This window comes from Limanda limanda, chromosome 23 (assembly GCF_963576545.1).
Source record: "Limanda limanda chromosome 23, fLimLim1.1, whole genome shotgun sequence".
Taxonomy (NCBI): Eukaryota; Metazoa; Chordata; class Actinopteri; order Pleuronectiformes; family Pleuronectidae; genus Limanda; species Limanda limanda.
In genome coordinates, this window is record NC_083658.1 from 1,262,086 (window position 1) to 1,334,174 (window position 72,089).

Below are 72,089 nucleotides of genomic sequence, written 5' to 3' on the forward strand. Positions count from 1 at the left end.
GCCCGGAGGACGAGGATGTTAACGTGCTCCGCCTCTTTTCACAGCTGCAATTTAAACGCTAATGTCGAACGATTTCCTGCTGAATAAATAGAAGCAGTTTGTTTACTGTTTGTACGCTGACGCCGGATCCCCCCCCCTGCCCCCCCCCCCCCCCCCGTGACCAATTCACCGCATCTGTGCAGGCGTCATGTTTCCATCATCATCCAGTCGGGGGGGGTGAGCTTTAATGAAATGAGTTTGTGCAGCAGGAGAAATGGGCCGGACCCGATGTACGGCACAAAAACACAAATAAAATTACTCTCATTTTTGCCGATCCCGGCCGCTTTGGTGACTCTTGATCTACATCAACCACGGCCTTCTACTTCCTGTCGCCGTTCTGCCACAAATCTAATGACCACGACGTGTTTCCAGCTCCGACTCGGACTCTTCATGGTCCGGCGCCACTTCACCGCCCGCCCTGAGGTCGGCGTGTGTGGTGTCACGGCGCCGGGCTGTGCGAATTTACAGGATCTGAATCCACGGCCTCGGCACCGGGGAGACCTACATGTTTTTTTCTGCTGTATTGATATCTGAGGTTTGAAATATCACGAAAAAAAGGATCAAATACACAGAAGGATGCTCTATGTAAGTTAAAGAACTAAAGAACTTCAATTCATAAACATCAAATTACAATGAGCAGCCTCATGTAAAAGATGTATCAAGACGAAAGTGCAGAATCAGCAGAACTGTACTTTCCAACATTTAGTAAAGAGGTTGAATCAGAACTTTTACTTTCTTCCTCCATCGCCTAAATTTTGGATTTTCCTGTTATTCTGCAGCTAGAATTTGGACACACGCGTCTGTATGATCCCAACATCACCTCTTCCTCTTCGCTCCCCCCCCCCTCTCGTCTCGTGTGTTGGCGTCTCTTTGAACCTCGGCTCGGCGGCGGCGGCGGCTGTCACCTGCTAATGTCACCGCTAACGAGGTGAGGCGGCTTCCCCTTGAAACGCGTCACGGAGCCGGGACTCCATCATTCCATTTAGGCAAAACAAAGTGCGACAGCGACAACCAGCCAGAGAGAGAGAGAGAGAGAGAGGGGGGGGGAAGCAGCGGCGGCGGCGGCGGCGAAGCTTTCGTCTGCAGATCACTTCCCTCACTCTTTGAAGTGGTGACATGCGTCTGGAGCACGGAGCGAGGAGCAGGATGAAAGCGGGAGTGAGCTCCTTGTGACCTTTTGACCCCGGTGAGGCAGAGATCAGCCGGCTCCTCCTCCTCACGCCGCTGCTCCTCCTCACGCCGCTGCTCCTCCTCACGCCTCCTCCTCCTCACGCCGCTGCTCCTCCAGACTCCTCCTCCTCTGATAAACCATAGCAAGACTTTCTCTCGCTTTACTGAATCGAGCTGAACCGCGGCAGAAAGGGGAAAAATAAAGTTTAAACGAATTCAAACTAACCGAGCTGAAGTTAAACAGAAGGGAATCACACCGGGACAGGAAGGTCACAGAGGTCGAAGGTCGCGACAGAGCAGCAAAGCTTGTGTCTTGCTCAAGGACACTACAGCAGAGTGGATTAAGAGGAGTCGGACCCGGATCTTGAGGCAGAAGAAGCGAGAGCTTGACCTCAGGTTATCTCTGCCTCACTAATCCAACTGAAATGAAGATTTCTAAATTTATTTCCAATAAAACAGGAGAAAGAAACACTTGACCTTCTGACCTGAGCTGACACGACCCTGGTTGACCCCTGACAGCTGCCAGGAGAGGACTTCATGTAGTGCAGGGGTCAAGACGTGATGGAGCAATAAGCTGGAGCTCTATGGAGAACGCCATCGACAGAACCCCAGCGGCGTCCACACGAACACGTCTGGAAACTCCAGCACTCGTTTTAATCTGGACGGAAACAGAGAGTTTGAAAACGATGACAACGGCTCGCTGATCTCTTCCTTCTCTGATTGGTCAGGCTCCTGTCACATGACCCCCGACATGACGAAAACAAGCAGCACCTTTATAACCATCTTTTGTTTAATGCAAATGTAGTTGGTTTATTTAAATTTTCTCCTTGAAAAAACTGTAAATTCAAGGAAATATGGGAAACCTTCATGCAATTTTTGGAAAGCGACCAAGTGGAAATGAATGAGTGAAACAGAATAAAATAGCAGCACCTAATAGGATGAATATTAATTGTAACTAACTAATATTATGAATAAGAGAACGTTATTTTAACTAGGCTTTTGATTTGATTGATTGGAATTTAATTTATTTGTATTTGTATAATTATGTCTTATTTACTTCCATTTATTCTTATTTTTTTTTATTATTTTATTTAATCTTATTTAAGTTATTTAATGTCTGCCTCTTTGTCTTTACCCTGAGTGTTTGATTGTGGGTTGGGGTTGTTCATAAACGTTTGTATGTTTATAAATGTTTGAATGTATGTTTCTTATATGTAAAACTCAATAAATATATTGTTAAAAAAAACAAAAATGTTCTGCTTGATTTTCTGTTGAAGGTGCTTTTATCCACTATTATTTTCGTGCCTGTATTTTATTGGTTTATTGGTGAACTCGTTAAATTCAGTTTTTCCTTTTAGTCTTGTACCGATTCACGTGACATGGAAACACCACAGAGTGCATTAGCATGAGAAGCAGGAAGACATGGAGTCAAATGATCCCTCTCGACCGTCTAAAGGCAACATTTAGCATTTGCACAGAGGCTTGTTTCCCTCCTCATTGAATCCAGCTCCAGCCGCTGGATCCTCTGATGACTGATGCACTGGGCGTGCTGTCAATATTGGCCCATTCACCGAGAGTGAGCAAATCTCCCCTTGACACGGCCAGCCATGCGAGTAATAGCTAGGATTAAGATAGGAAGGTACACACATGAATATACAAAACACTAGTGTGGCGCGGCCGGGGGGGAAATCACCGCCGCCTCAGATGTGCGTCGGCGTGGAAACGAGATCGACTCGGAGCTCGGACATGAAAAGACTCCATCGCTGTCAGTGACCTGATGACAAACCACGCCGCTGCACCGTGAATCCAGAGAGATCATTTGGGAATTTGCTGTATAATTAAACGTGTGAGTGGAAAGTGTGTGTGTGTCTGTGTGTCTGTGTGTGTGTGTGTGTGTGTGTGTGTCTGTGTGTGTGTGTGTCTGCACCTGTGGCTGCTGAATTCAGGTAAAATGTAAATTTCTCCTTCTGCTGCGAACAAGGTCAAACACTCTCCACGGCCGCGGTTGCCATGGTTCCCTATAGACGAGCCGTGTTAGTCCTGACCTCACCATTTCTGTTTTATGCCAGGTCACCTCCTGAGAACACACACACACACACACACACACACATACTGCTCCCTCCGTTATGCTGACACGTTGTAAACTGTAGGATTCTGGAGTTTTGTGCAGAATTTGTGATTTTGTCCATATATTTGCACTGTGGCTCAGGAGGGAGAACGGGTCGTCCACAGACCAGAATGCCGGTGGTTTGATCCCCAGCTGAAGTGCCCTTGGGCAAGAAACTGAGCTGCTGTGTTGACAGTGTATGAATGATGTGTGATAGAAAAAGCAATGTACGGGAATGGATGAATTGGACTCGTGCTGTAAAGCTCCGGGTCGATACGACTGGACGAGCTCGGTAAATAAAGTCCATTCAGATTATATAACTTCTGTGACTTTGACTTTATTTTCTCACTCTGGCCCGAGGTTAATAAAATATTTCCCAGGATTCTTACAGCGAGGGTTTGGAAACAGTTCAGAGTCGAGGGAGGAACACGAGGAACTGGAGGAGATGGATTCTCTGTTTGTTTGACCTCTTGTCCGGAGGAGTGGACGTCCCTGATCGTCTGCTCCTGTTTGGTTCTGTTTGGTTTGTTTGGTTCTGACCCGTTTAGACACAGGAATCATTTTAATAGGAACAGCTTGACACCCGGCCGACCACGACCCTGAATCTGATACGTCCCTTTTAACAACTCTTCCAAAGCTCCTCTTTCCTCTTATCGTTTCCTGTGTCCTGGTCTAAATGTACGAGTCACTAATTGGACGTCTGACAGGAGCTGTTCTCCTCTGGCACGCTGTGGCGAGCCCGACAGACTCCTCCCCTTCTCAGTGGCGTTCATACCAGGCCCGACCCACACACACCTGAACGGAACCACGAATCATTTCCCAGGTTTTAAGCCGACACTGATGTGACATCACCGATCGCGGGTGAAGAGGAGGAGAAGCGACTGTGGGAGAACTGACTCCGAGGGATTAGGACCTATTTGTTCCACCCCCCCGCTGCTCCTCCCCCCCCCCAGGGAGGGCGTGTGCAAACCGGCGTTTCCGTCTCCCGCTCGTCGGCGTCTAATTGGCACTTACCAGCCGGCCCTCATGGCCTCCTCCTCCTCCTCCTCCTCCTCCTCGCCGCCCGTGCTTCCTCTCTCCCATCCCCGGCGCAGGAAGCATCACCACAGCTGAGAGAGCACTTTCTCTCCTCCACCCTTTACTCCTTCACCACCCCCCCCCCCACAGTCTCCCTTCCCTTCCCTTGCAGCTCTCTCTCTCTCACACGAGGAAGGAGTTTGCACCGCAGACAGCCCCGAGCGCTCGTTATCGCTTCCCTCCGTCAGCCTGTCGCTCTGAAATCCACCCACCTCCTCCCCCTCCTCCACCCACCTCCTCCCACCTCCACCTTCCTCCCCCCCCCACTCCCCTGCTTCTTCCCCCTATGAAAAAGAAGACGTGGGGATATTGAGGATGTTCTGCATCCGGGCTCCGAGCCAACAGAAGCAGAACATATGGCCACGTTTTCAAAATCTTATCTTTATTTAACCAGCTCCATCAATCACCAGCAGATTCTCTCTCTCTCCTGCGATGATGGCTCGGCCGAAGCCAGATGCCGGGAGCAAATTTGTGCGTTTTTTATTTCCTCTAAATATAAAGGTTTATCATAATATAGCAGAGAGGTAATTCATGTGCTTAAACACATCAGAGCTTGTGGTTGTCACATTATACGAAATGAGGCAAAATGAAGCAGAAGCAGAACGCTGACGCTCAAGGTCCTTGGGCTGCAGGAGACTGATGGAGGGGAGGAGCTGGGATGAGACTTTCCCACTGGTCACAGAACCCCCCCCCACCACATCTGGCTTTATGAGTTATGAAACCATGACATCAAGATGATTCTGAGGTGAGAGAGCGCCTCGGTTTCTCACCCGTTTAGGAGTCAATCACCTTATTTAAAGGTGTTTTACTCTCGTTTAAAAACCTGTGAATCTGCTATCAACTTTCTAAAATCTAGAAATAAGTACATAAAGCATTAAGTACTCAAAAGGCACTTCTGGCAAGAATGAGTGTTTTAATATGGGAAATATAGTTCAATCAATCAATCAAATTTTATTTGCATAGCCCACATTCACAAATAACAATTCGCAGCGCCATCGTTAAAGATGGCGCTGCGTGAGTGGCAGCCTGTTACAGCAGCTCTCACTTTTCGTACCTCTTTTAGTGTGTAAATAGTGTTTTTAGTGTATTTTTGTTGTTGTTTTTTTTTACTACATTGACACTTTAAGCAAGTGCGCAGCTATGGATGTTCACATTTTAACATTCGTAGTTTGCTCCTTGCTGTTTTCGGCACTTTTTGGTGTGGCTGTGGGAAACTCACTCGACCACGGCTCCCCATTCAACCACGGCTCCATTGTTTACACCCGGGATCAGCTGTTGGGCCTGCGCCACACACCCCTTCTCTGCGTGGAGCGGCCGGAGATCCCCGAGGAGTTACGGAGGAGGAGAAGAGGATGCAGAGCGGGAGTGAAGCGCAGGGAGCGGAAAAGACGGTTTAAACCATGTTTACCGTCTGTCATCATGGGGAATGTAAGATCTCTCCCAAACAAGATGGAAGAGTTGACGGCGCTGACCCGACTGCAGAGGGAATACAGGGAATGCAGCCTCATGTGCTTCACAGAGACGTGGCTGACTGAACTTTCTCCGGACTCACACGTAAATCTGGACGGCTTCCAACTCGTACGAGCGGACCGAAATGCAACGGAGTGCGGTAAGAAGAAAGGAGGTGGGATCGCTGTGTTGGTTAACGATAGATGGTGCCACCCGGCACACACCAGCGTGAAGGAGATGCTCTGCACCAGAGATTTGGAGCTGTTAGCGGTCAGCATGCGGCCATACTATCTCCCGAGGGAGTTTTCACATGTTATTGTTGTGACTGTGTACATCCCCCCCTCGGCGGTCGCTGCTGTAGCTTCAGATCGGATCCACACAGTTATCTCGCATCTTCAAAGCCAGCACCCCCAAGCCCTCCTCCTCATCTCCGGTGACTTCAACCATGCCCCTCTGTCCTCTGCTCTTCCCACCTTCACCCAGTACGTGAACTGCCACACTAGAGACAATAAAACTTTGGACCTAATGTATGCAAACATCAAGGATGCATACACCTCATCCCCCCTCCCCCCGCTTGGTCGCTCGGATCACAACCTCGTTCACCTCGTCACGGACTACACCCCTGTGGTGAATAAACAACGACCTGTGAAGAGGACTGTTAAGGAGTGGTCCGAGGAGACCAGTGCCAGGCTCAGAGACTGCTTCGAGACTACAGACTGGGAGGCACTCTGCAGCCCCCATGGCACTGACATTGACAGCATGACCCACTGCATTACGGATTATATTAACTTCTGCGAGGAGAACACTGTGCCCTCCAAGCTGGTACGGTGTTTTCCCAACAACAAACCCTGGGTGACCCCCGAGATAAAGGCCCTGCTGAACGAGAAGAAGAGGGTCTTCAGATCGGGGGACAAAGAGGAGCTGCGCAGAGTCCAGAAGGAACTCCGGCTGATGATCAGGAAGGGGAAGGACAGCTACAGGAAGAAACTGGAGAAGCGGCTGGAGCAGAACAACGCCAGGGACGTTTGGAGAGGGCTGCAGACCATCGCAGGCCACGGAAAAGGTGTGGGAAGACAACAACCCAGCGGGGACAAGGACTGGGCAGATGAACTGAATCTGTTCTTCAATAGATTTGATTCCCCCCCCCCTGCCCCCTCTTCACACCTCTCCTGGCCAGCCCCCCCTCCCCCCCCTCCCCTCCTCAGCCTGCCACCTTCGACACCTGACCCCCACCAGCCAACCCCCACCCCATATCCAGATCATCATCCCCCCTTGAGACTCTCACCACTCCTCACCCCCACACCCCCACCACAGTCATCCTCCACCCCCCTCTCTATAACAGATGATCAGGTGAGAAGCCAACTCAAGAAGATCAAGGCAAGGAAGGCCCCGGGCCCGGATGGTATCAGCCCAAGACTGCTCAAGGACTGTGCTGACCAGCTCTGTGGTGTGATCAGGCATTTGTTCAACCTAAGCTTGAGCCTGGATAAAGTCCCAGCCCTGTGGAAGACCTCCTGTGTGGTCCCGGTGCCGAAGACGCCGCGCCCCAAGGAGCCTAACCACTTCAGGCCAGTTGCCCTGACTTCTCACCTGATGAAGACGATGGAGAGGATTATCCTGAGACACCTACGACTGCTGGTGGGCACACAGCTGGACCCCCTGCAGTTTGCTTACCAGCCTGGGATTGGGGTGGATGACTCAGTTACCTACCTGCTGCACAGATCCCTGCTACACCTGGAGGACAGCAGGAACACTGTGAGGGTCATGTTTTTTGACTTCTCAAGTGCATTCAACACCATCCAGCCTTCACTGCTCAAAGTGAAGATGGAGAACGTGGGAGTGGACCAACACCTGGCTGCATGGACAACGGATTACCTCACCAAGAGACCACAGTATGTGAGGCTCCATCACTGTGTGTCTGACGTGGTGCTCTGCAGCACAGGTGCCCCTCAGGGTACGGTGCTCTCCCCTTTCCTCTTCACCCTCTACACCTCCGACTTCACCCACAACACCACCCACTGCCACATCCAGAAGTTCTCAGATGACACAGCCATCGTTGGATGTGTTCCTGAGGGGAATGACCTGGAGTACAGGGCGGTCATCACAGACTTCGTCAGCTGGAGTGAGCTCAACCAGCTTCAGCTGAACACCAGCAAGACGAAGGAGATGATCGTGAACTTCCGGAAAAAAGCATCCAACTTAACACCAGTGAACATCCAGGGATTGGACATAGAGGTGGTGGAGAACTACAAATTCCTGGGTGTTCACCTCAACAACAAACTGGACTGGTCTGATAACTCACATGCCCTCTATAAGAAGGGCCAGAGCCGCCTCCACCTGCTGAGGAGGCTGAGGTCCTTCGGAGTGTGCAGGGCTCTCCTCAGGACTTTTTATGACTCTGTGGTGGCTTCAGCAATCTTCTACGCTGTGGTCTGCTGGAGGGGGGGTAGCACGGACAGAGACAGGAGCAGGCTCAACAGACTGATAAGAAGAGCGAGCTCTGTCCTGGACTGTCCTCTGGACTCCATTGAGGAAGTGGGGGACAGAAGGATGTTAGCCAAGCTGGCGTCCATCATGGGCAACACTCTCACCCCCTACATGACAATGTGGGGTCCCTGAGCAGCTCCTTCAGCAGCAGACTGTTACACCCACGGTGTAAGAAGGAGAGGTTCCGCAGGTCCTTCATCCCGGCTGCAGTCAGGCTCTACAACACCAGCACCACCTGATAATGTTGTAGTCCCTGTCTATTATTTATCTCCACTCAACCTCTCACCATAGCTGTATTTGTATTTTTCTTATTTATTTTTTATTTTTTTACTCAGATCACTACTATGCACAATAATATTCAACACTTTACATCTATATTTATATCATGGTCACTTATAATGGTTACATTGCAATATTTATATTTTCCTTTATACTATCTTGTAGTATTATTTATATTATGGTCACTTACTTTTTAATTATTTTTTCTGTATCATGGTCACTACTGTTGCAATATTACTTATAATACTTTTGTTTTCATTACAATAACACTTACATCACTCCACTTTCTCCCCAGTACCTGCTTTTGCACAGTGTCTGTTTTGCAGGTTGTTTTTTGTTTTTGTTTTCTGTATATTTTTACTCTCATTATGTGTAGTTTAGTAGTGTATATATTTTGATCTTTCTTTTTTATTGTTGCTTCGGCACTGTTATTTAAATTCTGTTTTTCTCTTTTTTGCTGTAACAAGTGAATTTCCCCGTTGTGTGGATAAATAAAGAAATCTAATCTAATCTAAGTCTCATAGGGCTTTAACATGGTGAGACATCCTCTGTTCTTAACCCTCAACAAGAGTCAGGACAAACTACTAAAAACCCTTTTAACAGGTAAAAATATGTAGAAACCTCAGAGAGACACATGTGAGGATCCGTCTCCCAGGACGGACAGAAGTGCAATAGAATATTTAAGTGTGTATTTACAGACGTCAGTATTCATGATTGAAAATCAACAATTACTATATATTATATCACCTCAATATTAACAGCTATGTACCACTTCAGATTGTCCAAAACATTTCCTTGTTCTTTCATTCTCAAACTGGTTTGGAAACAATCTCTGAATGTTCCAGTAACTAAAGGAATGAATATCACCCACCACCCGCAGCACACGTTCCCCAGGAAACAGGTTTTGAAAAGCTCGGCAGCGAAGTGAATATTACAATAAAATAAACCCGTTATGAAGTCTTAACCCCGGCAATGTCAGCTAACCACATTAGCATCGGCACACGGGGGACGGCTGTGAGTTGGAATAGAAAGTGTCGGGTTCAGTGAGCAGCGGAGGTCCCATTCGTCTTGTCCTGTTTAAACACACGGGTGAACTCCTGCCAGCAGGGGAGCCGTCCAGCAGGAGGCCAAGGGCGTCTGTCATGTGTTCGGCACATTGATATCGTCCCGTCTCCCTCTCTCTCTCCTTTATCGCTTTTTAAAGAAATCCTCTCTTTGTTTATCTCCGCCTCTGCCCCGTCACTCTCCTGCGTTTCCTCTCCTCCGCTCTCTCTCTCTCTCTCTCTCTCCGCCGCCTCTCCTCCTCTTCTGATGAAAGGAGTGAATATGCAGCGAGCTGACATGATTAGCAGCCTCATATCCCCATGATGGATGGCGCCTGCTCCATTATTAATACAGTAAGAGCACCAACTGCCAGGTAAGAGCAATGTCAGCATCCACAATATAACGCTGTGTGCCCACGGATAATACTTTAAAAAAAAAAAAAAATCTATGATATGCATGGGCTTGAGGCCGAGGAGGAAGAGGAGGAGGAGGAGGAGGAAGAGGAGGAAGAGGAGGAGGAGGAGGAGGATGGGCAGGGGGGCTGCAGACGTCTGAGAAGGGCTTCACCAGACTCAGAAAGTTACGGTGGGATGATAAAATAAAACGGAAGATTAGTTTTAAGAGAAATGAAAAAGAAACAACACAGAAGAACATGATATTACAACACAGCCCCTTGTGAAGTCTCCTAACCTCTTGGCTTGTATAATTACTTTTACTGTTATATGATTTTAAATAAATGGATTTCTTACAGTGACGAGACCTCGGTGTTTCTGACCCTGATGTTAATCTCCTGCTGTGGTGATTTACTCACAGATTTCAGAGTAAAACACAGTCAGGATGTAGATCTTGTGTGTGTGTCAGCAGAGAAGCCGACATGTTTGCACACAGCGTGAATGAATGTGGCAGAGTGGAAAACAAACTGGTTTCTAACAGTGGAATGTGAACTACGCCGCTTTCATCAAGCAACTGGGAGTAAATACCATCGTAAATAAAGTCAACAGGACAACAAAGCTAGAGATGTTCACAGGGATTTAAACTTCAACTTCAGTGGGATGATTCCATCGTGAACGTGTTCGTTTGAAAGAGAAACATCAGCTTTGTTATGAATTTGTTTAGCGGTGAATAAAACCATTTGTTCACTTCCTGCTGCCTCTCCTCTCTAATCCAAGGACTTCATAAACAATGCATAAAAATAACAGGATTTATCTCTTAAATATTTTACACCTCAGTCAGCCGTGTGATGACGGACGGATCAGGACAGGTTGTTGTTTGCTTTTCTGTTGTTTAGCACACGGCAACACTGGATGTGTGCACGTCTCTGTCATGTGTTTCTGCATGAATGTGGGATTGTGGAGAAGAGGAGAGAGGGATGAAATCAGAGACGTGAAGGAAGGAGGGATGGACGAGAGGCAGAGAGGACACTGGGTAAAAAGAGGAGAGAGAGAGGGAGGAGTGACTCGTGTCCAGTGGATAAATGTCAGCGGGAGCTTCATCGTCTGTCTGAGCTCAGCTCTTCCTCCCAAACTGCCCCCCCCTCCTCTGAGCCCCCTGCCCTGTAATGAGATTACAGACCTCCACAACAGAGTGTGTGTGTGTGTCTGTGTGTGTGTGTGTGTGAGACAGTGAGAGAGCACCACTGTACCATTTCAATGGCTTTACACGGGGCGAGCGAATCAGCTGCATTACTCAAGAGCGAGAACGAGACGTATCAAAGGAGATTTGTTTGCTTATTTATCACACACACACACACACACACACAGACACACACACACACACACACACACAAAGTGCTGAGCCTGATCTCCATCGTTGTGTGTCAGTATAACAAGTTACACTTTGACTTTCCACCTCACAGAACAACTTGTGTGTAAATCCTGGATTAAATCACCTCATTAAATCTGGATTACACACAATATATTCACAGGGTTTGAAATATCAATTTGTCATAAAGCCGAGCTGAGACACTTATCACTTATCATCAACGTGCTTCCTGCTGCCTAATGCCTGATCAGCTCGTTATGATTAAATATTAATACAGCGGAAAACAATATCTCATCCTATGAATACAGTTCCCAGCTCCTGGTGTTTACTCCTCGGCTGCTCCTCTCACACTAGCCTCTCAGACCCTTTTCCAAATCTAATATACCCATCCATAAATAGCTCACCTATCGAGCCCATATTTGGCACGAGTGACGTGTCACCGTCGCCAATCCGGAGCAGAGGATGCGCCAGGCCCCGCCCCCTTCCACGCTCCAGCTCCGCACTAATCACTCCTCCCACGCCCATTTGCCTTAAATGGACGAGTTGATTGACAAAGCAGATAACGCCCCTTCGTTTACCAAGCTCCTCCCCCTCCCCTGGCTCCGCATGGAGCCTCCATCTCCTCCAGTCGCTCTTTACGCACCGGGCTCGGTAATGCGCGCAGGTACCGGGACGCACGCAGCTCCTCCATCGGACTAATATGAGAGAAGTGGATGAGGAGGTGGATGTAGAGGTGTGATATCTCAGCAGAGAGGAGGACGCGCTTCTTTTTTTATTATCTGTGGACCGTTACTTTATTATCCCAGCACCAGCATGGACGTCCTGGCGAACCACAGCATCTTCCAGGAACTTCAGCTGGTGCACGACACCGGCTACTTCTCCGCCATGCCGTCGCTGGAGGAGAACTGGCAGCAGGTAGGTCTCAACTTCCACCTCCTTCCTCCTCCTCATCCATCCTCATCCATCCTCCTCCTCCTCTTCCTCCTCCTGCACAGCGGAGCTTTCCCCTGCGATACAGGAATCAACTTTCTCCATCCTCCAAAGCGAGGTTGCATGTGAGGAGTTGAGGGAGAAACCGGGAGAAACTGGGGGAGATGCTTCTTCTCTCTCATAGATCTGACATTTCTCCGTTAGAGAAGGCAAAGTGGATGATATGCGGACCCACGCCGGCGCGTAATAAAGCTGTCAGACGCGATCTGGAAAAGATGAAGATGCGAATCCCCGTAATAGAGAGAGGATTGGTCGTGAATTATAGATCCGCATCCCGCAGATTACTGAGGAGAGGTCCCTTCCCTTATTCATTATAGATCTCACTAACATGTCTGGCTTTGTACCATATTTAAATGCAAGGGGTGAAAGAACGTGCGAGGGAGAGCCGTGTAGGAAAGAGAGAGAGAGAGACACACACACACACACACACAGACACACACACACTCTCCCTTCACACAACTTCAGTGGGTGAATATTAAGAGGAACATGCTGATGGAGGCTCCTGCTCCTGTTTGACTCCAGTGAACTGTGACACCTGCTGGGTTTGTTGTGTGCATCCTCCAGATATTTCATCTAATGTCACTGATACTTGTAGGAAAAACGTTTTTTCTTGGGTGTAAAATAGCTTTAAATGCTCCTGATGCACTTTATCTTTGTATTTGCACCATTAACGTGTGAAAGCACCATCTACCTGTATAACCAGACTCCTGTACTTTCATATTAAAGCTCAGATAAGGGCCATGCAGCCGCTGGTCACCTGCATCACTGCTGCTGCTGGTAGTGATGCTGCTGCTGGTAGTGATGGTAGTGATGATGGTAGTGATGCTGCTGCTGGTAGTGATGCTGGTGCTGGTGATGCTGCTGCTGGTAGTGATGCTGCTGATGATTTCCATTCTGCACTTCACAGACCATGCAGGCAGCCAGGCAGGAAAAAAATCATTGCAAGGAAACCTGATGCCGGTATTGTTCCTCCTGCAATAGGAGCTGCAGCTTTCCCCATGTCTCTGCTCCATGCGTAACATGCATGATGGTAGGGGGGGGTAGAGAGAAGCCGGTGCGTGACCGTGCACGTCCATCCCTCCTCGTGGTCGGAGCAGCCCTAATTGGCGTCCTACTGTTCGCCCACCGACGCATCTCTTCATAACAAGTCTCCAACTCCCTCCCAGCCTTCGACTGTCAGTGGATTTTAAATTGCAAAAGGCCTACGTGCACTCGGAGCTGCTTCTCACCCACAGCCTGCATATGAAAAATCAATACCTGATGCAAATGTGAGGGAGAGAGAGAGAGAGGGAGGGAGGGAGGGAGGGAGGGAGAGAGGGAGGGAGGGAGGGAGGGAGCTGCATACAGGCACAAGGCTGAGGGAGCTCTTATCTGTGGAGACTGGAAATGTCAGTTTTCTTTGACTGTCTGCAGCTTTCTCTCCACGAGACAACGTCCATTTTGGAATTACACAAACCCACAGTCTGTTAAACACATTTGGATTTAGTTTAATTTCTCACAACCAAGCTGATACGCACATTGTTTATTATTTTGCATGAGGAAATGCTATATTTTCTCTTGATCCCTGGCTTCAGAAAAGACTAAAGAAAGAAACGTCTCAGCTTGTCTGATCCTGATGATCTCGAACCTTCAGCTTCTGTCAGTTTCATTTCATCATCATTCTAATTCAAAACAGGAGCAAACTCTAACAAATCTGTCAAAATGGAGAAAATACCTCATTCATAGAGTTTAAAACCCGATTTGCTTTCGCACATTCAGCTTCTGTCAGTTTCATTTCTTCATCATTCTAATTCAAAACAGGAGCAGAATCTAATAAATCATAAATCAGTAGAGTTTAAAAACAGATTTGCTTTGCTCTTGTGTCTCATCACAAGTCTTTGCTCATGAAAACCAGATTAGTTGAGTCCTTCCGGGCCCAGTGACCACGCCGTGCCCCCCCGCTCCTCACGCAGACGTGTTCCTGGTGAACGGCGTGCGCTCGCTCGCTCGACATGAAGACGCCAGCGAGACCCGGAGAACAGAGGAGTTATGATCCTCCGCTCGCCCTTAAAAGCAGTTTGAGAAATCCCCTCTGTGTTCCCCGGCACAATTTAGAGTTGGATGCTTTTATGGCGTGTGATGGTGAGATAGGACGCCGTTGTCGCCGGCCCTTAAACGTCTCCCTGAGAGGCGATGGCGAGAATGAAGCCTGTGTCCCCTGTGTGTGTCTGTGAGGCAGGATTCAGCCGGTTATGGAAGGACCGGGAGCAGAAAAGAAGGGAAAGTGTTTGGGGCGTCTGCAGATGGCACATGTGAGGCTGCTATTTGTTCCATTATTGAACCGAACGCTGCCAAACTGAACCGAGCTGCTGTCTGGCTTCCAGGTCCCAGTACAGTGGTTTGTTCAGAGGAGGAACAAGCAGCCGGCCGGAGCTGGATCTGGATCTGGAACAAGCAGAGATGATCAGAACTCACTCGTTATTTTGTGGAACCCACAGAGTCCCTCAAAGCAGAGAGGACACGTGTTGTGTTGCGTCTTCACAGAATTGGCTCGTTAGCTCGGCTGCAGTTTCCAGCTTCTTTGTAAACTGGAATCCTCTCGCTTGAATTCACACTTAAACGTTTAGCTTCATCCTCCTCAGGTTGAGATGTTGGAGACAAACATCTGGACGGAGCTGCAGGTTGATGATCTGACTCCAGCCTCAGCACTTGACCCTGATGGGGGGGGGGGGGTGGTAACAGGACACCACACAAATGGCTGTGTGTCTCTGACCTGAGGACACACACCAGACCCTCCAACACATATACTGTCCCTCAGGGGCTCGACACACACACACACACACACACACACACACACACACACACACACACATGTGGGCTGAGTGCCTGATGTCTACCCAAGCGAGATGTCTGTATGTTGCCGCCCAGTTGCATTATGGGTAACTATATGTGGATGTGGACAGATTGCACGTGTCTTGGATGTTTCTAAATATGGAAGCAGCAGCAGCAGGGCGCTCGGGCGCGACCTCCATATGTAAACCCCCCCCACCCCACCCGTGCTCAGATGCATCCACTTATAAACGCCGCTCGGACGCCACTCCGTAACACGCACACGTCCCGGGCGAGAGCAGCGGCGGCGGTGGCAGAGGAAGTTGCCGAGCACGCACATTCTCCCGACTGCAGGGTTTCACATTTCACAGTCCGGCGGGCTCGAGACCCCCCCCCACACACAGACAGACAGTCGCAGATGAAGAGGTTAGATGGGAGAGGAAGAGGAGGAGTCAGAGGAGGAGTCAGAGATGCATCAGCATGGTGACCCGCCCCCTGTCGGCCTCCAGAGGGAACACGATGAGGAGAGAGAGACAAGAAAGATCCAGCAGAAAATCTGTGATTATCCATATGAATCCATAAGTGTGTGTCTGTGTGTGTGTGTCCGTGCACGCTTGTGCGTTTGTGTCTCAGTTGATTATGTAACCCTCAGTCGGCCACAGCTGCTTTCTCACACACGGCGGGCGTGATCGCAGCCAAGCGCCCCCCCCTCCTCCTTCCTGTCTGCGTCTTCCTCCATCCCTGGTTCTCTCCGTTCTCTCCTTTTCTTTCCTCTTATAGAATTAGCACACTATGGATTTTCCATCTCTGCAGAGCTGTTGTGTAAAGCTCGGGACTCGTGTGTTCTCCCCGAGTCGCTCCTCTTTGGGTTTTTTGCGGAAGCCGGTTTTTAAAACACATCCCGTATATTCCCCGTGACCTTTTTACCAGCCCCCTATTTCATGTAAGTTTATGCAAATTCAAATTAAATCAATCCCGTAACAGGCACGGCTCAGTCTTCTTCCAGCTGGAGGAGGAAGGACAAACTGGAGCTTAATCTTATTTGTCTCCGAAGAGCTCCTGGTAGTGTCTCCGCTCGGCGCCCGAGGCTTTATTAAAATGTCACATCAACTGTAAGTACAAGGAGAGGAATTCCTCCAATCAGGTTTGGACACTCGCCAGAGAAGAATTTGGTTAAATCCCCTTTTAGTTTAACTGACGCCTGCTTGCATTGGCTTGATGCCTGTGACAAAGTGAAGGAAGCAGGAAGCAGGAAGCAGGAAGCAGGAAGCAGGAAGCAGGAAGCAGGAAGCAGGAGAGCAGATTCCTAATCGCTCACATTATTCAGCAGCACTGGTTTCCAGCTGCAGTTCATCCAGAGACGTCCTCCCAGGCTCCCACGCGACCCCTCATGACGCTCCGATGTCAAATATGAAATTGCTTTCTGGCCGCGTTGCTTTGCTCACGTCTCACCCGATAGCGGTCAGAAGATGTTGAAGATGGATGCCACGTAGAATCTATCTGACATGACTCGGGCCGTGACGCACACACAGGCATGAAAGAGAAGCTCTGTGCACAAGGAGGCAAGGCTCCTCAGTGTTTAGACACAAGGTTATTACTCAATGCTGTGATTCTAAGAAAACAGTCATGTCTGTGTAGGGCTGGTGGAGCCGGAGCGATGAGTTCATCTAATTGGGACGAATGCATAAATTAACTGGAAGTGCAGAAGCTCAATTTGGCTCCGGAGCAGCAGTTATGTTAACAAGCTGATTTCCAGGAAAGAGTTGAAGCATTTCAGTTTGTTATTTCATTTCTAGAGATTCATTAATCTCTGCTGCATTCACACACTCTCCCTTCTTTGTATTTCCACCACACCGCCTCATGCATGTGCACAGGTTTGTGTGTGCGTTGTGTAATGAGATGTGCGAGCGACCCCCTGACCCAGTAACATCCATTCTGCCATAAGAGCGCTTAGTGAACTCTGCCACCTCGGCCTCATCACTCAGCTGAGAGGCGCTGGCCGGGGAGAGCCGCCTGCCACGGCTTTATGGGCGCTGATGAAAAGGTGGGAAGCGCTGATGAGAGAGAGAGAGAGAGAGGAGCACGGAGGAAGCGTTCATTTGTCTGACGCTTCGGTGACTGGGCCGTCGGAGAGAGAGGGAGACGGGTGAGGAGGAGAGGAGGGAGAGCGGAGGGGGGAGGCAGTGCGGTGAACAAGCATATCTTTATGTATGGCTTCCGTCTGTGAAACGCTCTGCCACCCCAGGTTTGATTAACAGAGAGGAGAGGAGCCAGTCGTTTCTTTCTCCTCACACCAGCACGCTTGGCTTGGCAATGACTTTCACATCATTTGAGGCGAAATCGGGAAGCGGTTACAGCACCTCACAGTGATCCGACACGCTCGGCTTCTGCCATCCGGCGTGGAAACCACAGGGAGGGAAGAGGAGGAAGAGGAGGAAGAGGAGGGAGGGAAGTCTCAGGGACTCGTTTCCTGCTTTGGAATCATTCTCTCTCTCTCTCTCTCTCTCTCTTCATCTCATGATGTCTCCTGCTCGCTCTCCCTTTGACCAAATTCTGAGAAGACAGTTTTGAGGGAATCACAGCTGCCTGGTTGGATTGTCTCCACTCTCAGCCCCGGTTTTAAAGTCAGTCCCTCCGCGAGAAAGTCGAACTCGGGAGAGTTATGCAATCAAAGTTTTGCACATTGCCGAACAAAAGGTTCTTTTATTCGGAGAAACGACGACATGAATAAAAGAAGCAGAGGAAAAACTTGCAGAAGAAATTGATGCATAACAAGAATTTACATCCGTTTCCACAGATATTTCATTAAGTTTTCAACCATGAAAAGACAAGATGTGTCTGTTAGAAGTGGATCATCTGCTCAGTGGGTTCTTATCCCTCGGTTGAGATGGATCCAATCATAAAATCTACTGAGAAGGTGGCAGAGAAATGGCTTCTCTACATTTTATCACAAAGACAATGTTCTTACTTAGATGCAACAGCGATATCAATAGCGTGTCGTGTTTGTTTATTAAGTTTTCATCACCGTTTTATCCAAAAAGTACATTCCTTCATTTATTGGCTGTACTACAGAGATAATAGAAACGTGTATAGTAGAATCTGTCATGGGACAAGTTACAGTAAAGAGCTGATTTCCTGTTTTCTCCTCCTCTTCCTCCTGCATCCACACTTTGTTTAATCCTGCAGCCTGAACACACACACATTTGGAAATGCACTGGCTTTGGTATCAGTCACATATTCACAAAGTGTCCAGGCATTTTATTTTACAGCCACCATTGGCTGTGACATACCAAGCATTACATCCCATCTCCCTGCCTACCTGTTGCTAGGCAGCCTTGGCAAGCACCAAGACCAGTTTTTGGCCTATTTGTTTGTTTAGCTGTCAGTCTGAGAGGCTAATCCCCCCCCCCCCCCGAGGGACGGGAGCCATCCAGGAACCAGAGATCCAGCCATGTGGACCATCTCCCTCCAGAGATGGAGCGAGACAACAGGGGGAGGAGGAGGTGGACGGGGGGGGGGATGAGAGACAAGGGCAATTTGCCCCGAGTAAACAACGCTGCTTGTTGTTGTCATCGGACGCCAGTCATCAATCACGGGGCGGAGCTCTGAGTGGCGACAGCAGCAAGGACGCAGCTCTGGAACGGGTCGGACGCTTCAGACGCTCGCTGGTGGAGCCGTGGTGACTTCAGGAGAACGTGTGCTTCTATGGGAGGAGCTTATCTCCAGGTTGAGACCAGGAGAGACTTGTAGCTGTATTATGCAAGCAGTAGAACGTGTGTGTGTCCTTGTGGGAGTCCATGCACTCAGTGTGTGTGTGTGTTTGTGTGAGTTTGTGGTTTGCATGCCAGCCTCATGCAAAGCCACCGGTGTTTTTCCACCTGCTACGACTCGCTGCTCCAAAGCTGCTCGGCCGCCCGGCCAGTGAGTCGGGTCCTTCATCGTTTCCTTCCCTCGGTCCCTCTGTCCTTTCTCTGACGAGTCCTTATCCCTTCTTCTACCTTTATCTCCTCCTCTTCCTCGTCTCCTCTTTCTCCGACTTGTAGATTATTTACAGGAGCCACAATGAACTAAACTACATTATCAATTAAAACCTTATATTCTTCAGGTGGTCACAAATCCTGGATATACTCTTCCAATCTTCCTCTTCTTCACTTCTTCTGTTCTTCCAATCTTCCTCTTCTTCACTTCTTCTGTTCTTCAAAGCTTCTCCACATCATTTCCTTAAGCTCCACAGCTGATCACACCTGCTTCTGCAGCTTGAAGCCAGAGGTCAGGTGTTCAGAAGCTGATAAAAGATGTTCTCAGTTGTCAGCAGCTGATGCTAAATTCACCGTAAATATAAAAACTGGGTCCCAGTTCACCCTGAAGACTCTGGTTTCCCCGGCCAACCGGCTCCGTCATGTGGTTTCAGCCGGTTCCATTCCCTTCAGGCTCCAGTTGTCTGAACACGATACGACTTGTGTCCTCAGAACCAGGCAGATTCAGCTTGATTTGGGATTTGCTGATATGTCAAAGCCTGGAAGCATCATCTTTCACAAAGAAATATATTGTTTTGACAGGAACAGAATTCCAGCAAGTGTCACCGTGGACAGGCGGAGGCTGCACCCGGCTCGGCTCTTCCAGCGGCCTGGGAAGTGCCCCTGTGTGATTTAATGAGACCTGAGGGAAGAGCCATTCATCAGCGTGACAGCGTACCTCTGCTCCCATTGTTCTGCTCTGGTATGTGAGCGGAGCACTGTGTGTTTTGGCCTTAATGACGGGCTGGCAACCCTGAGATTAGATGAATCTCTCGGTGCTAATTAAGATCCGAGCTGCCAGAAGACATCTGTGTTTCTCCCGTCCCGCCAGCGGCCGGTCGGACCTGTTTTACAGCGTCGGCCATCTTGATATCTTTGGGGATTTGTGCGTCTTGTGGGAGCTTTAAACTTTTTAAACAACTCCGGGTGTAAAATACTTGCCTTAAACAGGGTTCATACACATTTTGACCAATGGATTTCCATGACTTTTCAATAACTTTAAACCAAATTTCCATGACCGAACATTTTGTGAAATCTCGGTGTATACGAAAAAAGTGACAAAATGTAGTATTCAAACCAACAATGAGAATTCCAAGGCGTACAGTATACCTTAAATGACACAAACCCAAGTATGCCTGCCTATATTTTGAGCGTATTTCTTTAAAAGCATATGAATTATTTAAAACTCAGCGTAAATGAACTAGGGATGGGCATTCGATTAAATTGTCTAAATCGACCGTCTAGTAATTATGCCCATCCCTAAAATGAACCACATGAAACTATGAATGTAACAAATTTCCATGACTTTTCCAAAACTTTTGGAAGATTATTTTTTTCCATGACTTTTCCAGGCCTGGAAAAACACATTTTAAAATTCCATGACTTTTCCAGGTTTTCCATGACCGTACGAACCCTGCTTAAAGATAAAATCCACGATGTCAAATCATATCTTGTTTATAATTGAATCCTAAAAACATGAATTGAGCTCTTTGCTGTAAGTTGTTCCTGTGACTCATTTCTCTCCCTGGGGTTCATGTGATAAATCCTCCTGTTCAGAGCCGAATCAATAAAAGCAAACTCTGTACGTGCGGATCTGGGATATAAATAAATACCAGTTTGTGACTTCACAACATTTATGAATCCCGGCTGTGCGTGTTCTTCTTCTTCTCTCACTAAACTGACGCTGTCACATGAATGTTTCACCATCAGATCCGATTCCCCCGGCGCGTATTTCCAGGGAAGAGAATTTGATAACTTATGCTAACAAGAGCGAAGAAGGCATCCCCGTCCTCTTCCTCAACCCCGCCCCCCCACCTCCTCAGTCTATTGCCCCAGATATTATTTCATTGTAAAATGATGCCAATTAGTGAAGCCAGTCGCCGGTGGCCGTGGTCTGGCTGCTCCTCCGCTCCGGCACTGGGGAAAGTTATTTGGGTCGGAGGCTATTTCCAGCCTGTGATGTTGCCAGGAATCCTTCAGGGAGCAGCCAGTGTTTTATAAGAGAGCACATCAATAATTTTCATTGGTTTATGTTTGTGTGTGTGAGTGCGTGTTTGAGCAGGAAAGTGCGAGTTGGAGAGAGAGCGGCTCGGCGACCGGGTTTATTGGGTTTATGTGTTTCTACCTGTGTGTGCCTGGTGAGAGGAAAGTGTGTGTGTGTGTGTGTGTGTGTCTGTGTGTGTGTGTGTAAACTCTACATGTGTGTGCTCCACATGCATGTTCCTATGCTGCACCTGTCGTGACCCCATCTTAATTTAAAACACATTATCTCACCGGCCTTTAACCTTTGACCCCAGATCTTAATGCAGCTCTGACTGTGGATCTCACACTTTGCCCGGGCATCACCCGCTGACACAAACACAAACACACACACACAGACACACACAGCATCACACACGCAGCGAAAGGCCAAAGTCAATGAGTTCCTCGCACCTCCCTCAGTGCTCATACCCGCCCTCCCCCCCCCCGCACGCCGCCGGGCTGCCGTGGCGTGTCAGGATGAGATTGAGGTGAGAAGTCCTCGCCCTCCGAAGGCGCCTCCTGCTGAACGCTCAGCCGCTCTGCACTCGGGGGTGAACGGGTTCAGCAACGCCACGCCGCCTCCTCCTCCGCCTCCTCCGCCCAGCCGCATCATGAACTCAACTCACATGCACTCTCTCTCTCCCTCTCTCTCTCTCTCTCTCTCTCTCTCTCTCTTCCCGCCCTATCTCGTGGAGGCGAGCCCACAGCAAGGAGACGTCTTTCAATATTTTAAGCAGCTTGGGCTCGTCTGTGTCGCTCAGGTTTTGTTGTGTAAGCGGTTGTGTTTGCACGCACTCAGACACACACACAAAGTGTCTCCGATACACAACAAAGTCACAGGGATGTACACACTCTCTTGTGTAACTTCACGGATTCACCGACTCCAGCGTCTGAGCGAATCCACCTCGGCCTCGCAAGGACTGTTCCACTGACCTGCTTCTCTCGCCACTCGCTCGCCACTCGCCCCCCTCCCCGTAGCTTCTGAGCTAACCCTGCAGCTCGGGGGGTCGTGATGCTGAGGCTGAGGCGCCAACACACGATGCTAAATGTTACCAAAACACCTGTGAGGCAAAACTCAGGGTAAACACCGACGAGTCGACTGGACGTAAATAAACGGAGGAGGTTTCTTATCCAGCCGGCGAGCGGCGTGTGAGGAGGAAGTGTTCTGGTTCTTATCGGCGAAGGACTCGGCGCCACAGTGTCACTTCACGGCTCGTGGACGTGAGCCGGGTACCGAGCACCCCCCCGCCGCCCCCCCGCCCCACAGTGTGAGGAGGAAGCACAGTTTTTCCGCTTCACTGTTTCCTTTCTCTCGCCCCTCTCTCCGCTCCCCTGTGTTATCCTCGCCCCTCTCTCTCTCTCTCTCTTTCTCTTTTCGCCGCTCGCCACTCTTTTGTTTTCTCCGAGCCTTTTCCAGCCAAGGCCCCATTCTCTCGCCTCGGTCATTGTGTGCGGTAATGAAGATTAGCTCGCTCGCCCGCCGCCACACAATGGGGTCCCAGCATCCGGAGAGCAGACCCCCCCCCAAACCCTGCTGCAAGCTGCTCACTAACCACTGGTGTAAAACCTCTGTTGTCGCCGACCCCCCCCTCCTCTATCATCGCCTCCCACACACACGCGTGGCGTCCTGGCGTCGGCGAGCACAGACGGGTCCACGCCGCTCGCCGCACTCGGCCGCGCTGAAAGCAAACGGCTGATTGGATTCGGAGGGTTTGGACGCGCTCGGCGACTCACAGGGCGATCAACAGCAGCTCGCCCAAATCCAGTTAAAGAGAGACAGAGTTCCCCTCCCCAGGATTATAACACCCCCCCCATCCATCCCTCACCCGTCCTCCATCCCCGGCTACTCTCCTCTCTCTCCAATCTCATCCTCCTCTCCATCCTGTAACCTCTCAAAGTGCCTCTTCTCCTCTCCTCTCCTCTCCTCTCCTCTCTCACCCTCACCACCTCGACTTAACACCAGAACAAAGACGTTTTCCACACTTTGTCACGAGCCGTTTAGCCGGAGACGTCTTTATGTCTTTATGTGCAGCTGCACTTGTTGTGTCTCCGATGCTGAGGCCTCTTCATAAAGCTCTGAGTCGCTCTGCTCGAGGTCAGCAGATCTGCACCAGTTCAATCTGTTTACCAGTCGAGCTTCTTCCAGCGTTCAGAGGGAACACGTGTAGCTTCGGACGGATTATCCACATGTGACGGAAGCTGATGTGTGTCCTGAGAACACAGAGCGCCGTGTGTGTGCTCAGGATATCAAAATATAATTACTTTCCAACAGTTGAGATGTGATGAGAGGATTGATGTCGGAGATCTGTCTTTAATGAATCCAGCTTTTCAGAAATGCATGTTTCTTTTAATTATTCTTTATTTAATTGCTTAAAAAGAAGAAATCTCCAGATAAAGTTCCAAACGCTCAATAACACATTTTCATTTTCTGGAGCTTTTGATCATTGAACATGATCTCCAGAGGATTTCCAGACAGATGACTGATGTCGCCGAGCGATAGAGCAGCAGGAGGTCACGGCGAGAAAGTATGAACGCCATTTAAAAACAATTTTTCACCGAAGTGCAAAGAATCTTTTCTCATTTCTCTGGAAGGACGTAAATCCATCCAGGAGTTTATTCACAATCCTGCAAATTAACAAATGCAGATGAAGATATTACTGAACCAGTCACGTTTCCTTAAATGGTTCTTTTGATTTGTGTTGGTGTCCATGTTGTGTTATCGCTGGGCGAGCAGAGGGGGGGGGTCCCCGGTGTGTTTTCTGTTGTGTCTGCTCGTAGGAAGCGTTGGGAAATGTCTTCCTGCTCCATTAAGCAGAGGTCAGCAGGTTCTGCTGCTCTGAGTGCTCCATCACTGTGGATGAAAGCAGCTTTGAAGATCCCCCCCCATCACACAAACGCACACGTGTGTCACGCCGGCCTCCAGGAACACACACGTCTCTCCTGAGGAAACCGAACAACTGAACCTCACACGGAAAAGAAACAAGGCAATGATTGTGTCCAGAGAGCAAAGTGTTTAAATCTGTCCAACAAAACCAAAATTGAATATGCAGCCTCCAGTGCTCGTTGTGTGTGTTTGTGTAACAATCCAAACACAACCTGACTGAGTGTGAAGCAGGCGTCAGGTTTACAACACAACCAGCATCATTCCCTCAAACTCCGTCAGCAAATTGTGATTTAACAACTGGCAGCGTGTTATCAGCTGGAAGCGAACACAGTGTGTGGAGAAGAGCCCGGAGCTGACGGAGCAGCTGACGGAGGAGCTGATTATCACTGGAGGCTAATGGCGTCTGATAAGGAGGCGTGTGTAATTAAGCCGTTTCCGTGGCGTGTGTTATCTGGAGCTAGGTGAGGCTGGTGAGCCGGGAGAGAGGGAGCTGGGAGGAAGAGGAGGAGGAGGAGGAGGAGGAGGAGGAGGAGGAGGAGGAGGAGGAGGAGGAGGAGGAGGAGGAGGAGGAGGAGGAGGAGGAGGAGGAGGAAGAGGAGGAAGAGGAGGAGGAGGAGGAGGAGGAGGAGGAGTAGGAGGAGGAGGAGGAGGAGGAAGAGGAGGAGGAGGAGGAGGAGGAAGAGGAGGAGGAGGAGGAGGAGGAGGAGGAAGAGGACTTCATTCTTCTGTTTCTTCATCTCTGACCCGTCGGCCTCTTTCTTCTCTGGGACGGCAGATGAATGATCTCTGTCTCTGGCCTCTAGCTTCTTCTTCTCTTTGTGTCTCTGCTCCTTCCATCTCTGCACCTCCTCCTCCTCCTCCTCCTCCTCTCCCCTGAAGGCAGGTCCCACCTCCCCACCCCCCCCTGCTGATGACGCCACACTACTCTCTGAGGAGTCTGAAATCTGGGGGCCGAGGCTCTTAGCGAGTGCACGGGAAAGAGCAAAGACCCTGGAGGGGAGCTTAGGGAGAGTGTGCGTGTTTGTGTGTGTGTTTGTGTGTGTGTGTGTGTGTTTGTGTGTGTGCGTGTGTGTGTGGGATTGGGGTGGGGGGGTGGGCAAGTATTGCTCAGCGAAGTTATAGATTACCGTCTCTGTCAGCTGCGATGGCCACCGCTGATGAGCTCCTGCACGGTATCATTTCCTATCGATTAGACGCTGCGACGCAAACACACACACACACACTCAATACCCACGTGCACACACACACAACACACACACACACACACACACACACACACAAGCTGTTGGCGAGATGGCCACTGCCTCGGGCTGCTGGTCATTTAGCTGCCACCTCAAAGTGATGGCCTGGCCGGGCTCAGCAGATCAATGAGGGACAGAGACGCTATAACACACCGCGGCTGGAGGAGACACACACATGTGCACACAAACACACACACACACACAGACACACACTATGCTCTCTGAATTAAGTGCCTGCCCAAAGTTTTCTTTAGATAAAAATGCCAAGTGTGTTTGCAGAATTACAAACAGACACGACAACGAGTAAACAACCTCAGTGCGTCATGAAGCTGGAAGCAGCAGAAGAAGAAGCGTCCTGGTTGTGTGTCCTTGTTGTGCGTCCTGGTTGTGCGTCCTTGTTGTGCGTCACATTTCCTGGTTGGACTGAGAAGTGACGAGTTGTTCAGCTTCACCTGCAGCCAAAACTGTGACTAATTGCTCTCAGGGATTTGAATCAAAGCTGTTCTATCCGAGCCGAGGACGCCTCTTCTTTCCTGTGACACTCTGCGATTTAAATAAAAGCAATAAACACACTTGTCAGTTGTTTGAATGTGAAACTGCAGAAGAAGAGAAAACAGTTTTAATTCATCCGAGACGTGAATGTTACTCACTTTTTAAAACGGGTAATCAAACCTCGGCTGTGATATATGAAAATGGCCGAAGCGAGAGATTAAAATGTCACGTCGGTGCCGAGAAGGTTGTTTTGTTTTTTCCAATTTGTGGACGACAGACAATCAGAAGCAAATCAAAGATTGTTTTTCTGTTGTGACGCCACAGATGTCTCACTCTCACGGCAAATACGGGTTTCTATTCGCTACCGGAACCGAGAACAACCTCCGAGCTGAAACCTTAACGCTGAAAAGAACGAATCCGTCTGGTTCTGTAAACCAAACATTAACAATCCTCTGAAACCATCACAGCAAAACACAATAAGAGGAAACTAGAGAACAAACAAAATCCCTGATGCACCATAACTGTTAAATATATATTTATCATCACGTCTGTATGGTTTCTGTGAAGCTTCTCGTGTGAATCCATCAGACTCTGAACTCGGTCCAGGATTCAAAACTGTAAATAAAACTCTTCAAATTGCCAAATTGACATTTTTACACTTTGACCTTTAGGAAGTTTTCCACCCGTTTTGAGCCGTTTCTCCCGGTGAAGCTAAACGCCGCTCGGCTCCGGCTCCAGACACGAGAGCGGTATCACCTCACCCCCCCCGACTCCCCCCCCCGGTCCTGCCCTTGTCAACCCTGCTAGCATCAGCGCCGAAATATTATTCATAGCACCTTGTCTCTATCACGTGAATCTGTAAAAACTAAACACGATCATCCTAAAATTAATGAGCCGGATCCGCCCCCATTACAGTTATCTGTTTAGTGGTGTTTTGGGCCTCTTCTCCTCCTTCAGGGCGTTATGCTCCTCTGTTCATATTTATAACCCGGGCTTTTTATTAGCAGGCGGGGGGGTGGGGGGGGTAACAGTCGGGAGGCAGCCGGCGCTTTGATGGTGATGGCAGGCGGCTCGGCACAGAGAGAGGAGGAGAGGAGGAGGAGGAGAGAGAAGAGGAGAGGAGGAGAGAGGATCAGCTGCCAGGCCAAGAGGAGAGGAGGAGAGGAGGAGAGGAGGAGAGGAGGAGAGGAGGAGAGGAGGAGAGGAGGAGAGGAGGAGAGGAGGAGAGGAGGAGAGGAGAGGAGGAGAGAGAAGAGGAGAGGAGGAGAGAGGATCAGCTGCCAGGCCAAGAGGAGAGGAGAGGAGGAGAGGAGGAGGAAGAGGAGAGGGGGGGCAGAGGAGTGAGAAGAGGAGGAGATGAGGAGATGAGGAGAGGAGGAGGAGAGGAGGAGAGGAGGAGAGAGGATCAGCTGCCAGGTCAAGAGAGGAGGAGAGGAGGAGAGGAGGAGGAGGAGAGGAGGAGAGGAGGAGAGGAGGAGAGGAGGAGAGGAGGAGAGGAGGAGAGGAGGAGGAGAGGAAGAGGAGGAGGAGGAGAGGAGGAGAGTTGGAGAGGAGGAGAGGAGGAGAGGGGGGGCAGAGGAGTGAGAAGAGGAGAGGAGGAGAGGAGGAGAGGAGGAGAGAGGATCAGCTGCCAGGCCAAGAGAGGAGGAGGAGAGGAAAAGAGGAGGAGAGGAGGAGGAGGAGAGGAGGAGAGGGGGAGATGAGGAGAGGAGGAGGAGAGGAGGACTGAGAGGAGGAGAGAGGATCAGCTGCCAGGCCAAGAGAGGAGGAGGAGAGGAAAAGAGGAGGAGAGGAGGAGGAGGAGAGGAGGAGAGGGGGAGAGGGGGAGATGAGGAGAGGAGGAGGAGATGAGGAGTGAGAGGAGGAGAGAGGATCAGCTGCCAGGCCAAGAGGACAGGAGGAGAGGAAGAGGGGGGGGGGAGGAGGAGGAGAGGGGGGTGCAGAGGAGTGAGAAGAGGAGGAGAGGAGAGGGGGAGAGGACGAGAGGAGGAGATGAGGAGAGGAAGAGGAGGAGAGGGGAAGAGGAGGAGAGTAGGAGAGGGGGAGAGGAAGAGAGGAGGAGAGGAGGAGGAGAGGAGGAGATGAGGAGAGGAAGAGGAGGAGAGGGGAAGAGGAGGAGAGGAGGAGAGGGGGAGAGGGGGAGAGGAAGAGAGGAGGAGGAGAGGATCAGCTTCCAGGCCAAAAGGAGAGGAGGAGAGGAAGAGGAGGAGAGGAGGAGATGAGGAGAGGAGGAGATGAGGAGAGGAGGAGAGGAGGAGAAGAGGAGTAGAATAGGAGAGGAGGAGAGGAGGAGAGGAAGAGGAAGAGAGGAGGAGAGGGGGAGAGGGGGAGAGGAAGAGGAGGAGAGGAGGAGAGAGGATCAGCTGCCAGGCCAAGAGAGGAGGAGGAGAGGAGGAGAGGAGGAGAAGGAGGGGAGGCGAGGAGGAGAAGAGGAGAGGAGGAGGAGAGAGGATCAGCTGCCAGGCCAAGAGAGGAGGAGGAGAGGAGGAGAAGAGGAGAGGAGGAGAGGGAGAGGAAGAGGATGAGAGGAGGAGAGGGGGAGAGGGGGAGAGGAAGAGGAGGAGCAGACACAGAAAGTAGAAGTGAGTGAATCTCAGACGGTTTGACTCGTGTGTTTTGCGATCAGAGGATATTTGTCTCCTCGCTGCACCTGCTGGATTCTCAGCCTCACTAACCTGAGGTGAGGTGATCTATGGGTCAGGTTCCCTCTTCCTCTTCCTCTGAATCACAGAGGTTTGTTTAAATATTGATGTTTTTTCTTGTGGGTAAAGACAAGATTGAAGTGATTTGACCTCGACTGACAAACTGTGATTTTAAACTCAAACCTTCAATTCTGCTTTTAAACATATTTGAGCTTCTGCCATATTTCTATGTCCAGATGTGTCTCCATCCGTTCTTCTTCCCCCGATAAAATAAGAATAAGCCCGGTGCACACTCGGTACTAAACACTACAAGTGTGCACTTATTGAAAATGTTAAAATGATGAACGGACATAAAGCAGAGCCGCCCACACATTTCCACTGAGGCCAAATTTTTAAAAACATTTTTGAACAATTTATAGGCGATGAGATTAATCACGAGTAATTTGGCACGTTAATTGACCGTTAAATTTTAACGACAATTAATAAAAATTATACAGCACAGCCGGCAGGGTCGCACAAATCCTCCTCTGCTGGAGAGAAGAGGAATCCTGTGGTCGCCAGCCGGGCGACATTTTGGATTTGACGCCTCATCACTGCCGTCAAACATCAGTCTGACCTTTGACCTTCTTTAGTTTAGTTTCACCGATCAACTTGTTGCATGAGACGTTATGAGAAAAGGACAAAAAGGTCAAACTCGTCTTCATGCACGAGACAACACTCGGTTGATCACAGCGAGGAAACGCACGGGTGTGAATATTAAAATTAATGGTGGCTGAATTCCATTTAGCTGCCTCGCTGTCACTCATGTGTCCCGCCCCCAGGGACATCGGGACACCGGGACACCGGGACACCGGGACGGATCATTAGAGGACGACCGCGGCGCAAGAGTGAATCCTCCAGGAGAACGCTCTGGAGAACCAGGGCGGTTTCACACCTGAAAGTCCCAAACCAAGGTTCATGGTTAATGACATAGATTTATATATAAAGACTAGATGTCTCGTCTGCGTTGCCGGCCAACGGAGACGAACGTCCGCACATGGCGGCCATCTTGCTACAGGCGGCTCGCTCACCCATCACATTGTGTTGGTAGTGGTAAATAACCATAACTTGCTAAATTTTCAACCAATTTTGAAACGGTCTGGTTTGTTATAAACGTCAGAGATGTAGATGTGACACTGCATACTTATGAAAAATTATGTTTTTTTATTAAAAAATAATAATTTATTCAGTGTCATAACTACATCTCTGACGTTTATAACAAACCAGATCGTTTAAAAATGGGTTGAAAATTGAGCAAGTTATGGTTATTTACCACTACCAACACAATGTTATGGATGAGAGAGATGCCCCCTAGCAAGATGGCCGCCATGTGCGGACGGTCGTCTCCGTTGGCCGGCAACGCAGACGAGACATCTAGTCTTTGTATATAAATCTATGGTTAATGAGCCGTGTCAGATAAAAACTTAACACGACATATCTCCCTCCTGTCGTCATCACCTCCCTATACCTGGTTTATAGACCTCCACTCCTACATCCTCTCATTCAGGATCTATGAAGTATTTATCCTCCCCACTCGTTGTGTCTCGCTCAGGAGAAACGCTCGAGTCCCACGCCATTCGCCAAAACCCGTTTCCTGATGCACGAAGGTGGATCTGCTGGAACCGGCTCTGGATTGTCTGGGATTATCCTCGGTCATGAAGGAATCATCCCTGAAGCGTTTCAGGAGCTGGACGCCGCTCCGTGTTGAGCCAAGTCCTGTTGGCTCAACCGGCGCCGAAACGATTCATTAGCGTTTCTTTATCTTCAGCCGTTGTGCTGCAGAGCTTCTGGCTCTGGATTTGTTTCTACACAAACTCAGGAAAGTTGCAGCATCACTTAAACCCACGAGACGGCAAATAGACGAGTTTATGCATGTGCGTGGGTGTTCACACTAACACACACACACACACACACACACACACACACACACACACACACACAAGAGCTGCATAATAATGCACACACACAAAGTAGCATAATTACATGCAGCTACATAAAGTACACACACCCACATTAGGCTACACACACACAAACCGCTGATCAACTGCATGACCTTCTCTCTAACACTGTTAATGTCACCACCTGGGGGAGGGAGGGAGAGGGGGAGGGGCCGTGATGGAGTGATGGGGGGGGGTGGAGAGAGAGAGAGAGCAGGATAAGCTGGTGGTACCTGCCGCCCCCCCCACCCCCTCACCTGCAGCCTGTTTCATCATCCGTCAAACCCGTGCTCTGTATGCACACGCATGCACACACACTCTTTAGTGCGGTATTACATGTATGTGCATACACACACACACACACGGGATCACACACACACACACACGGGGGCGTGACCTAACAGGAGCGTGCACGAGCCTCCTCTGTGCACGTGAGGCTGTTCTGCCAAATGTCACACTTCCAAAACGGATTCACCCCCCCCCGTGGAGAGAATGAAGTCGAGACCTTCCTCTTTTCTCTCTCTCTTCTCTCTCTCTCTCTCTCCAGGCTCCTTCACCTTGTCCCTCCATCACTCTCCTCCACCTCCACCTCCACCTTCTTCTTCCACTCCGCCTCCCCTCCCCTCCCTCACTTATCTCTTTCTATCCTCTTTTCCGCTCCCTTGAACTATCTCTCCCTCACACACACACACCCTCACCTTGCTTTGCAGTCTCAGCGTTTTGCTGAATCAAGTCTCTTTTACCCGGCTGGTTGTTAGTGGATAATTAGTCCTCACCTTGGGAGAGGAGGAGACCACGATGAGAGGGAGAAGAGGAGAAGAGAGGGTGATTTGGGGGAATAGAAAGCAGGAGGAGAACAGTAACGGTGGAAATGAGAGAGAGAGAGAGAGGGGTTGAGAGAGTGTGTAAAGAGCAGCTTTGTGTTATTTCTTCCCTTCATCACGACTCAACACCTTCAATATTTAATTGTGCTCTGAAAGGAAGAATGAGTTTCTTTGAATTCACGATGCGCTGGTCATCAAGGAAACAGAGAGAGAGAGACAGAGAGAGAGAGAGAGAGAGAGAGAGAGAGAGAGAGAGAGACTTCACAGATAGAGAATGAAAGAAGTTATATTTTTCTATAGAGAAAAAAGAGAACATGAAGGCGTCGAGTTTAATTTGATGCCAGTATGCAAATAGTGTAAAAAGTAGAAAAACTCCAAATCCCCTTTTGTTCCTTTGCAACCAGACGACTTAGAGGAGATATCACGCTCCCTTAGCAACACACCCCCCCCATAAGAAAAAGAAATGTGTGGTTTTATTTTTAGAAGGTGCAAACAAGGGGTGGGGGGGGCTGTGAGATTGTAAATGTCTCTGATGTGCTCAGTGTGTTCGACCTTATTCCTGATAATGGAACCAGCTCCTCTGTCTGTCAGAGCCTATTCACACACAAATGAAGTGGCGAGCGGCCGGCGCCCGGTGGAGCCGCTCGCCTCCATCTCAGCTGTCACTACGGGTTAGTGGCGACACGGGAAACACAACCATCCCCGGGATCAACCCGCCGCCCCCGCCGCCGTCCGTTCAGACGTAATCGCTTCCTCCTCGGACACGGAGCGCCTCCTCTTAGCGCCTCCTCCTTCCCTCGCCGGCTCGTTGCAGAGTAATAGACTTCTCAGGAGTTCACAGGAGTCGGTGTTTGGTGTAATAAGGATGAAGCCGACCGTTACTACGGCTGAATAGATCCTCCTCTCTTGGCCGGGCGCAGGAAGCCGGTGCACACGTGGCGTGTCAGAGCTCATCACCTGGAGCTGCTGATGCTCAGGACTCCTCCTCTCACCTGCTGCAGCGGCTGCAATCACTCAGGGGGTAATCAGCCATCTTGGAGGCGATCTGCGTGTGTGTGTGTGTGTCTGTGTGTGTGTGTGTGTGTGTGTGTGTGTGTGTGACAGCTGGCAGGATGCTCGCTGCTGGGCTGGGGGGGGGGCGGATGGCTCCATGCAGATCTCCTCTCCTCAGCGTGTGAAGGAGGATCTGAGGATCTGAAGCCTGTTGAAATGGTCAAGTGGAGTTTAAGGGTCTTTCCAGAGCAGTGAACTCACCTGAGCTGAATCTAAATTGTTTTCTCTCTCTCTCTCTCTGTCTCTCTCTCTCTCCCTCTCTCTCTCCCTCTCTCTCTCTCTCTCTCTCTCTCTCTCTCTCTCTCTCTCTCTCAGACCTGCTTGGAGCTGGAGCGCTACCTGCAGACGGAGCCCAAGCGTCTGTCCGAGCTCTTCGACCAGGACCTGGACGGTCTCCTGACCCCGGCCTACTTGAAGGAGGATGGCGAGGAGGAGGAGCTGACGGACGCTCTGCTCCCGGGCCCCCCCGGCCTCCCGGACCCCCCGAGCCCCCCGGTGATCCTCTGCCCGACACGGAGGAACCTCCTCTCCTCCACCGGGGCGATGAAACGAGACCTGAAACCCAAGAGCCAGGGGCTGGAGAACGTAGAAGGGATGGAGGGCGTCCACCAGGCCCAGCTGAGCGCCGTGACCTCCCTGACCCCGCCGTCGTCACCGGAGCTGGGACGCCACCTGGTCAAACCCAACCAGACGCTCACGGCCTCCGCCGACGGCACGCTCACCCTGAAGCTGGTGGCCAGGAAGGTGGGGCTGAGCGCCGCCCGGCTGGTGGCAGAGCACGCCCTCCCGGTCCGAGTGAAGGAGGAAGAGGAGGGCGCCGCCTGCGTGGTCGGCGTCGGCGAGCTCCCGGAGAACAAGAAGAGGATTCACCGCTGTCAGTTCAACGGCTGCAGGAAGGTGTACACCAAGAGCTCCCACCTGAAGGCTCACCAGAGGACACACACAGGTGAGACCTCCACACACACACACACACACAGGTGAGACCTCCACACACACACACACACAGGTGAGACCTCCACACACACACACACACAGGTGAGACCTCCACACACACACACACACACAGGTGAGACCTCCACACACACGCACACACAGGTGAGACCTCCACACGCACACACACACACACACACACACACAGGTGAGACCTCCACACGCACACACACACACACACACACACACAGGTGAGACCTCCACACACACACACACACAGGTGAGACCTCCACACACACACACACACACACACACACACACACACACACACACACACACACACAGGTGAGACCTCCACACACACACACACACACACACACACAGGTGAGACCTCCACACACACACACACACACACACACACAGGTGAGACCTCCACACACACACACACACAGGTGAGACCTCCACACACACACACACACACACACAGGTGAGACCTCCACACACACACACACACACAGGTGAGACCTCCATACACACACACACACACAGGTGAGACCTCCACACACACACACACAGGTGAGACCTCCACACACACACACACACACACAGGTGAGACCTCCACACACACACACACAGGTGAGACCTCCACACACACACACACACAGGTGAGACCTCCACACACACACACACACACACACACACACACACACACACACACACACACACAGGTGAGACCTCCACACACACACACACAGGTGAGACCTCCACACACACACACACACACACACAGGTGAGACCTCCACACACACGCACACACAGGTGAGACCTCCACACACACACACACACACACACAGGTGAGACCTCCACACACACGCACACACAGGTGAGACCTCCACACACACACACACACACAGGTGAGACCTCCACACACACGCACACACAGGTGAGACCTCCACACACACACACACACACACACAGGTGAGACCTCCACACACACACACACACAGGTGAGAGCTCCACACACACACACACACACAGATGAGACCTCCACACACACACACACACACACACACACACACACACACACACACACACACACACACACACACACACACACACACAGGTGAGACCTCCACACACACACACACAGGTGAGACCTCCACACACACACACACACAGGTGAGACCTCCACACACACACACACACACACACACACTGGTTTTTAAAAGCAGCTCCAGCTTTAAAACAAACAAAAAAGAGTTGTTCAGCTCTTTCGTCCTTTATCTCTAATGCCTCAGTTTGCAGGATCAGCACAAGGGAATGAAAAGCACCGGCTCCTCATCAGTATGTGCATTAATTTAGCTCCGGGACCGGGGTTGGAATCGCAGCTCACATTAATGTGCAGTTATTTGTGTAAATGTGTGGACTTGTTTATGGACGTGAGAGACACGAGGTCAGGTTATGGATGAATATGAGCATATTAATCGGTGCACGTGTCTGTGAGTGGTCCTGAGAGCGGCTCTCCGAACCAGAGGCAGAGACTGGGTGTAGAAACTGAAGTAGTTATGGTTGGAATGTGATATTCTCTTCAATAAATATGGTTAATTATGGTTTAAAAACCAAGATGGTGCAGGACAAAATGCCAAACACGGCGATGGTTGATACTTGTTATGACTTGACACTGATCGCTGGTGACAGTTTAAAGTGTAACCACGCTCAGAAGCTGAAGGAACAGACGTGAAACCCTCGTGATGGATTTGGACTTGATGCACTTTGGCTTTTATCCTTTTATGTTTTTCCTTTACACCGGTTTTCTTTTGCCGGTGGTTTTCTTCTCCGTGCCGATCCCGGACGGCTCCTCCTTGTCAAGGTTCTTCTCCAGAAGGAAGAGAGGGGGAGGGTTCAGGAGCGATAACTCCCGTGCTCTTCCATCTCAATCCCAAACCACTCAGACCCCTGTCGCCGAGCTGTCCTCCGTCTGAGTAACTGCTCGGTGATGGATGGATTGACCTGGATAGGCCAGCCGCCATTTCCACGCTTTATTTCAGGCGCTCTCGTCCTCTACTCTTCTCTATTAGTCCAGGTCAGTGCTTCTCCATCGGAGGCTGGAGACGGATCCTGCAGAGGCCGTAATAAGATCGTTCTAAGACAAGAGGAATATGTTTCAGAGCACTGAGTTATAATCCAAGATGGCGGTTAGAATTTGCCTACAGGTCGAGTGCACGCCAAACACGTGTGATGAGACAAGTGCAACGGCCCCAGCTCACCACCAGGGGTCCCAAGCGGAGAGAGGGTCCCCCATTGTATGCACAGTGTGTCATTTGGATTTGGTTTTTCCACTGAGGTGAATGGAGGTGATGCAGCCACGAGCGTCCATCATCCTCAATGAAGTTACAGGGACTGAAATTAGATTTGTCTAAACCCCGGCACTCTTTGGTTGACCGATCACCGAAGCTGTCCGACATGTGACGTGTTTACCGGTCGCTCGGGCTGTCTTGTATATATTTCGGGGGCGTGTGAAGAAGAAACTTGTCAACCTCTGCATGTCAAGGAGGATGAAAACACGCCACATGTGTGATCACACCCTCGCCACAGGTGTTTGGCGTCAGTCTGAGTGGAAGCGATGGCACCAAACCATCGATTCTGCCCGGTGTGCCGCGTCTGCAGCCGCTGTGGTTCCACTGTGTGCCAACTGGGCAAGCTCTGGGAAACCAGTGGCACTCGAGCAGCCCACTCATTATCCAACAAGGGCTTTCACAGGAAGAGACAAACACAAGTCAGATGCAGCATCTCAAGGATCGGATTTGCACGAAAGCACAGAAATATCCTGAAAAGCTTGTTTTCTTTATTCCAGTTCTATATATTTGGTTGTATTTGCTTTTTTTCCCCAGTTGTTTATATGAAAGTTAAACTGGAAATATCAAACCTCAATTAAATACAATTTTCTTTTAATAGATATCGGTCGATATATTTGTATTCCCTAAAATCCACACGTCCGGCTCTATTTCAACCTCGTAAAAAATTGTACAACAGAACTCAGACACGTCATCTCAAGTATCAGATTTGTACGAAAACACATAAATATCGTGAAAAGTTTATATATACTATATATTATGTTGTATTCGCTTTTTATTTCCAGTTGTTTATATGAAAGTTAAACTGGAAATATCAAACCTCAATTAAATACAATTTTCTTTTAATAGATATTGGTCAATATAATTTATTCCCTAAAATCCACACGTCAGGCTCTATTTCATCCTCGTTAAAAATTGGGTTAGGGTTAGGAAAGCACAGAAATATCCTAAAGAGTTTATATATACTATATATTAGGTTGTATTGCTTTTTATTAACAGTTGTTTATCATATCTTATAAATTCTTGACGATTTGCTTTTTATGTTTATCGGTCAATATATTTTATTCCCTAAAATCCACACGTCAGGATCTATTTCATCCTCGTAAAAAATTGTACAAACAAAATGACACTATTTAAAATACGTATAATGTGTTATACTACTTCCTCATCCTCATCCTCCTCCTCTTCATCCTCCTCCTCCTCCTCCTCCTCCTCCTCCTCCTCCTCCTCCTCCCCCTCCTCCTCCTCCTCCCCCTCCTCCTCCTCCTCCTCCTCCTCCTCCTCCTCTAGCCTATCATTGTTACTTCAGGTGCTTTGGATAAAAGCTTCTACGCAAAGTGCATCCGTGTTGTTATTCAAACGGCGACGGGAGAATCATAAAAGGAGGAAATGTTGAAGCAAGATGACAAAAATAAAACACAGCAGCTGAGGAAGAAGAGAGGAGTGAAACAAAGAGGAGGTGAAGGATGGGGAAAGAGAGAGGGAGGGGGTTGGTACAGTAGAGCGACCCTCTTCAGAAAAAGACAGCAGTGCCACAGGCTCTCCCCCCCCCCCCCATTCACTGAGCCATTATCCTGACAAGTTTAAAGATGTCATTACTCAAATCCTCTTTTTCTTAGTTGTTATTTCCATAAATTACCGACGGAGAAAAGGCGACGATTTTAATCTGGAATTAGACGAGTTGCCCTGTAGAGCTTTCTGTGAAAAGGCTTATGGAAGATAAGGAATGGTACAATTAGATTTTGGGGCAGGGTGAGAGAACGGGTAGAACACGACGACTGCTGGGTTATTCTCTCTCTCTCTCTCTCTCTTCCTCTCTGTTGCTCATCTCTCCCTCGCTCTCTCGTCCTTTCGTAATATGTCTATTTCTCTCTCGTGCTCTTATTTTGAAACTGTTCTAAAGGTTCATATATTCAGGTAAACATTCAGATGAAATTGTTCAAACCGATGTTAAACAAAGATATTTCATATAACACACAGGTTGTTTTCAACTTGGATGTCACGGAGTTTCATATTAAATCTTCACTCCACATTAAAAGTCTCTTGATTACAACTGTCGTTAGAATTTAGAAAATCATCTGAAGCTCTGAGACGTGGTTAAATACCAAAGTTACAATACTTACAATTAAATAATCTATTATGTAAATGACACAATACATAATTGAAGTAATGATGATGGCTCTTGTTAATAAAGACGTTCAGCTTCCAGCTCTACGTGCTCCTCCTCTCCACATCCTTTACTCCTCCATCCCTTCTCCTTCCTCTTCCTCTCGTAACCTGCTCCTCACGCCCTCTTCCTCTCATATCCTCTTCCTCTCGCCCTCTTCCTCTCGTCCTCTTCCTCTCGCCCTCTTCCTCTAATAACCTCTTCCTCTCGTCCTCTTCCTCTCGCCCTCTTCCTCTCGTCCTCTTCCTCTCGTCCCTCTTCCTCTCGCCCTCTTCCTCGCGCCCTCTTCCTCTTCCTCTCGCCCTATTCCTCTCATAACCTCTTCTTCTGGCCCTCTTCCTCTCGTCCTCTTCCTCTCGCCCTCTTCCTCTCGTCCTCTTCCTCTCGTCCCTCTTCCTCTCGCCCTCTTCCTCGCGCCCTCTTCCTCTTCCTCTCGCCCTATTCCTCTCATAACCTCTTCTTCTGGCCCTCTTCCTCTCGCCCTCCTCCTCTCGCCCTCTTCCTCTCGCCCTCATCCTCTCATAACCTCTCCCTCTCGCCCTCTTCCTCTCGCCCTCTTCCTGTCGCCCTCTACCTGTCGCCCTCTTCCTCTCACCCTCTCACCCTCTCGTCCTCTTCATCTCGTCCTCTTCGTCTCGTAACCTGCTACTCCATCCCTTCTCCTTCCTCCTCCTCTCGCCCTCTTCCTCTCATCCTCTTCCCCTCGTCCTCTTCCTCTCATAACCTGCTACTCTATCCCTTCTCCTTCCTTTTCCTCTCTTCCTCTCGTCCTCTTCCTCTCACCCTCTTCCTCTCTCCCTCCTCCTCTCGCCCTTTTCCTCTTGCCCTCCTCCTCTCGTCCTCTTCCTCTCGCCCTCTTCCTCTCTTCCTCTTCCTCTCGCCCTCTCTCTCTCTCCGGTCGCCCGACCCTATAACACGCAGTCGGAGATCCTCTCTAACGACCCCAGAGACCCGGGTCTCGCCCTCCTCGGCTCCGGCTAATGGAGGGAATGCAATTAACTTCAACACTGGCACCTGAGAGGCTGCGGCCAGGGCGTGCATGTGTGAGTCCTTGTGTGTGTGTGTGTGTGTGTGTGTGTGTGTGTGTGTGTCCTTGTGTGTGTGTGTGAGAGAGAGAGGGCATTTGGAAGTAACAGATTACACCTAATGGGATTACAGGGACTCAGGAAACACCCAGTTATCAGATTACAGATGAGAAGTATGTTTATTTGATTACAGTCAGGTTTTGATTGCAGATGATCTCTGAGACGCTCGGCTCTGACGTGCGTCTGATTGAATAAACGCAGAGTAAATAATAAAAGCAGATTCTTTGGATCAGAGGGGAAATAATCCACTTAGCTCCCTGGTCTCTGTTAGATGTTCTACAGGCACAGAAATCCAGAAGTAATCTGATTACGTTGGCGAGTTGGGGATAATCCACGTGGATTAGGAAGCTGATTGTTATTTAAACTGCCAATCAGTCATATTGTGTGTAGCATTGTGAAATAAAAGTTTCAGTCCAGAGTGTGTGTCTGTTTTCCAGAGAGCGAGTGTGTACCTACGAGAGGGAGAGTGTGTGTGTGTGTGTGTGGTGGGGGGGTTGTTGCTAAGCAATGGAGGGCAGCGTATCGTTGGAGGAGTCGGTAGCTGAGTGGTTATGTACTGCTGCAGGCTCTGGTCTCTGAGTGCCCCTCCTCCCACCCCTCCACCACCACTACTACCACCGCCGCCGCCATCACCAGCCCCCCTCCTGCCCCCGTACAGCTCTACGGTTACCGTCGCTAGGCAACTGCCTCCGTGCTCTACACCGGCGTGCTCGGTAATTGGCCGGTGGCGTGGCAGCGTGCCGTTGCCAGATCCAGCCAGCTGCACTGACTACTGCCTCCTCATGTTTCAGCACACACACACACACCCTCCTCCCCCTCCTCTTCCCTCACACACACACACACACACACATATATATATATATATACACCCCCCGCCTCCTTGCTCCCGTTGCCTGGCAACACAATCAGGCATCCCTGCCTCCCGGGAGACTCTCATTGGCCAGAGCCGGACGGCCCCGGCCTGCTGCTCTGGGAAGTGAAGCATGTTTGAAGGGATGCGTGGAGAAAGGGACCAGGCTAATATCTGGATCTCCACTCTATAGGATGCACCTGATTCTGAATCTACATGGGATGCATGGAGAAAGGGACCAGGCTAATATCTGGATCTCCACTCTATAGGATGCACCTGATTCTGAATCTACATGGGATGCATGGAGAAAGGGACCAGGCTAATATCTGGATCTCCACTCTATAGGATGCACCTGATACTGAATCTACATTGGATATGTGGAGAAAGGGACCAGGCTAATATCTGGATCTCCACTCTATAGGATGCACCTGATACTGAATCTACATTGGATGCATAGAGAAAGGGACCAGGCTAATGTCTGGATCTCCACTCTATAGGATGCACCTGATTCTGAATCTACATGGGATGCATGGAGAAAGGGACCAGACTAATGTCTGGATCTCCACTCCACATGATGCACCTGATTCTGAATCTACATGGGATGCATGGAGAAAGGGACCAGACTAATGTCTGGATCTCCACTCCACATGATGCACCTGATTCTGAATCTACATGGGATGCATGGAGAAAGGGACCAGGCTAATATCTGGATCTCCACTCTATAGGATGCACCTGATTCTGAATCTACATGGGATGCGTGGAGAAAGGGATCCGGCTAATATCTGGATCTCCACTCTATAGGATGCACCTGATTCTGAATCTACATGGGATGCGTGGAGAAAGGGACCAGGCTAAAGTCTGGATCTCCACCTTAAAGGATGCATCTCATATTAATCTACATAGAACTGTTGATATCAGCTTGTTTTCACAGGTGTTTTCTCCACATCGTTCTTTTTTCACTCGTTCATTTATCACCTCGTCACAGCCGCGACCTAACGCACCTCCCCTTCTCACCATGGAACCCCCCCCCACCCCCCCCACCTGCTAATGGAGGTCTGTGCCACGTGGCTGCCGGAGCAGGTCACGTGTCACCAGTCCATGTCGGTGACATTCAACACAGTGAAAAAAACCCAGGAACGTGATTTTAATTGGAACACACACATACTGTAAATGTTATTGATCTGTTTCAGCTTCTACCATAGAAACAGAATGTGTAGATTCAACACAAAGCAGCGGACGTATTGATTCCTTCTGATAATCACATTAAGACACTTTGTGTGCCGCAGCCACCGGAGCGGAGCCGGTCAGTGTGTCAGTGGTGTGTGTCTGTGTGTGTCTGTGTGTGTGTGTGTGTGTGTGTGTGTGTGTAGTGTGTGTCTGTGTGTGTGTGTGTGTGTGTGTGCTCAGCCATGAGCCAGCGGTCCAGATGGGACGTGAGTGATGCAGGTGACACATCCTCGGAGCTGGACGCAGCTGGCAGATCGTGGCGTCTTTGCGATTACGCCGTGTGACTGGCCTAATTATCACCACCACCCCCCCACCCCACCCCACCCCCAAACCCCCCCCCCTCCAAACCCCCCCGCCGGCATATCTGCAGTCTCCTCTGCCTTAATCCACTTCTGCCGCACTTCTCTCCTACTCCACTTTTCCCTCTCCTGGTCTCGTCTCACCTCCTGTTCTCACTCTCTCATTCATCCACCTTTCCTCCCCCGACACACACACACAGACACACACACACAGACACACACACACACACACACACACAACCACACACACAGACACACACACACACACACTCTCTCGCTCCACTTCTCTCTCTCCTCCACCCTGCTTCTGCATGTTCAGCAGGATTGGAGACCAGTGGGAGCTTCTCTCTCCCGGTGTTAAACATCGACTTGGTCTCTTTCCAACCTCTAAAAAAAAAGTGTGTGAGAGAGAGAGAGAGAGAGAGAGAGAGAGAGAGAGAGAGAGAGAGAGAGAGAGAGAGAGAGAGAGAGAGAGAGAGAGAGAGAGAGAGAGAGAGAGAGAGAGAGAGAGAGAGAGAGATCTCTATCTGGGAAAAAAGAAAGTCTACAAATAAAATCAATATGCAGGACACGGTTTTTAAATTTGCAGCGCACATCAACTTTTAAGCCCGGCAAATATTTGTATTTCTGATTTCTCATGAACAACGATGTGTGATTGGACGACGTGTGATCTTCTCTTCTTCTCTGTCTGGTTCTCTGTCCCCAGGTGAGAAACCGTACAAGTGCTCGTGGGAGGGCTGCGAGTGGCGATTCGCCCGGAGCGACGAGCTGACGCGGCACTACCGCAAACACACGGGCGCCAAGCCGTTCAAGTGCAACCACTGTGACAGGTCTGTCCCAACACAACACCCCCCCCCTCTCCACTCGCTTGTGTGTTGTTCTGAGGGTTGTTTGAAGAACTTCCACTCGCACAACCACCGTTGTGTTGAGTACAAACTTTGGTTTGGTGCTATGAGAAACGCGAGCAGATGCTGGTAACACACCCCGACGTGTTTGATACTGACCCAGTTTGGAAGTGTGCTGGTAGGATTACTAATGTGGGCTCCTCTGCAACACACACACACACACACACACACACACACAGACACACACACACACACACAGGACCCAACCTGCTCGGTCTTTCAATGGGAATTGGCGGATCCGCTCTATACACGCACCAGGGCGGCGTGCAGAATATTAATGGTGGATGAATCTCACACGGTGAAGCACGGCCTCGGTTTGGAGGCTGCGTTCACACGAGGACACGTCACTGGTCCGGAATATTAATTTGAAATAGTTCTTTTGAGCTAGTTTGTAGTAAAACGATATGATTTATGAAGACACTTTGTGTTTTTTAACATTCCTAGACTGGGATTTTTAGGGCCCGAGCACAGATCAAAGGTCAGGTGAGGCCCTATTGAAATTGTAAGGATTATTATTATTATTATTATTATTATTATTATTATTCAGGCAAATTAATTGGCTTTTTGAGGGCTTAACCATGCTCAAATTCTTACCAAAATTTGCAGAAAGTTAGAAAGTGGTGGAAATTTACGTATTCTGGAGGAATTTTCAATGGGCGTCGCAAAATGGCTCAACGGTGCCCCCCCGAGACCCCTGGAACGTGTTAACATTGACCGGTCTTCACAAAAATCAATACACAGGTGTATCATGACCAGACAAACAAAAAAGTCTTCAGTTGCAATTGGAAAAACGCCACAGGAAGCCTGCTATTTTATATTTAGTGGCCATTTTGGCCATATTCCACATTTTTATTTTGATGTACTTGTACCAGGGTTTTCATTGGATTTATTATTTATCTGAACTGTTTGGACTTTTAGAGGTTAATTTCACCTTGAGATAATACAGGCGTGTGTTTGTGTAAACAAAGCCTCGGTCTGACGGATTCTCCTGTAAACTGGAAGATCTCAAGATGTAAACTAAACACCTCAGGAAAACAAAGACAAGCCATACATGAAGAAGCCGCAGAAGAAGTCAGCTTTGCTTTCAAATCTGGTGACAATTTGCAGTAAACAAAAACTAAGTTCTGCCTCATACATGCTCTCCGCTAATATACTAATGTACCTAGTGTGCTGATGCTAAATCCGTTGTTTAAATCAATTGATGATCACCCGTGACTTCCTTTTGTTGATCATGTCAGACTTGGGCTGTCGTGTGTTGGAGCCAATGTTTTTTTTTGGTGAACCTCTGATTAAATTTCATGTATATTAAATTTTTGTTCCTTTGAGTCAAGCCACATCTTTATTCCACGTGGTTCCTATCAGTCACATGACTCGACTCAGCGGTGGTGGTCACTTCCTGTCTGGCGCTGTACGCATCACTTCCTGGTGTCAGTCAGAGCAGCGGAGGTTCTTGTCTCTGCTGCTGCTTCTTAATTACTCTCCCTGGCTTCGGTTTCATTATGAACCACAGCAAAATGTCAATTTGCCGCGGCGCCGCAGACGGAATCATCAGGCGTCCAGAGGCTCTCGCTCACTATAAAAAGAATCGGCTCGACTCACAAGAATCTTTTCTTCTATTTTAATTACATCCCTCTGTCTGCGAGCCGCTGACACCTCGGGGGTCTCGGAGCAATATCGTCTGCAGGAGCCGCCGCAGTGTTTAAGGCAAAAAGACCTGCGGTGAGAACGTGGTTCAAAAGGTCATTTTGATGGTATTACACTGCAGATCTATGGCTTTATGAAATATTACTATGTGTCTTATATTTCTATTCCTGCTGCACTAAATATAAACACTCACGGTATCATAAGCCACTGAGTGGAAAAGACTCCAGTGATCATCTATCTATCTACATGAAAATAATGTGAGTGTATTAATTACATTTTAAAAAAGTGTATTTAACTTATAACATTTACATTTTATTATTTTTCACATTTACATACAATTTTGTCAACATCAAGAGTAATTTAATTTAGATTTATTTAGATTTATTATTATATATTAGGGAAAAGGAGTCGTAACATTATGAGGAAAAAATCACAATTTAACAAGAATAAAGTTGTGATACAGTGTGTGTGTGTGTGTGTGTGTCTCTGTGTGTGTGTGTGTGTGTCTCTGTGTGTGTGTTGTAAACCTGCAGCATCTGTCACAGTTAAGAGACAATAGCAGGTCACAATAGAGAACATGTGACCTCTTGAATCATGTATAGGTTCATTATGACGGGACAAAAAGAACCCCCCCCACACCACCCCACCCCCCCACCCCCCTAATGTGTGTGAAAGTGTGTGTCGTGGTCATCAGTGCGTGACCAGAGATGTGTGTGTGTGTGTGTGTGAGTGTGTGTGTGAGTGTGTGTGTGTGTGAGGGAACAGAGGGCCAGGCGATGTCAACTTAATCAGGTCTCAGCTGGACAGACTGTAAATACAGTACCCCCCCCCCTCCACCCTCCCTCCCCCCCCTGCAGGCACATCCCTAATTTGGGCCTACCTCTGTCATGTGTCAGAAGACCCTCCAGCCACACACACACACACACACACACACACACACACAGACACACACAGACACACACACCCTGCTGAGATGAAGGAAGAGGGGAGACAGGGGGGAAGATTGAGGATGGGGGGTGTGAGGAGGAGGTGGGGGGGTTAGGGGGGGGGGGGGGGACAGACCTACGGTGTGCCAGCTGGTGTCGTGCCCGCAAGTCGTGACTCATACTTTACCATCTGTCTCGCCCAGCGCACACACACACACACACACACACACACACACACACACACACACACACACACACACACACACACACACACACACACCTATCAGCGTCTCCGGGGCCATCCATTGATCCCACATGTGTATGTTTGCGTGCACACACACACACACACACACACACAGACACACACACACAGATGCAGGTGTGACAGTAAGACAGACGAGTGGTGGCTCATCACAGTGGAACCCCCCCCCCCAACCCCCACCCCCCCCACCCCCAGACACTGATTCACGCTGACACCTGAGACACTCGTCCACGTCTCGGAGGAAAAGACACAATCACACAAACCCGAGTCAGGAAATCAACAGTCGCACAACTGCCGTGCGTCAACACTTTGTGTTACTTCATGAATTATTTGGAGTTTGCTCCTTCAGAGACAAAATAACAGGAATTCATTTAATTTTAAACCTGTTCTCCGAGCCTCTTTAAAAACTCTTCAAGATAAAATTCAAAACAATTCTTTATTAAGACCTGAACTGAGGTTTTTAGATTCTATTTCTGCAGTAAATCACACATTTTAAAGCGTTTATAAGTTTTCAAAGACTAATTATCTGTTTTTTGACATCACTGAACTGATTGATTTAAAGATTCCCTCTGTCTCACGTTTCCAGGTTTATTCTCTCCTCCTCTGCTTCACCTTATCTTCTGTTATGACTCTGATATTCAATCATTCTGTCAGATTTCACATAGATCTTCAATTTAATTCGTCATGTTCTTTAAAAAAGTCTCAAATTGAACTTGTTGAAACCTGCTGTCGTGATTTTTCATCACGGCGTTAACAGCCCGACTTTATAGACACAGCATGTTCTCTCTCTTTTCACTTCTACTCAAACATTTCCCGTCCTTCTGCCACAGAATTAAAAATAACCTCCTCCAGTCTGGGAGGCGTTTTCCTCCTAAACATGCTATAAACCGAGTAAACTCTCAAACAAGCCTCCGTCTCAAATGTTTCTCCACACACTAATCACTAGAATCTGCATCTTCCAATTACCCAAAAGAAAGCGACCGATGCAAAGCGTGTCTCTCGGGAGCGGAGCTGTAATATCAGCAACAGAAACACTGTGATGCTTCTGTGTGCAGGAGACAAAACACCGGCTGAAAACATGCATTACGTCAATTTGTGTCAATCAGGTGGAAATAATCAAAAGGTTTTAAAAAAGACAAATAGGCCAGTGTGCTGCCAGAGCAATTTCATTTTCCAGCGTGCAGCTACGCCCCAGCGTTTCCACGACGAGAGGATTCATCTGATTTAACTCTGGTTTTACAGAACATGTTTTGCTTTCTGCATTTCTCTCCTCCTCCCTCTCTCTGCAGTGTTTCCACTCATCCATCTGCAGGCTCTCTAGTTATTCATGGCGCAGCTGAAGTCATTAGGAGTGCTGCTGAAAATGCTGATTATGAATTAGTTACACATATACTAATTGCGTGTGCATTAGTGGCTCAGCACTCACTAGCTAACAGCAACATTTAGCTCAATCAACAAAACAAACTGCTCGCCCCGGCGCTGGTAACAAGCTAACAAGCTGTTCTCTGTTCCTCTCTCTCTGTGGTCGCAGGTGTTTCTCGCGGTCGGATCACTTGGCGCTGCACATGAAGAGGCACATCTGAGGAGTCGGAGGGAGGTCAGCGGGAGAGGACGAGGATGGAGGCGGAGCGGAGGAAAGAAAATACAGAAAAATAACACGATGGACGTGAAGGAGAAAGATAGAGACGGACTCTAAAGATGGATTTGGGGAGAGAGGCACCACACAGAGCGGCTGACTACAGACAGATCCTCATCGGGTCTGTGCTCAACCAGCTGGTCCATGAATCCACTACCAAACATCACCACGGAGGAGATGACCCCCTGTGGTGAATGGTGGACCACGGCCTTGTGTTTGTATATTCACAATTTCTTGTCTTGGAAACTGGCCGAGGAGAACAGTTCCACTTGTTCCAGAGTTGCCACGGCCTTTACGATTCACCGAAGAGGTTTATCATTATCATTATAGGACAGATAATAAATTGACGTTTTTTCCTCTGACCTCTGAGTCCATTTATAAATCCTCCTGCTTCGATAGCGTTGGAGCAGATGTTTGAACGCCGACTGGAAGAAGTGCGTCCTGCACCGACGTGCTGATGGAGGCTAACCCATCTTCTCTGGGAAAGACCCTTCCTCTCTGAGAATGTCAGCTGAACCTGAGAGCGTTTTGTCCTCTTGTCAGAAAACTGTTGCACAATTGACTCTTTGCAAACTTTTTTGTAAAAACTCCCCCCCCTCCCCCCCGTCTGGGGCACTTTGAGAAGCGCTGGCTGCGAGTGGACGGCCACAATGCACAAAGTCGAAGCAGCTAGCGGACTGCGACAGCACACCAACAAGATCACCATGTACGTAAAGGCCCTATTGTTTCTAAGAAAAAATATTTGTTCAACAAAAACAATTGAAAAGACAGTTTTGAAGAACACATTGGAAACGGACGCAGCCAAAAAAAGACAAAGAAGGAACAGGTGTCGCCTGCAGATGCCTGACATGACCTCTCCGGCCTTTGAGAGCGATTGGCACCGAACTGACCACTGGGTAGAGGAAGGTTTTATTTCCTGTTTGCACCGCCCATGCAGAACTCTTCCAATCTCGCAGCTCATATCAGAGAAAAAGCAGAATCTAATCTGGCCCTATGCATATCTGAAAACATTCCTGCTGACTTCCTGATCACACGCAGATTTCAAAGGAAGGACTCGGAGGAAGACTCAAATTCAATCAATTGGGGGGGGGGGGCTCGTCTCAGAGCGAATCGATGTGAATGTATCTGTTGTTAGTCTGTACATGTTGTGGGGTCCATGGGAAGAACAAACACAACACTGGTCATGTTCATAGTTTCTCTTTTTCACATTGCAAACTAGAGTAGAGTTCATATCTCCACCGGGCTGAAATCTGCAAGATCAGGATTCATATCTGTCTGAGTGTTTCCATCAGGATCCATCAGTTATCTCCTGGGAAACATCCTAATCTTGCAATGTTGAAGAAAAGTGATAAAAAAGAAATTCATGCATCTGCATCGTGGAAATCTGTTCAGTAGTTTTTATAAAATTCCTGCTGATGAACAGGTGAAAACTTGAGCTTGTGGGCGGAGATAACAAATAGAAGGACTTAGAAGAACTAGCTAGCCACGGGTGGGATCTTTAGACGTGTTACTGGTCGTACTGGTTCAGCTGGAGGCGATGACTTCACATGTCCAGTAGGGGGCAGGAAACTGCAGGAGACACACGTGGACTCTCCCAGGAAACTGGAATCCACCTCGGCGTCCTGACTCCTCCAGAGAACAAAGCTTTTTGCCACATTACGCTTTAAAGTGTCATGTTTTTAATCCACATATGAATTCTGGGTGAAAAATCCGCTCAGATCAAACGCACACAAATCAAAATGGCAGCTTGGACGACAGCAGATGATCAAGATAGCGATGAACCCCGTTGGGAACAGCTTCATCCATGTGTTTATTCTTTTTATTTATTTTTTTTACCGGCCTTTTAATACTTGGAGGCAAAGTGGAGCACACAGCAATCTGCTGCTCGGCCGGGGACACACACAAAATTGATTTTACTCCGTGTACCACGGGCGCTTTTTCAATTTCGGGTATGAATGCAGAACCAGCTCAATCATATCTCGTCATGATCCGTCTGCGGCTCTGGAGGAGGATACTGAATCAACTCCGGCCTCGAGTCAACACCCGACACTTTCTCTTCTATCGTACAAACAAGCCAGGATCCGCTTTTTCATTACACATCTACGGCTGGAGACGTCCTCTCTTTCAGTTGTTGGCCTGTCTGGCTGAGGGGCGGAGCCAGACAGGCCAACAACGGCTGTGTGACTAACAATTACCTGCGACTGTATGATGCGTCTTTACGACAAACATCGTCAAAAACAGCGGGCGAGAGATCAGTGGTGTTTGAGAAGTCGTCCGGGGTCACAGAGGTTTTTATTTGACAGATTGCAAATTAAAGTTCGGCCGATTCCTCGTTAGAATTAGTCGAGTTCGTCCGATTTAAAACCAAAACAATCCCACACAGGTTTGTGACTGCAACAGACCAACAACTGACACAGGCTTTAACCGATTGTTTCCTTTCCTCCGTCCACACCATCAATGCTAAAAACAGAATCAAGACACCAGAGAGACTTTTTAGTTGAAAGATCCTGAAAGATTTAAAAATGAGGACTAGCAGTTTAAGCCATGGTTTGAAAACGGAATCATCAACGGCAGCTCTACTTGTGTGTTTCAGTATTTCAGCGGGAAAACCGACCTGTTGCGTGTGTGCGGGAATGTGCAGCTCTGGGTTGTGTGTTTCAGTTTCTGTGCCGATTGTTAAAAACTCGGTCGGACTCTTCTTACAAGAATCGTGAGCTAATAAAATCAAACAAAACAACAAGGTGGATTTGAAATGTGAATGTGTGTTTCCCGGGAGACGGTTTGTTTTTGTGTCATCTTAATGAACGATTGTCAATTCTGCTGTGCCTGTGTGTTGTTTGTCTGTGTGTATTTGCACTCTGCATATCTGTCCGTTTCCTGTCCGCTCGAACACGACACCTCACACACACACACAACAACCCCCCCGGGGACGAGACACGGATCACAAAGTCTGTATAGTAGCTGTTTTTTAGCACAAATTGTGTACATCCATGCAAACTACACACGCCGACATCACACACACACACACACACAAGTACACGCCTGAACATGCTCACAGACACACACTTATTTTCCTCTTCTCCTTGTGTTGTTCACCGTTTTTCATGTGAGAAGTCGGAGATCCAGACTGCAGCTCTCGGGCAGAGGAGTGTGTGTTTGTGTGCGTTTGTGTGCGTTTGGGGTAGCGGGGGGGTAGGGGGGTGGGGAGAAGCATTACTATGTGTGACACCACCTCTGTTTCCACCAGGTCTGAATTTCAAATCAAACACACCCCGTATTTCTACCAGCATTCCCTCATCGCTTTCCTCTCTTCCATTTTCTCTCACATGATCCCTCTGTCCTCCACCTCCTCCTCCTCCTCTTCCTCCTCCTCCTCCTCCTCTTTCCTCCATCGTCTTTCTCCTTTTCTTTCGCTGTACAAAGTGTTTTAAAATTTATCATTTGTATATTATGATGTATGGGTACGATAATGTTCTTTATTATGGAAAAATGAGAAAGATTTATTTTTGTTACTGGTTTGTTTCATAATTCTTTTTTAAATTGGTATTGTAATATCTCTATGCAAGGAACTGTTCGGTGAATCGTTTTTATTTAAGAATGTAATTACGTGTAATAAATGGTAGAAGCAGCTTGAGTCTTCCTGCTTCCTGGCTCGTCTTTTAACAATACGCAGCTAATCATCCATCTCCTCACAGAATGTTTTCTGATTTCTTATCAACCCTCAATCACGGAGCCATTCAGCTCGTGGACAATGAGCACTCGGAGCACATTCACGCTTTTATTCTCCCTGACCAGTGCACTCTCCGCTCTGCTGGGGAGGTAAATCCTCAAACCAGCCGGGTAAGTGGGCAGGGAAATTAATGTAGACCCTCCTCTTGGCGCCGTTTGCACCGAACGCCTCTGGTTTATTGTTGCGTTCCATCAAACGCAGGAAATGGGCCAGAAATACCTTCACTGTGCCTGAGTGCGTTGGCTCGCCGTCTCCCAGCGACGCCACGTTAATTACATCTGCTACCAACCAAGGTGATGACTTATCCTCTCCTCCTGCCTTCTGACCATGACTAGCTGATAAAAGGGTAATCGAATAACTAATGGATAATTAGGGAGTAATTACTCTCTGGTAAATGGCCCTATGCAGTGGATTAATTCTCCTCGGGTCTGGCAGAGAGAAACTCCCAGAAGGTTTTTTGTTTCATTTAATGCTCCCTAATTGAAATGGGCACCCTCATCAAGAAGCTTACATGTATCTGTCCAACTTAATGTTCTTTTATCTGTAATTACAGACAGCCGCATATTATCTGGATAACTACACCTACTGCGTCCATCCCAGGGACACGTTATAAAATTAGAAACGATGGAGTCATTTTTCAATAAAGGTCGCACGTCCCAGGAGCGCTGGTGGTTTCCTCTCCATCTGATGGATATGAGGTTGCGTGTGAGTTCACAGCAAAAGAGCTAAACGCTCTTAATGTGTTTCCGTGGGGAAAGTGCCACGTCGCTGTACATCCACAAAAGGTTAACGCACACATTCACAAACGCCGCAGGATGCAGTTTCAAGCCGGGAGGACAAATAGGATTTTGACCCGATGAAACGCGGTGGATGAAAAGCTGAGGGATCATGAAATGTTAGGATGATTCATCCCGACGACCACGTCTGATCGTTGCCGTTTCATCTCACTCGAAAAAACCCAAATGTCAACCGCACGGCGCCGGAGGAAAATGATAATCCATCCGATCCAAGATGACTGACGTCTCAGATCGAACATAATCTCATGAACAAGTAGAATCACACTCGTATCTCCACCGAGGCCCAAGCGCCTCCTGATAAAAACACGTTTCTCAGCTGAGAGGCTGAACCAGGCTTCATGTGTTGGTTCCATTTGATCTCAATGCAAACGAAATTGAACCAGAAAATTTCTACTAAACTGTAAAATATTAAATTACATTTCGATAACGGCATTTTAGGAGTTTTGAAAACGAAAAAGGAGCAAAGTAAGGTACAAAGATGAGGCTGTTTTGTTGTTTTTGTACCAAGCGACTTAAAATCTCTGGCCTCACCTGTGAACTTCCGCCGAGGAGGAGGAGCCACGGAGGAGTAGTCACGGAGGAGGAGCCACGGAGGAGGAGCCACGGAGGATCAGAGCAACGTGGAGTCATCATCGACCTCGTCTGACGGCGAGCGTGGAAATCCAATCAGGCCTTTTCCTGCAGAACCCTGATGACAAACAAACGGAGAGGAGTGAGAACATTGGCTGAGGTGAAAGGTTCCTTCACAGAAACAATCCCAGTCTGTGGGAAGCGGTTTGTAAATCACACCGGAGGATCCCGAGCAGAATAATCTGAATCACAGGGACTCGGCTGCTGGCGCTCGATGCCACGTCTCTGTTGTTCCTCTTATCTGCATCAGGCGATAACATCGACGTAAATCCTGTCGGACAAAGGGATTACAACATCCCAGGATATTATCTTGTCAGGATAATTCCAATGTATTTGTGTTTTATCTTTTATTCAAAGTAAATTACCTGAGTTAATGTACGTACTGTTTATTCTAAGCAGGAGAGAATAAAGCTCCTACAAGCTGATTATTTCTGACGATGGAATTTTAAAATCTAAAATTTTACAAGCAAGAGGAACTGACTTTAAAAACCACATGACAGTCTTCTTCTACGCTTTTTAAATGAACGGGTCCGGGATCCGCAGCCCGAACGCCTGAGCCCTGTTCACCAATCCTCTCTTTGTTTCACATACAACGATTTAGCCGTAGCTCCGGTATTGAAGGAGGATATAAACGCTGTGACTGCGCTGATTTGAAGAAAGAAAAGACCGATTCTTCAGGCGAAGCAGTGATTCACTTAACCAGCAGAAAAATAAAGCCTCTCTTTTCCCCTCATGTGGTTGTGCAACACAAGATTTCGCCGAGGACGCTGCCAGCGCCGGTGGGCGTCTTGTAGGCGTTTGGCAGCCGTGTCGGGATGTTACTGTCACATCTGGCAACCTGGAGACGCCAACACACTGGGAAGCAGCTTCGAGTGTGAAGCCTCCCTCACAACATCTTACTCAGCGCTCAGACCGACAGTGAACTCTGACTCCAACAACAGGTCCTGGCGAGGATTCCATCGAGCACACTCGCTTCCATCTGAAATCTCCTCTCACAATCGGTCGGGAGACATGGATTCTTTGGTTTCGGGCCACGAGCAGCCGAGTGCTTAGGTATTTCCAATTATAGGGAATATGTCGAGGTGGCCCTTGGTAATTAAAACCTAATCATGCCGGTGGATTCAGAGAAGCATCCTCATCAAGCTTTCATTAGTCGTCCTCCTCGTGGCGCCCGGCAGCAGCCCAACCCCCTTTATGGATGCTCACACGGCCGGTCGCCAGACCTAGCCTTTGTATTTAGCAGTGCAGGAGTGCAGGATTTCAAATTATACATAAAATTTAGTCACAATCTACAAAATAAGACTAAATAATTGAGAAAAATTAAGCGTTAAACTGTGGTTTTGAGGGAGGAGAGTTGAAAAGCACATTGTGGCTTTTACGATATGTTTATATCCCTGAAGAAACAGGTCCTCGCCAGACCCAGCCTTTGTATTTAGCAGTGCAGGAGTGCAGGATTTCAAATTATACATAAAAAGACCCAATAAACATTTTCTTTTGTAAACAATCTACAAAATATGACCAAATAATTGAGAAAAATGAAGCGTTAAACTGTTATTTTTGAAGGTGGAGAGTTGAAAAGCACATTGTGGCTTTTACGATATGTTTATATCCCTGAAGAAACAGGTCCTCGGCTAAATCTGGATCCAAACAGTAGCTGCATGTTTCTGAGACGAGGAGTTCACTTAAAGAGCTGCCACGGCACCGATCCTCCAGCTGCACAACCCGGGAGACAACAGTGTGCGTTTGCTTTAGATGCACAACAGCTCTGTTTTCAAAGAGCTGTCTCACTGCAGCTCCGTCTGCACTCATCTCCTCCTCCAGATCCAGATCCAGATCTGACCGGAGCTGCCGGTCCGACGCTGCGTCCGGAGAAGGGAGGAGCTGCCGCGGCACGTGGGCCCGGTGGTCGGAGGCAGGTCACGCAGGGCAGCGTGTGACAGCACCTGGCTCTCCGGTTCGACAGGACACCTGGAAGCCCGGTGAGAGAGCGGCAGTGTTGAAGCCACCGCTGCTCTACATTATGCAGGAAGCTCTCTCTCTCTCTCTCTCCCTCTCTCTCCCTCTCTCTCTCTCTCTCTCTCTCTCTGAACCCCTGCTCTGCAGTAAAAATAGATCAACAGACCCGAACATTCAGCTCTTTTTTTATGCTTCTCACTTTCACGTACATCTCACCGGGTGCAGGTGCGTCGGCTGCTGCCTCACATCTCTCTCTCTCTCTCTCTCTCCTGAGCGAGTGTTTAAACATGCACATGTTTGCACACACGTTTCAGACTGTGTGTGTGTGTGTGTGTGTGTGTGCGTGCTGAGGCGTGTGAGCGTGTCAGACAGGGTTTGTCTGTTTTTTTATCAGTTTGCCGCCGCACTCGTCTTTTAATAAAAGTGGGATATTAGTTTGGCGCTGGTGTTTCCCGCTTTATGAGGGAAGGAGGATGTGATTTGATCTCACAGGGTCAACGGTGGCTCGTACAACGTGCAATTAAACCTGCACTTTGAGGCCAAAAGTATAGGGACGGCTCTTATGTGCTTCTGATACCAGCACCAGAAAAGGCTTCCAATACTCCCAGTACAGAGATGTATGTTCATATCCCAGATCTGATGACTTGGAAGCTACGAAACAGCAGCTGATCTAACACTGGCGAGCACGAAATTGGCTGAGATGCAAAGTCCAGGTATCAGTATCTGGGAAACAACTCGATTTTTTTCTGGCTTTACAAATGAAAGAAGATTCGTCCGTTTCAAACCACGTAACCATCACTGGCCAGATACCTCCACATGCCACACACAACCACTAGAGGGCGAAATGAACCCAACACAGACAGAAGGCTCGAGAATTAATGAGCCTTTAGGGTTCCGGTGCAGAAAGCCAGAGAGGAAGCAGTTCTCCCAGTCTGGAGTTGAACTGGTTTGCTCCGAGTCCTGAACTCAACCCCATCCAACACATTTGGCGTGAACTGTTCCACCGACTCCGAGCCAGACCTTATCATCCCACCACCCCCCCGACGCTCTGGAGGCTGAACGCAGTCCCTCATCCCGGTGAAACCCTGCAGAAGAAGGAGCTAATTAATTCCCATGGTTTTGAAATGAGTCCATGAACCATATGTCCGGGTGAAGGGTGTGGAGACACACGTCTGGCCACATCGCACCAGTGGAACCAGTGGAACCAGTGGAACCAGTGGAACCAGTGGAACCAGTGGAACCAGAAGCTGAACACGTCTCGGATACGTGTGTGTATCTTCATCCATGTAGCACATGATCCTGAAGCTCACATGAAGATCAGCCAAGTAGAGACAATTTTTCCCAAGAGTATAATTGCTTGCATGTGTAATTACACATCACACGCACATCCTGTGTGTGTGTGTGTGTGTCCCCTGTTGCTGAGTGCCACGTCTCCCTGAAGACCATTGATCCGTGTCTATGACTACAGAGGTCTCTGACTCCGCCCTGATTGCCATCCCGCCGCTAATTAAACAGTCCTGCTTAACGAGTTGGCTCTGATAACAAGGGGTGGAGGGAAAGGTCACCCTGTCACGCTCGCTTCAACTGGACACCGTCAATAACGAGGCTGCCTGGGAGGACAGGTACACACACACACACACACACACACACACACACACACACACACACACACACACACACACACACACACACACACACACACACACACACACACACACACACACACACAGTGTTAATCAGTCAGACGCTGGGATGTGCTGACCACTCTTAGATTCGCTTTCACAACCTGATTTGTTTCGACTCTCAGGATTTATGGCGTTTTATTTAGAGACGGAGATATTTTATCGTTTTCGCCATAAATTCACATGTTTTCAGTTTCTCCTTGAATTATATTTTTTTATGTGATTAGAAAAAAGACTTTGGAACGTCATTGAAAACCTCCACTGAAATACTAATCGCAGCATTAGCAGCTCTTTGAGGGTCCGGCTGGCGTGTTCGTGTTTCACCTTTAAACCTCTTATCTAAGATTTTTTAAAACCACTTGAAGAATGAAAAACAACTTGTGAAAAGGACGTGGATATTTATTCCCTTTTCATTTTTTAAGGGGTTTTCAAGCACGAATGGTTTATTGCACTGAAGTCCTCGAAATCTCCTTTTGCACAGTCCATAAATAAAAAGCAGACCTGCAGAGATATGTTGTTTGAATATTTCCTGCACTTCAACGGAGTCTTTTTTCCACATGAATAAAGCGAGTGTGTGAATGAGAAACCCCCGACATGACCTATACAGTGAATTCTATCAGGCCTCCTCATCATTTATCTCACAGCCTGCAGAATCAGGATAGATTGGTTCAATTAAACTGGCCTTTAATGTAATCTGCTTAATCCATTTCTATCATCAAAGCCAATACCCACCTCTCGTCCTCGGAGAGCGGGATTAGGCCCCGCCTCCATGTTTCGCCCTTTTACAACCGGCTGAGGAGGAAAACACAGCATCTCAAGTGAAGTTTTAATGGGAGGAGATTTAAGATCTTCATAACCTGACGGAGATTGCGAACACTACCGGGCACGAAGCACGAACGCACAATAAAACAACACAAGGAAGGACTCCACTAATGCCTCTTTCTTTTAAAGCAGGGGTTTTCAACCGGGGGTCCGCGGCCCCCTGGTGGTCCGCGACGGCATTGCAGGGGGTCCTGAATATCGTGAAAAATATCCATAATAAGAAAAAATGTTTAAAATAATATAAAGGTGATGAGGGGAACCTTGAAACCGGCTTGGGGCTAGATACTGCCAGTAGTTTTCCCCTGTCCATGCGTGTTAAGGGTAGATGTAGAAGAGCATTTGAACTAGGCAGAAAAACTCTCAGGAGGTCTTGGAGATGTTGTTTGTATGATGGGAATTTTTGTTTTCCCAAAAAGACGACCAAAAGGGCAGAATTTATAATGAAGATATTAAATAAAACAAAAGAGCGAAAAACAAATACTTTGTAATGACAAAAATAAATTGGCATAATTTCTTACGAGAGCTCTAAAACTTTCGTCTATCCAGTAGCAGTTTTCACGACAGAATGAATAGACACAGAGATGCAGTACAACTACAAACTGCATTGTTTTCAATTCTTAAGCACTGAAAATCTACCGTTTTGTTGTTTTTTACACAGGTTTTTACACAACAGATTTGTTTTAGGTTTTTAAATAAAACCAACATGCAAAACCAAATGTTAAAACTTCCTTCTATCCACATGAACACACGCACGCACACACGCACGTAGGCACATCAGTGGGCCGCGGATTACTTTCTAGTCAGAATGGTCCCTGGGACAAAACCAGTTGAAAACCCCTGTTTTAAAGGATCTTCAGTTTCCTCGGGACTGGGTCTCAGGCGGTTTGTGATCATGCGACTGAATTTGTGCGTTTGTTGCAGACGAGCTCGGCTGCTGCGCCTCTCGTCTCAGAGGCCGTTCCCTTCTTCTTCCATGCCACCTTATGCAAAGCGGGTGTGAAAGCACCCAGGGGCCTGTGAAACCTCCTCAAGAGCCATCACAAAATCTCTCCCCCCCCCCAGAAAATTGCATGGCAACAAGACGCTTTTCTAAATTCATGGATTTCACCCGGCAGCTGCAATCTGCTTTTACCTGCTGATATTTCCACAGGGAAGTGGGATTCTACACTCAACGCCATATTTATCCTCCCACCCTGCACGTCTCCGAGCTCGGGTATTTACCACGGCACACACACACACACACACACCTATTTTGGGCTTATATCGCATATTCTTCACACCCGGTGCATAAAATTACATCTTCTCATATTCAGATTCTTCCCCTTTTCCTCTATTCCGTATTCACACGGATAAATTCTGCCTCAAACACTTTTTCAAACTGGTTTACTGCAGAGAAAAGAAACACTTTAAACTCAATATTTCAGATATTTTACAGTAGATTACCTGTGTGATGACTGTTCAGGAGATGGGGGGGGGGGGGGCCTCAGTGCCACTGGGACGTCCTCCACTGGTTTGTGAGCTGCTGGTTCCTCTGATCATCGGCTGTAACTGGAAATAACATCTGATCATTTTGATATTCTGATGAATTCCATTTTTATAGAATCACTTCCTCGTTAGCTCGTCAGAACTTAACTAACTTACTTATTTCTTTAGTTTTATTCAGTTATTATTTAACTGTCTCTATATTCTTCATGTTCTTGAATCATTTTTAATGTTTTTATTTAGTTGTTATTGATCATTTTGATATTCTGATTAATTAAATGTGAACATACATCAGACACGTTTTATAGAATCACTTCCTCGTTAGCTCGTTAGAACTGAACTAACCTACTTGTTTCTTTAGTTTTATTCAGTTATTATTTAACTGTCTCTATGTTTTTCATGTTCTTGAATCATTTCAATGTTTTTATTTAGTTGTTATTTCCACTGACGGTTAAAAGAAGTGAAATCCCCTGTTCTCCGTTCAGATTTAAACTTTCAGACTTAAAATCTTTATTTCCATCCGAGTCAATGAACTGAGATTATTATTATAAATTTTATAAATATTACTAATTATTATTAACTCAGCCCACTTGACGAGAAACACTCGTTCAGCGTCACTTCCGTAAACAGAAGAAACCGGAACATCCGCCATCTTTGCTAAGCGGCTAGCTACTTTAGCCTGATTGGAGCTAACAGCGTCTACACGCGTCTCGGACACTAGTTGGACTCGTGCGTGTGATTGTGAGTTTGTTTTGTGTTGTTGTTAATGTTCACTCACCTGAACAGACACACGTATGTAACACAACTGTTGTGTTCTTCTGTTTGTGTTTCTCAGCATCTTCTTCAGTCAGGTGTCACTGATTCTTCTTCGCACCTGCGTGAACTCACCTGGACGACAGCGCCCCCTGCGGACGAGTCAGTCTGGGAGGTCTGTGCATAGACTCCTGCTATTTTCTATTAAAAAAGATGAATCTTTACATTTTAACATGTTTATGGTCTGATATTTTTCACATTATCATACTTATAGACTCATATTTGATTTTGATCGTGTTTTTAGACTTTATATTTTACAATTTCTTGATATATATAAATTCATTACACATTAAATCATATTAAAGACTCATATTCTACACATGACTGTATTAATACACTCATATTTTACCTTTTATTATATTTGTAAACTCACTTTTATGCATCTGCAGAAATGAAAGCAATAGGCCGACATGAGGCTGCGTGTCTGAGTCCGTTGACTTTGTGTTTTTAATAGCTTGTGGATGTGAAGTGTGTGTCTGTGTGTGTCTGTGTGTGTCTGTGTGTGTCTGTGTGTGTGAGGACACTGTAATAAGACCTGGAGATGAATTGTCTATGTGTGAGCGAACACGTGTATGACAACCCCCCCCCCCCCCCCCCATGGACCCTGGTGTGTGACTGGAGAGCAGCTGACAGGTTTGATCAGAGCTGATTGATCGGAGCACACGAGGCAGGGCCGCACATCGCAACACGGAGAGGTGAAGGGTTCCTGTGGTGTCTACACACACACACACACACACACACACACACACACTCACAGACACACAACACCCCCACTCTTTGTTAACACAGCCCTATTGCAAACCATATCTGACAATGGGTATTGATCAGCTGAGCGGGAAAGATCAATGCTTGTTGATTGAGCAGAAAATACGGAGCTCAGGGTTCAGGATTGTTTTCACGGGAACTTAAACCAGAATAAACTGAGGAAGCAGATTTTATTGTTTAATACACAATTAACAGTGTGGATTTTGCTTTAGATGAATCAAAACCATGTTTCTGTGTAAAAATAGAACTGATGAGACTTAAAACCTTTGGCAACACATTTATATTCCCTTGATATGAAAAATTTAATGACCCCAGAAATACAAAACAATCACTATTACAGATTAAATAACGAGATTAATTGATGAACTCTTCAAATATCTATTGATTATTAATCACAATTAAATGTGAAATCAGCTTCTTCCTTTTCAGCAACTGTGATGCACCTTATGTGCATTTACTGCCACCTGCTGGTAGTTTTAAGCAAGTGCAGCTGAAAAATCTTGACGAGGACATTTTTATGTTTTTTGTTTAAACTGGGACTAAACATGCAGGTTACATGTGTGTATATGTTTAGAAAACTGGTGAGTGGAGCTTTCACATCATTATAAAATGTGTCAGGTTTTCTATTCATTGTCAGAGTGTTGTAACATGAGGCTGACACACGTGTTCCATGGAGAAAAGGAACATACATGTTCCATCAGGCTGCTCCTCTACATGATCTGTTCAACTTTTTAATATATAGTGTATGTGTCCAAGGCTCTGAAGGGAACAATGATGCATTCTGGGGGATGTAGGATTGGCTCCCTGTTGTTTGGATCTTTGAAGGTGGAGCTAGTGGCCTGATGGAGAGGTTTCTCTGAAGGAGCCTCCACAGTGTGAACGACGTGACCTCCAGCTTCTCCTCAGCTCTAATCTTCCTCCTCCGGCCTCGAGCTCTCACCTGCCGCTGATCTCACGGCTGCTAATCTGCCCCAGAAATTCATTTATCACCATCAGAAACTGCTGAAAGTCGTCTTTGAATGCTGCCACAGTCTCGGACATTAATCAGAAAAGCCAAACATTGCTTGACTAAGCTTAACTGGCGAAGGTTTTTTACAGCTTTGATAATATAGACGCCATTAATTCCCCGGCCGGTGACGGGACAGAAACGCCCGGCAAGCAGAATATATGGAGGGAAGTGCTGAGCCATAACTTTTACATGGATAAAAAAAAGTATGACATTGTATTTAATTACCATCAGTTTGGGAAGATTTACACACACCTCTTCTCTTTGTGTGTGTGTGTGACAGAGAGAGAGTGTGTTTGTGTGTGTGTGTGACAGAGAGAATGTGTGTGTGTGTGTAGGTAGAGTTTGACCTGTGTCCCCACAACTATTTAAAAACATTTCAGTTCATTTAAATTGTAATTTAGACATTAGCCCAATTAATTAATAGAAGAGGATGATGAAGACGAAAAAGTACAGAAGGAGGAGAAGGAAGAGGGTGAAGAGGGGGAGAAGGAGGAAGGGGAGGAAGACGAAGAAGAAGACAAGGACGACGACAAGGAAGAAAAAAAGGAGGAGGAGAATGAGGAGGAAGAAGAAGAGGTCAAAGGAAGAAGAGGAAGAGTAGGAGGAGGAGGAGAAGGAAGAGAAAAAATAAATATGGGAGGAGGAAGAAGAAGAGGAGGATGAGGAGGAAGAAGAAGACTAGGACGACGACGAAGAAGAAGCAGCAGAAGAAAAGAGGGAGGACGAGGACGAGGAGAAAGAAGGTGAAGATGGGTAGAAAGAGGAGGACGAGGATGAGGAGGAAGAAAAAGAAGAGGACAACAACAATTTTTTAAAAGCTTTAATAAAAAGAAAAGTGCGATGTCGGGGCTCCATTCATGAATCCACAAAGATATTTCGATGCAACGTGATTTAAGAACTAAAAACTAAACACTAACATTTAAAAATCGAGATGAACTGTAACAGGTAGTGACCACTAGAGGGAGCTCTGTCCTACAGTCTTTAAAACTTATATTTCTTTAAATCAGCTCATGAGCAGAACAGAACATTTTAAACACCGTCACTTCAGATATTGTTGATTTCTGCAGAAGAACATGACACAACTCAGCCGTCAGAACTCCTCAGGGATACAGATGTGGTCCAGGGAACATCTGGTTGATTCTATCGGTTTGAGAAGCGGTGGATGAGACGAGAATAAAACCAGGATGGTGTTTGTTGTTCTTCTCGGTGATAAACGAGCCTGAGCTCCTTCTCCTCTGGTTCTCCTGGTTCCTCCTCAATCATCTGTGTCACTGCTGTCACCTCCAGGCCTCCTCCTCCTCCTCCTCCTCTTCTCCCCACCTCCTTATTTATGTGCTCACAGATTGTTCCGGGCCCCGGGAGCAGGTGTTGATGAACGCACCTCCTCCTCCTCCAACGCCACGGAATCTCAAACAGCTTCTTCACTTTGTCTCTGACCGGCGCACAAACACACAACAACAACACAACCTCACACGCGAGTCCAGCGGAGCCTCAGGGCCTCACAGCACCCCCTCGGTGCGTTTACTCCTCCACACCACCAGGGCGGTCATGAGCAGCGTGACCAGGACGGGCACGCCGATGAAGGGCCCGAGGATAGCGACGGGGGGGTCGTGCAGGAGTCGGCCGGTGAGGGCGCAGTCCAGGAAGTAGATCTGATGGACGCGCACGAAGAAGCGGTCGACCACCTGATTGGGCCAATAGCAATCCATCCTCAGCGCCACCTGGTAGCTGCAGTTGGTCAGCGCCTCGTACATCCTGCAGGGGGCGACACAGCAAAGTGGATTCACATTACAGAGAATTCAAAATGGAGTCAAGAAGCCTCTCAGGGTGAATGTGTGGAGCTGGTTTGCTCTGTGGTCTCAGCCTGGAGACGTCCCCTCGGTGTAGAGTTACCGGAGATTAACGCGGCTAAATATAACGGCTCTGTGGCGGCGTGCCGGGGAAAGGGAGACGCATTCCGACATGGCAGCGCCACAGTGGGAGGGGTTGTGTCTCCAGATGGCCGCTGCATGTGTTTGTGTGCGTTGCCGGGGGCCGAGCGGGCGAGTGGTCCGGAGGCTCACACTGTTCAAGCCCCTTCATGAAAGGTGCATTCATGACGGTTTATTGTATGAAGGTATTTTTAATAATGGATCAAAACAACACCCAGAATGCATTGCTGCGACTTGACGTACCCCTGCTTATATATGAAGTATTTTCATATTTGACATGTTTTCAATTATAACACCGAAGTAAACTCCTCATATGTTGAAAAGCTGATTTGCGATAACGAGCAGATTCAGATGGTTGTGTTTGTTTTTGATTGTTTCTGATGATTTAGTATTTTGTGTGTTTAATAAACGTTTTTTGCCGGGACTCACTCCGTGGTGTCGGGCCAGCTGCACCAGCGGCTCCGCTCCACTCCTCCCATGTCCAACTCGAACTTGGTGAAACACAAATCATTGATCATCCACTCGTAGAAACCTCGGTTGCAGCCGGACACCGACGGGACGACGAGAACTGGAGAGGAAACGAGAGGAAGGAGGAAAAAACACGTTCATAAATGTGACGATGAAAGAAGCAGTTTTATTGCCTCCTGGTGGCAAAACGCTGCAACTGCAAGGCAACACAAGTTAGAACAAATCAGTTTAATAATCTTTAATTTCATTTTGTACAGGAACATTTTGAGATGAGCACAGTAGAAAGAATGCAACTTTAGAATTGTATTTTATTGTTATATTTATTTGACTTTACTCTACTTTACTTGACCTTATGTTGATATTATCTTAATTTATTCGATTACATTTTCTTTGTGCTTCATTGTCCAGATCTCAGAGATCTAACAGACCTGTGCAGAGGTTATTTATCTGCTCAGTTATTTCTACATAATCTGAGTTATTGTGTTGTTGTGGTCGTGTGCAGGAGCGATTCCTCCTCATTACGCCCGAACCTTCCCTGAGAAAATATTGATTTCACCGTCCGAGTTCCTGATCCTATTTGTTCACTTCAGACGTGTAGTCAGCCTGTGAACATGGAGACAAGCGGGCGTCCCACAACCTGGGCCTGTTGTGTTCACTGTGCTCGAACCCACGGAGTGTGCTGACATGAGGGGTTAAATGTAAGGGACGAGTTGGTGAAGTCTGGTGAACCTCAGAGGAGAAGGGTCACCTGTCCTCTGTTCGTTGGCTTGTGGACAATCTGACGTTCACGTTCCACCGTCCAGGAAAATAAAAAGCAGGACTCAAGACCTTCAGGTTTTTTTGTTCAGGAAACAAACTTCCACCCAGCAGGAGAGGTTAATTCTCTCTGGTGATATTTATGGATTTAAAACTCTAATGATGTTTTCACAGTGTCAGTGTCATGTTTAGGCAGCTGCTGCTGTGCTGCTCAGAGAAGTTCTCACCTTCTCCTCTTCTCCTCTTCCCCTCGGAGCCAAAGTAAAGCTCATCAAAAAGTAAAGAGAGATTTTCTTCTCTTTTTAAAACCAGCTTGTCCTCGTGTCGTCCTCTGATCACACCGAGTCCAGGGAATCATTTAGTGACTTCAACATGTTTCTGTGCAGGATCCAAGCTCGTTTCACAACCTGCTGAACATCCACTGAGTACTTTTACTCAAATACTGCAGGAAAGTACAGCTTCACACTTCTTGTACTATCTCTTTTAAGTTTAAATCACGTTACTGCGTTAACATTTAAGATTTCACATGCAAATCATAAAATAAAACGAGTTTCTTTAGATTAAACTAGTGTGGAACTTTTGAGTCAATTTACTTTGGACATATTCATGAAGTTTTAATTGTGAAATAATATGTTTACAGTGTGTTTGTGCATATTAGTGCATTGAACAGCTTTAGTAGCAAAAGAAGAAAAACAACACAAACAACATCAGAAATTACACAAACACAATCTTTTAAACCCTCCTATAATATATAAAATAAGATACTGATACATAAATAATAGTGAATAAAACAAAAGGATAGAACAATAACACTTCACACGCACACACTTCATATTTCTCATATTGAAACAAGATGTACAGTTCACTGTGAACCCAGCGGACACTCACCAGCCATCAGCAGCAGCAGCAGCCCCCCCGCTGTGAGGAGGGTCCCGTGCCCCGGAGCCATGCTGCTCCACCAACACCAGCTCCACCAACACCAGCTCCACCACGTCCAGCGCTCAGCTCACTGCCCGTGGATCCACCGCTCCATGCTGCCTGTTCCAGCTCGAGCTGCAGGTTCTGGGAAAGCTGCCCCCCCCCCCCCCCTGACCTCCCCCCTGTGTCCTCTGACACCCGATCCTCTGGTCCTGCTGCTGCTGCTGCTCACAGGGACACAACAAAGTCACACACCAAAATAGTGCAGTTAGAATGAAGCTTGTGGATCATAAACACACACGTTGTATATAAATATCAACATGTACGAGGACGAGTTTACACAATGTGATCAGAGGAACTATTAAAATTCTCCTGGAAACTTGATTCTCAAAGCTCCAGTCTCTAGATCAGGATCCAGAACCAGTTCAGACCTGGAACCTTCATGAGCTCCAGTCTCTGGATCAGGATCCAGATCCAGTTCAGACCTGGAACCTTCATGAGCTCCAGTCTCTAGATCAGGATCCAGATCCAGTTCAGACCTGGAACCTTCATGAGCCCCAGTCTCCAGATCAGGATCCAGAACCAGTTCAGATCTGGAACCTTCATGAGCTCCAGTCCCTCAGAGCCGGAGACAGAACATCACACTCGTTACCAGAGTTTAATGAAACTCTTCAACGAGCCTCCACTCCACACGTCACTCATTCAGGATGTGTTGTTTGTAATGGATTGTTTTGAACACACACACACAGACACACACAGTTCTCTCTTACAGCCACTAGGTGGAGCCCTTGCATCAGGTTGCTGGACACAGTTCCTGTCACTCGCCTGCTTGATGCTGTGCAGTGATTCTCTTCTTCTTCTTCCACTGTGAAAATGTCTGTTTCTGAAAATTCAAACTAATTATTTACCCAAACTGCCCCCCCACCCCAAACAACCTCCCTGCCTGCACAGCCATACCCCCCCCCCCCCCCCCCTGGCCCTCAGCAGCAGGGACTGTTTAGCTTCCTAATTAGTGAGCAAATGCTAAGCACTTGCTCAGCCTCCCTGAGTGGACTTAATAAACAGGCTCCTCATTAAAACCAGGCTCTGCTCTGATTGTGTGGACCCCCCCCCCCACCCCCTCTCCTCACCTCTCCTCACCCATTCTTCTCACTCAGACCCCCCCCCCCAGGAAGCTCTCTCTCTCTCTCTCCCTTTAAAAACAGGGAGAAGTTGAAATCAGGATTCTGTTCTGACCCGAGACGTCCGGCCGCCGTGCACAAGAAACACACAGGAGGAGGAGGAGGAGGAGGAGGAGGAGGAGGAGGAGAAGGAGGAGGAGGAGGAGGAGGAAGAGGAGGAGGAGGAGGAGGAGGAGCTGAGGCCTGTTGCTCCTCAGAGGTCCCACAGTCTGAGGCAGGAAGCAGATGTCGATCACAACAGAAGCTGCGACTCTCTTCACTTCCTGAAACCTGTAAACGTTCAGATGCTTTTTTCAATTAACTCTTAACGAACTCCACTTCCCTCTGAAGCTCGGGTTCCGACGGCTGAATGTGTCTGACGCTGCGTGGACCAGTAGGACAGCTCAGGGAACTGGGATGGAAGATGGATGACTAGCGTCCACTTCCTGCTCATGTGTCGGATCAGTCTGGTTTGAATCAAATGACGAGTTATCAAACGTTTTCTGTTGAAACTCCTCCTCCCTTCTTCCTGCTTTGCATTCAGCGTGAGATTAAACGCTTCCCCACGACCGAAGCCTTATTCGATCTAATGACTTCCTCGGCTCGACTCCCCTTGCAGAGATCTCGCTCTCAGCTCTCACAGTGCGTTGGATACCAGTAAAGATTTTAAAAGTGTCCGCTGGTTTGAGCGCAGAGCGGAAAGTAAACAGTGTTTGTGAAGCTCAACACTTGGATCAGGAGGAGTTCTGTCTGCCAGACTCTGAGGCCGAGTCCAGTCTCCACGGGACGACATTTGCATCCTTTACACTTCTTCAGTTTACGCCGCTGATAAGTTCCGTCCCTGCTTTATCGGCTCTTCCAGGAGCAGTTTGCTGTTAGGACCCTCCCTCTGTGGTTCTGTGCATTCAGCTGGAACATCATGGGGGGGGAAGCATGCAGGTCCGGTTCCCTCTGCCTCTCGGGGTTCCGGGGGCTGGAACCCACAAACACACTCCGAGTATAAAACATGACCTATTGACAGGTCCTGGGACGGCCGGGAACCCCCCCCCCCCCCCCGAGGTGCTGGGTCACGATGACCCTGCACACATCTGTCCGATGTGCATCGAACGCTTGTGACACATAAAAGTGTCAGCGTGTGATGAGAAATAACCACTGTCAGCTTCCATGTGGGCTTCAGGAGGTTTAAAGGAGAAGAGGAGGAGAGGAGAGATGGAGGGAGACAGGGAGGAGAGGAGGGATGGAGGGAGTAATGGAGGAGATGGGGAGACATGGAGGAAAGGAGAGGAGACATGGAGGAGGTGGGGAGAGGAGAGGAGACATGGAGGAAAGGAGGGATGGAGGGAGACATGGAGGAGAGGAGAGGAGAGGAGGGATGGAGGGAGACATGGAGGAGAGGAGGGATAGAGGGAGACATGGAGGAGATGGGGAGATGGGGAGAGTTTTTTAATTTCAAAAACTCTCCGTTCTTCTAAAATCCTTCCATGTTTACGGTTCATTCCACAGACCGGTGGATGTATAGATGGATGATGGATAAATGGATGAATTAATGATGAATGGATGTTGATGTGTGTGTTGATGAGTGTGTGTTGACATGTGTGTGTTTCTTCTCTCAAGTCCTCTCATCAGACTCTGTTCAGACCGAAACACTTTTGCTCTGAGTCGTCGTCTAATTCAACATCGACTTCATCACGTAAACAGCGTCTGATGCTTTCTTCCTCCTCTTCCTCCTCTTCGTCCTCTTCCTCCTCTTCCTCCTCTGTGAGGTTTTCAGGACTGATGTGATTTTGAACGATGAGTCGCGCTCAGCGTGTTTCCAAACTCACACAGGGGATCCAGGTAGTTCTGGCTATTAGCCGGCGGTTAGCCCGAGTGTCTGAGCCGGCTTCCCTGCGGCAGGGCGAGAACCTCAGCACGGCGGGGGGGAAGGAGGAGGAGAAGGCGAATGGAATCGTGTGCCGCCTCCAAATCATGTTATCAGACTTTTGAGATGAGGGGAGTTTGTTAGCGAGTGAGTAACTCGGCACATTCAGGACAAATACAGTATCTACTCATCTGAAACACGCATTCCGGATTTATTTAGACTTTTAAGGAGGAAAATGTTTGTTTGCAAACCAGGTTTCATTCCCCTTCTTTCACCTTTAGGTCCTAAAGGTCCTGAAGACACAACACAAACACCCGAGAGATGTTTTCTGCTGTGGCTTCATGGGAGAAAAGGAACATAACCGATTCAGCAATACTCTGCGTCTGAATCTTGGCAGGTTGATTAAGTCAATCAACTCACGTTCATGTCCGAGAGATACGACGTGAAACACTGAAGCAACACGACAAACTCGTTGGGAAGTTTCATCCTCATGAGCATCAACAGTACGATAAACGGAACGACCTTAAGTCCACAACATCACAATATCTCCAACATGTGGCTTGTGGGTCAGGACTCAACTCCACGTCTTCACTCTGAAACTTCACCAAACTGTTATTTCTCCACTTCTTTAAATCTGTGTGACAAACTCTCTTCATCCACTGAGATCACAAACAAGATCTGGGGTTTGAAAATCAGCGAGTGGAAGAAAACTTTGCTCATTTCTCTGCGATGAAGCTGTTTTAGTGCAGAAAAGCTGCAAAGACAGAAACTGAACATGAGAACTGAGGTTTGTGGAGTTTCAGGAGGAAACTGCCTCAGTTCTTCTCTCTCAGGAGTTTCACTTTGTCTCCTTCAGCTTTGAATGAGATCCTGGAATGAAGACAAAAGAACCGACTGGATTTATTCTTTATTTCAACTTTCAGCTTCTTCACACATTAGATTTGTATTGCTTTATACATGTTTAAGAGATTTAAATGAATATAGATATGGATTAGAAACACATGTGATGAGAGAACAAACCCTCAGATCAGGACACTCTCCAATGGAACTTAGTTCAGATCAGGAAAATCAAAAAGAACAGAAACCTACGCAGCAGCAGATCAATATGCCCGTTCACTAAATATGTAAATACAATGAAGACGTGTGGATTCACACTTTACAGAGATGAGCCGTGATAAAAACAAACCAGGTTCCACATTTACAATGTGACCAAACATCCCATAACACATGTGGAGAAGAGAAGAACAAATAATCAGCTCATTGATGAGGATCAGGATCAACACAGGTTCTGAAACATCACACAACCTGATTTCTACTTTGATTTAGAAAACAACAGCAACATCAGTTCTTTCAAACACATTCATGTCAGTGTAATTATAGATTTCTGTCTTTACAAAGTGAGAACTAAATATGTGTGATAAAGGAAGGTCAGTGTTTGATTGACAGCTGATCTCTGTGCGGAGCAGAAAGGTCACCACGACGAACTTTGATCAACAAACATGGAGATAAAAGAAGTTAAAGATTAACACACAGAATCTTAATCACTGCTTTTAATGACTCGTGTCTATTTGAGTTTACAGAACTCAGTGGTGTATCCATCATCATAAACCCTAACTCCAGCATAGAGAGGCTGAGTGAATGTGGTCTGGACTCTGTGGAGGAGAGTCATGGTGCCAGAGACGCTGTAGAAGGACAGAACACCTGCACTGTGATCCAGGTACACTCCTACTCTGGAAGACCAAGGACCTGACACTGGAGTCTTGATGCTGTTGTAATAAAATGCATAACTGTTTCCATAACAATGTAACATCCAAGATTTATCATTGAATCCAAATGAGTCTCCTGCTCTTCTGATATTCTTGTATGTGACTGCTACCCCAGCTCCTTCCATATCCCCCCCCAAGGTATGCATCTCCATCCCCACCTCCACCTCCCAGTAACAACGTCCAGTCAGACTCTCTCTACTCAGGACCTGACACCAATCAGGGAATCTCCCTGAGTAATCAGAATAAGGCTGACCTTCACTCCTACATGTTACTTGTCTGTTTCCCTCAGATAATAACACACGTCTGTATACTGTGTTTGGATCCAGTGTGATTTCCTGTGAATATCTTAAGAAGTCAGCTCTGGTCTCTGGCTCTGGTTGTCGCAGTAAAACATCCACTTGAGACACAATCTGTAAAATCTGTGTCTCTGTCTCACTCAGAATGTCCTGTAGTTGACCTCTGACCTGTGATACAGCTGCTGTCACGTCCTCAAAGTTCCTCAGAGGACGGATCCTGAAGCTGGATGAGTGTGTAGATTCACTGAGTGGTGACAGTGAGGGGTAGCTGTGTAGAAACTGGTTGTGATCCTCTGTGTCTGAGAGCTGCTTCAGTTCATGGTCTTTCCTCTTCAGCTCAGTGATCTCCTGCTCCAGTCTCTCCTGAAGCTCTTTGACTCGACTCACTTCAGTTTCCTGCTGGGATCTGATCTGCTGCTCCACATCAGAGCTTCTTTTCTCCAGCAGACGGATCAGCTCAGTGAAGATCTCCTCACTGTCCTCCACTGCTTTATCAGCAGAGCCATTGAGGGCCTCCTCCTCCTGTTGAAGCAGCTTCAGGTCTTTCTCTGTGTCCTGGACTCTCTGCTGGATTGTTTGTCTCCTCAGCCCGAGCTCTCTCTGCCAGCTCTCTAGATCCAGACAGATCGAACAGGAGAATCTTTCTCTGTCCAGTAGATTTTCTTGCTGCGCCATTTCAGCTGCTGCCAGAGACTGAAGAACAGATTCACTTCCTCTGAACAGATACAGATCTCTGCTCCTCACCCTCTCGTTCACTCCCTGCTGTGAATCATCTACCACAGTTCACAGCTTGTTGTTCACTGGTTCTTACACTGACACACCTGTGAAGGGAGGAGACACAGACATGTCCTGACTGGGAGGAGATAGTTGTGAGTTTTTATCTGTGTTATCACATTTCAAAGTGCATAAGTTGCAGGTCACATTCAGCTCACAACAGCTCAGGTTGTAAGATTCACATTCTTCAAAGTTTCCAGAAAAGTTAACAAATCTTTTCAATGGAATAAAAACCAACTTACAAAGGGCTTCACAAATGAAAAACACAAGTCAAAACACATGAAAACACACGTGTATCCTGGGGGCTCGGGGGGCGCCGTTGAGCCACCTTGCCACGCCCATTCAAAATGACTCCAGAATTATGGTAAAGCCCTCAAAAAGCCAATTCATTTGCCTGAAAAGAAATTAAAATAATAATTATTACTATTTCAATAGGGCCTCCCACTGTCTCCTGCTGTTCGGCGCTCGGGCCCTAGTGACAGGAAGCAGGTTTGGTTCAAAAGTGTTGAATGTGAACTTTTTAGTTTGGTCCGTGTCCCATCTGCTAACAAGGAGGAGGGGGCGAGTACGACCTATCCTGCAGCCAGCCAGCAGGGGGCGTTTGGGACGCCGCGTGGGAGCTGTCATGTCGTCCATCTTCATATAGAGTTAATAATAACTGTATACTTTCTAATATAATACAAAGTTGATTCTCAGCGCGGTGAATCCCTCGTTCTTGTTTGGGAGCAGAGGAGGACATGATGCATGACTGAGAGGAGAACACACACACACACACACACAGACACACACACAGACACACACACACACACACAGACACACACACACACACACACACACACACACAGTTCCCGCTCCACCTCCTCCTCAGTAAAAGGAACGATCCATCCACTAAGCCGTAAACCCGACGGCAGCACACAAGTGCCCTCGGTGGCCTGATTCCAATTTAGCGCAGCTTCTCCTCACAAAGAGACCGAGGCTCTGATACATGTTGGTCTCGCTGACTGTGGAGATCTAATATCCACTGTGAGTCATCACCTGCAGAGGTGGGGGGGGGGGGACACAGCCGCCGCTTTCTTTCTATTTGGCTGCAGGTACATTGAAGTGCATTAAATTCCCATTAAGTGACTAATGGAAGGGCCGGGCGGAGAGGAATCCGTCATGGTTTAGCTGCATCAACGCCGGCCGGAGCTCTGGCCCCGGTGAACCAGCCACAATAGGAGCTCTGCTTTGCTCAAAGACTGCTATTGATCTGTGAGTGGCCGGGAATCAGATGGACGTGGAGCGAATCATAAAGCTGCTGCTTCGCTCGCTGCCTCGGCTCAACTCGGCCCTGCAGGGAGTCCAGGGCCCGACCGGAGGAGACGCTCCTGCAGACCAGCACAGGGACGCTGCCACTGCCGCGTGCTGCCACCGCCACGTGCTGCCACCATCACGTGCTGCCACATCCACGTGCTGCCACATCCACGTGCTGCCACATCCACGTGCTGCCACCATCACGTGCTGCCACATCCACGTGCTGCCACATCCACGTGCTGCCACATCCACGTGCTGCCACCGCCACGTGCTGCCACATCCACGTGCTGCCACCGCCACGTGCTGCCACATCCACGTGCTGCCACCACCGGAGGAACCAGCTGGAAACCGGAGAAACCAACGCTCTGCCACTTCTACATATTACATCACAACCAATGAATTCATCAAGTTGCTCCCCAAGCCGCTGGGACTCATTTACAGTTTTTAAATCTATTCCGATTGCACATTTCAAATTTAAGACCCTTCTTATGAAATCTGGTGAAGTCCTTGTGCTGGTTTGTACAAATGTTTTGT

General features: G+C 48.1%; 3 protein-coding genes across 3 annotated transcripts; 1 reads left to right on the forward strand and 2 right to left on the reverse strand.

Annotated features, from left to right (window-relative positions):
* The first annotated feature begins 12,226 nt into the window (after positions 1-12,226).
* On the forward strand, positions 12,227-46,593 carry LOC132996901 (Krueppel-like factor 7). The gene is made up of 4 exons (XM_061067264.1): positions 12,227-12,328; positions 32,677-33,307; positions 41,980-42,103; positions 46,542-46,593. Exons 1-4 carry the CDS (start codon positions 12,227-12,229, stop codon positions 46,591-46,593), a joined length of 909 nt encoding a protein of 302 aa, XP_060923247.1.
* Positions 46,594-61,831: 15,238 nt separating this feature from the next.
* Positions 61,832-64,436, reverse strand: LOC132996665 (receptor activity-modifying protein 1-like). Its single transcript, XM_061066996.1, has 3 exons — positions 64,376-64,436; positions 62,693-62,831; positions 61,832-62,087 (listed from the first exon to the last, which is right to left on the reverse strand). The coding sequence occupies exons 1-3, from the start codon at positions 64,434-64,436 to the stop codon at positions 61,832-61,834; spliced, it is 456 nt and encodes a 151-aa protein (XP_060922979.1).
* A 371-nt stretch (positions 64,437-64,807) lies between these two features.
* Positions 64,808-70,073, reverse strand: LOC132996939 (tripartite motif-containing protein 16-like; the record flags this gene model as incomplete). Its single annotated transcript, XM_061067309.1, has 3 exons — positions 64,808-64,915; positions 67,389-67,544; positions 69,351-70,073. Coding segments are annotated over 3 exons (987 nt in total), but the record flags the coding sequence as incomplete, so codon positions are not given.
* Between the last annotated feature and the right edge of the window lie 2,016 nt (positions 70,074-72,089).

Coding starts and splice junctions, on each gene's coding strand:
- LOC132996901 (XM_061067264.1), top strand. CDS start 12,227: ATGGACGTCCTGGCGAACCACAGCATCTTCCAGGAACTTCAGCTGGTG. Junction 33,308..41,979: donor TCACCAGAGGACACACACAG/GTGAGACCTCCA, acceptor CTCTGTCCCCAG/GTGAGAAACCGTACAAGTGC. Junction 42,104..46,541: donor AAGTGCAACCACTGTGACAG/GTCTGTCCCAAC, acceptor CTGTGGTCGCAG/GTGTTTCTCGCGGTCGGATC.
- LOC132996665 (XM_061066996.1), bottom strand. CDS start 64,436: ATGGCTCCGGGGCACGGGACCCTCCTCACAGCGGGGGGGCTGCTGCTG. Junction 62,832..64,375: donor GCTGCTGCTGCTGATGGCTG/GTGAGTGTCCGC, acceptor TTTCCTCTCCAG/TTCTCGTCGTCCCGTCGGTG. Junction 62,088..62,692: donor AGCTGGCCCGACACCACGGA/GTGAGTCCCGGC, acceptor CGCCCCCTGCAG/GATGTACGAGGCGCTGACCA.